Raw genomic sequence first — 69,791 nt, 5'->3', positions numbered from 1 at the left:
TCCCTCCATTCCCCTCCCCCCACACGAAGTAGGGTGTGTCTTGCTTCTGGGCCTTTCACTGAACTGTGCCTCCTGCCACCTCCTCTCAAAGGCCCCCTCTCCACTTAGGGCCAGTCTTGCCTGTCTCCATGATGTTATGGTCATCATAGGAAAGGCCAGACATAACACATAACTCTAGAAACCAGAGCTAACTCCAGAGAGAACCCTGGAGAAAATGCAATCCTTGCACACTGTAGAGGATTTGGGCATCGTAACTTGGTACAGCCACCAAGGAAACAGTATGGAGCTTCCTCAAAAAATTAAAAATAGAACTACCATAGCAATGCCACTTCTGGGACCCTATCCAAAGGAAACGAAAGCACTAATTCCAAAAGATATCTGCACCCCCATGTGCATTGTGGTGTTAATTATAATAGCTAAGATGTGGAAACAATCTAAGTGCCCACTGGTGAATGAATGGAAAGATTGTGGAATATAATGGAATTCCATTATATTCCAATCATATGATGGAATATGATTTGGCCATAAAAATGAGGAAATCCTACCACTTGCCATAACATATGTGGACCTGGAAGGCATTATGCTAAGTGAAATTTGGAAAAGACAAATTTTGTATGATCTCGCTTATCATGGAATCTGAAAAAAAAAAAAAAAAGTCAAAACTAAGAAACTCATAGAAAAGGAGAGTAAACTTGGGTCTTCCTGGTGGCATAAGAGTTAAATCTCAGCACTATGAAGCTATCCACAGCACCTGCAGCATGAGTTTGATCCCTGGCCAGGGAGTTGAACTACATGGCACAGCAGACCTCTCCTGTCTCACCTGCTCCCCTCAGCAGTGTATCTCAGTCAATCTGCCTGTTCTGCTCCCTATTCTGTCTCTGGTGAATCCTCTCACCACCCCCCACACACCTCTGGCATCTACCCCAGTTCTTGTATGCATAAATAAATAATTTTTTTAAAAATCTTAAAAAAAGAATTAAACATAGAATTACCACACTGCGCAGCAATTCCAGATACATGGTGAAGAGAAATGGAAACATCCATTCACCCAAACATTTGTGCACAAATGCTCATAGCAGTTCTGTTCATGGTATCCCAAGGTGGAAACAACCAGAATGTCCATCAGCTAATGCGTGGATACACAAAAGGTGGGCTATCGATACAATGGGATATAAGTGAGCTATAAAAAGTAATAATGTATTGACTCATGCCCATGGGTGAAGCTTGCCAACATGATGCTAAGTGGAAGAAGCCAGACACAAAGCCCACATTTTATGATCCCATTTAGATGAAGTGTCCAGAATGGGTGAGTGGTGGAGACAGCAAGCTGGAGGGGAGGCCTGGGAATGACTAAGAGGTACCTTTCCTTTGGGGTGATGAAAATGTTGTGGAGCTCTTCAGGAGTGATAGCTGTGCGACACTATAATCATACTAGATGCCCTGAAGTGTGTACTTTTTGTTGAGATTTTGAATGTTATGTACATTTCATCTCCATTAAAAAAAAAAACCAGTCATATTTAATTATGTTGATAAACACCACCTGCATGTTGTTCACTAATTAAGGTTAAGGTCCTGGGTCTAAGGCGCTGGTTTGTGTGTATGTGTGAGAATGAGGAGTGACAGAGACATAGAGAGTGGAGAGGTGAGAAGGACCTAGCACCTGTCAGGCTTGCTTCAGGGCCTAGTCAAATAGCCTGAGGGAGGAGGAGGAGGGCTGCCTTCAGCCTGGAATTCTCCCAGGGCTCTGGACCAGGTCACCTGGCCTGGCTGGTCCCGCACAAAGGTGACAGATTCTGTTGCATTTCAACCCAGCTTACTCCAAATGCCAAAGGCTGTGGTGTAGGGTCTGCTTCTGCCCAGAGGCGGGTCTTTCTGTATTTCTCTGCCTGAGGGGACCCTTTCTGTAAATGAGCGTCCTAGCAGGGGCCACCTTCACCTCCATTTTGGGGAACCTGGTAGTGTACACTAGCAGGTGTGCCCAAAAAAGCCAATAAAACTTTGTCTTCATTTTCATTTCCACCACATCCCAGCTCTGAGGGCTTGTCTAGAGCTGGGCCTTTCATAAGTCTCCGTTTCCTCATCTGTCAAGGGGGAAAACAACTACTCCCCTCTGAGCAGATGGAAGGAGGGGTGTGTACACACTGACTAGTTTTCTTCCATCCTTTCCCTGTTTCTGCCACTAGTTAACATTATCTATTGTCTTTTTAAAAAAGATTTATTTATTTATACATACAAGAACTGGAGTGCAGGCCACAGATGCATGGGTGGGGGTGAGAGGATTCACCAGAGGCAGGGTGGGGAGCAGAACAGGCAGATCTACTGAAATGCACTGCTGAGGGGAGCAGTGGGCGAGCCAGGAGGGCTGTGCCGTGTGGGAAGCTCCCTGGCTGGCCAGGGATTGCACTCATGCTGCAGTGGCTGTCAACAGCTTGATAGCGCTGTGTCTTTAACCCCTGCGCCACCAGGGAGGACCCTAGCTTTTGTCTTTAGCTTAAATACATTTTTGGCACTAGAAACATAATATAACCCTACTAAAGAAAATATGATAAAAATGACTCATGTTCACCTGCTTCTTGTTCACCATTTTTTTTTTTTGTACTTCGTTGTATTTCCTTCCTGTAATTTACTCGAAGTTTAAAAAATAGTCATGAGTTTTTGGTGTTTTACAGGCTGTATGTACAGCTCCCTTCACATTTACCGTGTTTGGATGCTTAATTTCCCTGTTGGATGTTTATGGTCCCTCCGTTTTTTAGCTATTATACACAAAACGTTGATGAACATTCCTGAAAATATGTCTTCTAATGTTGACTATCTTCTTAAAATACAGTCCCGGATGGAGTCGAATCTATGAACATTTCTCTGGCTTTGCTGGTGTATAATCTTGTAATTCATTGCAACTAAATGCAGAATATTGGGTTTTCCTTTGTCCATCTTGTCTAAAGGATATAAGGAAAGATTTCATTCCATTCCTTGCTGGAACGCATGTACCATTCTACAAAGTGTTTTTGAATCAAGAAACCTTATAACCACAGAAAATACCTTCTACTTCATAGGGTAGAAGTAATGATTAAATGCATAAATGCATGACAGCCCCAGATTGGTGCCCCACACGAATATACACTAGGCCACTGTCAATCCTGTTCTTGTTTTCACTGTAGAAGTGACCCGAGATTGGTCTGGCACTGCAGTTCTTCGTGGGCTCCTAGTGATCACGGTTTTCCTCAGAGGGGTGTTAGGAGTTGAGTTTTGCAAGGTTATTATCGCTTGGCAGATGGCTTCTGACTGTCAAGAGGCTCTTGTTTTGCTTTGTAGCTTTATTTTCAAATACAGGTTCATGAGAAGAATGATGAAGTCAAAGATGTACAGCCTTTCTCTGTATTTTTTGGTTTTCTTTGAATGTCTTTTATTGAGGTAATGTTGGGTTATAACACTGTGTATGTTTTCTATTTCTGGGTCCACATCTCTTCAAATGTGTTACCACACCACACCCACCGCCAAAGCCCCAGTGGTTTCTCTGATATTTATGGTTTCAGATATTAAAAAAAAAAAACAACAAACAAAAAAAAAACACAGCTTTAAGTGGGCACCGGCGGGGAGATGAGGAGGGCTGGCAGCTCTATGTGTTTATTTATTTCTACTTGGCTTGGTTTCAAAAAGGACTTGAGGCCTCTATGGAGCCACAGGCTGTACCACAGGTGCCTGCCATCTTGTAAAACTTACAGGCACCAAATAGTAGCGGTCATACTGAGTAGCCACTGCAATAGACAGCATGAGCAAGATAAAAAGATAAAATGGCCAAGGGAAAAAATAAGGGAGAAACTTAGAATATGAATCCAGGGCTGATATGGCAAACATGGTGTAAAATTCTATCTATACGGTTCTAAAAGCAGGTTACAGCTAAGGTTACAGCTCAGTTTTGCTAAGCTTTCTGGAGGCCCAAGCAAAAGTTAGTGACATGATTCATGTGACACTTGGGAGCAAATTTTCCTGGAATCCTCCTCAAGATAATATTTTGTGATGCAGAAGCATCATCTCCAACCCCAGGTCCTAGTTCTGGATCCAGCCCAACACAGACAGATGGCGGACAGCCCCAGAGACACAGAGCTTGGCTGCAGGTTCAGTCAGGCATGCTTCTGAAGCCACGGGGGCAAATCACAAGGCAGCGCCACCCACAGCCCTCTGGGGGGCCTGCCACAGCAAGTATCTGTGTGATGGTAGAGAGATACAGTGTCCCCTTCTCAGGCTACAGGCCTCTTCACTGAAAATGAAATGTGGGGGCCCTAGGAACACTCAGCAGGTGAGAAGATAATTTTGTTTCACTCTGCAAGTCTCAAGAGTATTTGTAGGTTTTGTTGTTTGTCTGGTTTTTCACCCTTGCGATCTTATCTCTAGGCCTGGACCAGGCCCGCCTTTCACAGAGGCTGCCAGGCTGTGGCTCCAGCTATCTAGCTCAGCTCATCTGTCCGGCTTCTTTCCTTTGTACTCAGAGGTCCAGGGCCTGCAGCTCCAGGGCACTTGGATTTGACCTTCTCCTTTCCATTTTATAATTTATTTATTTTATTTATTTTTGTAAGATTTATTTATGCATACAAGAGCTGGGGTACAGGCTAGAGGTGCGGGGGGTGAAGGGATTCACCAGAGACAGAGTGGGGAGCAGAACAGGCAGACTGACTGAAATACACTGCTGAGGGGAGCAGCGGGAGAGTCAGGAGAGGTCTGCTGTGCGATGTGGGTCACCTCCCTGGCCAGGGATTGAACTCATGCGGCAGCGGCTGCAGATAGCTTCATAGGTTGCTTAACCCCTTGCTCCACCAGGGAGGCCCCGCTCCTTTCCATTTTAACTAACATCTTTAATGCCCAACATTTCACACCAGTCATTTTTGCTTTCACCATCACTCTGGCCGGTGACTATTGCTGCCCCTGTTTTCTGCTGAAGAAATAGAAATCCAGAGATTTATGTAGAGATTTATGGTGCTGGGTCATCCTGCTAATAAGAACTTTGCTGAATATAATCCTAAGGGGCTGAAGGCCCTTCCTCTTTTTTTCCTATACCATGTCATCTTACAAATCATCCATTTGATGACTTAACTTAGAATTCCAATTGAATCGAAGACACCAAGTTTCCTGGCCTTCCATTTGTATTATTGTTATTATTATTACTATTATTATCTTTTCCCTTTTTTGAAAATTGGGACTTGATTTGTTAATTGCCAGCATTTTTTATTCTTTTTTTTTTTTTAAGATTTTATTTATTTATTTATTTATTTATTTATTTATTTATTTATTTATTTATTTATTTATACGCGGGAGGGTGAGAGAATTCACCAGAGCCAGAGTGGGAAGCAGAATAGGCAGAAGGACCGAAGTACACTGCTGAGGGGAGCAGCGAGCGCGGCAGGAGAGGTCTGCGCGCCATGTGGGGCCCTCCCCTGCCCTGCGGGCGCAGATCGAACTGGCGCTGCCCAGGCTGCGGGCAGCTTGGCAACCCAGCGCTCAACCACTGCACCACCAGGGAGGCCCCATTTTTTATTCTTTCTCCAAGGAGTCAGGTAGATGGGGCCCTCACTGTCAAAAGTTCTCCTTTGACTTGTCCAAATCAGATGAGGAGATGTGAATTAATTCAAAGCAGTACAAAGCTTTCTTAAATTCTCACACCTCCAGTGTCAGGTTTCATTGTTCTGTCTCCAATGTTTATTATAAAACATGCCTCATAATGCAAATAAAACCATCAAATACCATTTTTAATTTAAGTGGTTACCAAATATAAAAGATTTGATTGCATACCATTTGGAGAAATAAGCACTTTTATTTTATTTTATTTTATTTTATTTTTAAGATTTATTTATTCATACATACAAGAACCGGGATACAGGTCAGACGCTCAGAAGGGTGAGAGGATTCAGCAGAGACAGAGTGGGGAACAGAACAGGCAGACTGAGTGAAACACACTGCTGAGGGGAGCAGCGGGGGAGACAGGAGAGGTCTGCCGCGCCATGTGGGATCCTCACTGGCTGGCCAGAATTGAACCCATGCTGCAGAGGCTGCGGACAGCTTCATAGCACGACGCTCAACCGCCTGCGCCACCAGGGGAGACCCCAAAATAAGCATTTTTAAACATCAGTTTTAAGGACCTATATCTGCACTGGCTCTTTGAAGGAAGGAAAATTTGGCCTCATTGAACAAAATCAAAATGCTCACACCCTGGGCCTCCTTGGTGGCGCAAGGGTTAAAGACACAGTGCTATCAGGCTATCACCAACCGCTGCAGGATGGTTGAATGCCCAGCCAGGGAGCTGACCCACATGGCACAGCAGACCTCTCCTGTCTCGCCTGCTGCTCCCCTCAGCAGTGTATTCCAGTAGATCTGCCTATTCTGCTCCCCACTCTGTCCCTGGTGAATCCTCTCACACACCCACCCCCCACAATTTTGGCCTACACCCCAGTGCTTATATGCATAAAAATAAATCTTTAAAAAAAAAATGCCCGCACCGTTCAACCAGAGGATCCTTTGGGCATGGAGGTACATACCCACAATCTGTGCACGTGGCAACAGTCACAGAAATGATGTTTCTATAGTGAAAGAAAGGCAATAACCCACGTGTCCACCAGTAGGGGAGTTATTAAACATGATGGCACATCCATACAATGGAATACTCAGTAGCTATGAAAATAAATGAAGCAGTTATATATAAACTGACATTAAGCATTTTCAAAGAACATGCTATTCTGTGAAAAAATGGACAAAAGCTAGCATTTATAGCATGCTCTCATTTTTGTGTTTTTCTAAAACTTGCATAAACATATACTGCCTCTAGAAAGCGCCACAAGAAGCAGTAATATTGCACCTGCCTTGGGCGTAGTAATAGGGGAAAGGGCTTTTTCACTCTTATCTTTTCATATCATTTGTATTTTTTAACTTTGTGAGTTTGTTTTCAAAATATAAAAATAAGTGAAAAAGAACAATCTTACCAGAAAACATATACTCTGTTGGAAGGCTAGGATTTCCCTTGCTGGAAAAAAGTGTGCATGGCCTGGGGACCAGGCTGCAGCCTCATTCTGTGCCCTTTGGGGTAAGCCAAGTTTATTCTGACTATAAACAGCTCTGACTGAACCACTGACTTGCAGAGTGATCCTGGGAAAACCCCTTCTCTTCTCCACATCGGGGAGCAGAAATGACAGGCTGAACAAAGACCTCTCTCTCAAAAGTGCAACCAGGAAGAGGGAGCAGCCTGGCCAAGGGCACAGAGGTGCCCCCAGCTAGGGTCCTTCATCCCCCTTTGCCCCTCAATCCTTTCTCTCAAACTGTCCATGCCCACCCTCTCCTGGGCTGCTCTCCTGCATGACTGTTTAGTTGCTAAATTCCTAGGAAGACAGGACAGTCTGACGATGTTCTTCAGGCCACCACAAACTCTAAGGACCTTTAGTGCTAAATGCCTGGAGTTAGTGGAAACTGCCCAGAGGCGCTCTGAGGAGTGGAAGCAAGAAGAAATGGCCAGTTGGACTGACCTTCCAGTTTAACACAGGTTGTGCGAAAGTTTGGGCTAGAAGGTGATCACTTTTTCAGGTAACAGCATCCTTAAACATATACTCACTGTCTGCTTCTACTTGGATGTCTGCAACTGGTTTCTTAAGATCACAAGATCCTTTTCTTTTTGCAAGGATTGGTGTGAGTTCTGGGACAGCAGAACCATTCATGATTGACTTTTCTGTTGTGGCAGTGAGGTGGTTTTGTACAGCCTCTGTAGCTCTGCACCAAAGAGACATCTGTGTCTGTACCAGGATTTCCTTTGGAATTCCCAGAAAAAACTTCCCCAATTTAGAGATATAGCCTGCAGGAGAGGAAAAGGCATGCACCTTGGAATAGTGAGCATGGAGGTCCAATCAGACTCTGACACACTCGTTATCCAGCCGTTTCATCATGCATAAAATGACTCCCTTGACAGAACTGGCCTCAGGCCATAGAGAGAAGGCATGCAAGGAACCCAGCACAAAGAAGGCCCTCTACGAATCGCATCTCTTACGATGGGTCTACCATGCCACTTCCCCATCGCAAAGCGGTCCATTTTTGTAAAGACAGCAGCAAAAGCAGTCATAATGAAAACTAGTGTTTATTGAGCACCTACTATGTAGCAGGCACTCTTCTAAGTGCTTCACAGGTACTAATTCAGAGTCCCGACAGCAAGCGTGAAGGTTAGACAGGTTATTTTACAGATAAGAAAACGGAGGCTCAGAGACGTGCAACCAGTCCGAGGTGGCTCAACACCTTGGCCGAGTGGGCTAGGAGCCCCGACCTGGGCTCTGCCCACCTGAGATGGGCCCTGCCGTCATGAAAACGTGCGCAAGTGGACACGAGGCTACGCAGCCGGGCCCTGGGGGGCGTGAACCCGCTCCTCCAGCTGGAGACCTGGCCTCCTGGAGCCGAAGGGGTTATTCCCACTGAGACGCCGCGCCCCGGGCTCCTAGAGCGGCGGCTTCGGGGCGGGAGGAGCTGCGCTTCCGGCCGCGGCGGGGACTCCGGGATTCCGCGGGCGCGCACGGGCTCCGCGCCCCGGCCGCCTGCGCTGGGGCCTCCCCCGGCGCCGCGCAGCGGGTGGGGGCAGGAGGTTCCCCCCCAAGCAGGCCTGCGCCCCGAGTTGCAGAAAGGGAGGCCTGCGCGCAGGGAGGGGAGGCCGGCGGCGCCGAGCGAGGGCGCCCGGGAAGCGGCGCCCTGGCCTGGCCCTGGGCCTGCTCCGGCCGCGGCGCGCACCCCCGCGGGAAGGGCGGCAGCCCGGCCCCCGCGCGGCCCCCGCCCGGCCTCCCTCCCTGGGACCGAGCCCGCGGGAGCCCCGGTAAGAAAGCGCCCGCCCCTTCCCGCCGCCGCCGGCCCCGCGCCCGCCCGCGGGAGTCGGTGTCATGACCCCGTTTTCTTGGCGGCTCTTTCCTGAACGGGCGTGCGAGGCGCCCCCCGCCCGCCCGGGAGGCGCGTTTGTCCTCGCGCCTGGGGGGTGACTCGGTCACGGGGCGGGCTCCGTGTCCACACGGGGCGGGCCGGGGGCCCCGGCGGGACGGCTCCTTCTTAGCCCTAAGGGCATCAGTTCTCTTTCCTCCCTTGCTCCGCTCCTCGTCCCTCCTGGGCTTCTTGCCATTTTTCAGTCTTCGTCTGTTTTTGTCCAGCCTGTATTTTCAGTCTCCTGCCAACATCTTTCCACCAAATTGTGACAACCAGATTATCACGAGCCCGTGCTCTTGCAGTAGCCTGCGGCCTCGCCCGTCCACTGTCCGGCCCGTCACGGGAGAAAACCCGCAGGACTCAAGGTGGCGCCGGAAAACCCCAGGCCTGCTTGGCTTCAGCCGTATTTCTACCCTGACCCCTCTTAGTTCTCAGTAGAAGTTACAATTAGAAAATATGTTTCAAATGGACAGAATTTCCTTTTAATATTCGAATAGATTTTTATTGTACAACTTGGAGTCTTCATTTTAAAAGACTAGATTTCCAGCTGCTTTCAACACAGCAGTAGAACTGGAAATAGTTGACCCAAATTCTTGCTTTCAATAGCTGGTTTGAACTCAGTTGCTTCCCCTTTAGAAGGCACTGTCCCCCCAGCTCACCCCAGTCCCTTCTGCCCCCAAGTATTGTCTGACCCTGAGCCAGAGGATGGGCTCCTGCTCTCCTGCCTGAACTAATGTTTTTCATCTATCGGAGAAGTAGATTTTGATTCCTGGGTCCATCAAAAGTACACAAATGCAAAGTAGATTAAGACACTGTAAGGACAGAACAAACACCCACCTCCTCTCAGTTCCTTTTCTTCCCTGGACCCCACATCCTTTTGAGTTTTCCATTGAGGCCCTACAGGAGCCCTCGCAGACAGCCAGATGAATACTCCACAGCCTCTCAAGTAAACGCGAGAACCGTATTCTTCTCCCTTTGCCTCATCTTCTCCCTTGAGTAAATTGTTTCAGGAAGGTCCACGGCTAGTTGCACTCTGTGCAGTCTTCCTGATAACCAGCCATCCAGCGATCTCCATCCACCTCACCAGCATTTCTGAAGGTGGGGTCCTGGGTTACCCAGCGTTCCCTCCTCTGGATTTCTATGGCTGTGCCTGAATCAGTGTCTTAACAACCTTGCATATGGTAGGTAAATACTTAACTGGATAAATGGCAGGATCACACGTGTTTTAGCCCTGTAGTAGATTGTAAGATTTTGAGGGGTGGGGCCCAAGTTATAGCTATCTTTGCACTGCTCTAGCAACTAGCACAGTGCCTGGTGTACAGCAGACAATCTGTGACCCCCAAGGGAACATGTACCGTAAGGAAGTGCCCCAGACAAGCAATAGATACCAAATTTCAGTCCCATTTTGTGCTGGGAGCACCCCTCCCCTCCCCTCCCCTCTCCAAACATTCACGATGCAGAGGCGTGGCCAGGCGGCCCCAGAGAACAGAGCACAGAGGCCTTACCCCATCCTGGAAGCCGGGAGAACGTCACAGACTCCTTGACTTGGAAGCTCTGCTTAGGATCCAGCCCAGCTACAACCAGGACCCTGCTGTATCTAGGTGACCTTGTGAGGGAAACCCAGCCTGATTCTGATTCTGAATTCCAAGTGTAGAATAACAACGATGTTAACACCTACTGAGGCACTCTGAGCCAAGCACTGCCAAGAGCTTCATGCCTATGGCCTTCTTCCAAACTCACAGCACCATAGAGTCAATACTGTGTCTCCTCTTTGCAGATGAGAAGGCTGAGGCTCCAGTGCCTGACTAACAGGCAGAGCCAAGAGTTCAAGTACATGTGGGCTGATTCCAGGACCCCTGCATTTAGCCCTCTGCTCCTTCCAAACATTTCATGGAACTGCACACTAAAAATGGCTAAGATGGCAAATTTTATGTCTATTTTAAATTAAAAAAATAGGAAAAATCTGAGGCCGAACAGGAACATTTGGTACCACCCAGAGACTCAGCCATCAGCTTACTGGATTTCCTGGTGATACGGCCCACAGTAGACCTCAAGCAAGTGCCAACCCCCTACTCCTTTTCAGGAATTTTCTATCACAGCCTCCTTTAACTTCCTAAAGGAATAAAATACATCTATCTCTTCAGAGCCGATGAACTCTTTAAAAAGTCCAAGATTCTGATTTTTAAAAGTCAAGCCGGCAATGTAGCTTCAAACTCTGAGTAATAAGTGTGTTTTCACAGGAGGGAGAGGCGGCTTCCCAAAGGAAGGACAAGGGAAGCGATAATTACCTGAACACCTAATGGTGCTGGGAACTGGCAATTTCATGTATGATCTCACTGACTCCCTTATAAATAGGAAGGTATTATCCTATTTTGCGCAAGGGGCAAGTGAAGATGTAAAATATGTCATTTTACAAAAGTTAAATGGATCTGAGGGCCAGAAGCCAATCTTCAGCAGAAAGATGTCTGGCGTGCATCCTCTCCTGTGCTGATGCAGAATGGGCCGAAGACACTGAGTATCTGAGTTCGGGGCCCATTGCTGTAGTCCCTCCCTCACTGCCCAAATGTCATTCTAGACTTTTGTCTCCTTGTACTCCAGAGATTTTTGATATGGGGCCAAATGAAAAAAAAAAAAATCTTCCTTGCCTCCTAGCTACAAACCCATCGGGCTTTAAGATTTTATTACAGGGCCTCCCCGGTGGCGCAGCGGTTGAGCGCTGGGTTGCGAAGCTGCGCGCGGCCTCTGCGGCGCCGGTTCGATCCCCGGCTGCTCCCCGGCCACCGGAGGAGGGTCCCACATGGCGCGCAGACCTCTCCTGCCGCCCGCTGCTCCCCTCAGCAGTGTACTTCGGTCCTTCTGCCTGCTCTGCTCCCCGCTCTGGCTCTGGTGGATTCTCTCACCTTCCCGCGCTTCTGACTGTACCCAGTGCATGTATAAACAAAACAAACAAAGAAACCAGCAAACAAATAAATAAAGCATGCCTCTATAAAAAAAAAAAAAAAAAAAAAAAAAAAAGATTTTATTACAAAAGTGCCCTGCACATAGTAGGTTTGTGCACTGATGCTTTTCATACAATGATGAATGCTTTTCATTCTCTGTTCAGTCATCATTCGTTCATTCATTGAACAAATATTATCAAGTGCTGTAGTCATGGTTGTGAACAAAACAGATAAAAACTGAAACAAAAATAATCCCTGCCTGTACAGGGATTAAAGTATAAGAACAAAATCAACAAAATAAAAAATAAAGCGAGGAAGGGGGCTAGGAAGTGTGCAATCAGGGAAGGTGCTGGAGTTTTGGACAGGGAGGCCGGGGAGACGTGGCTAAGAAGGTGAACTGTTAGTACAGACATAAAGAAGTTGATGTGTAACAACTGACTTCGTGATGCCGCCTCCAAGAACTCCAGAAAGAAAACAACCTAGACCTCAAGGAGAGTGATTCACACACTGCCTGCCATCCTTGAATTAGTCCAGCATGGAAAAAACATCACAGAAGATGATTCCCTTTATGTTCTTTCTCATTTTGCCCTAGGAAATGTATAGGGGTATGTATGCACGCACGCACACACACACACACACACACACACACACACACACACACACACGCGCAGTCTGGACATTTCGTATAAATGGCACATGTTGATTTGGGCTTTAAAATCTTTCTTTGGGGCCTCTCTAGTGGCGCAGGCTCCTGAGCGCAGCCCTGTGAAGCTGTCGTTAGCCTCTTCAGTGCCGGTTTGATCCCCACTAGCCTCAGAGTAACCCACATGGGAGCAGACCTCTCCTGTCTCGCCTGCTGCTCCCCTCAGCAGTGTATTTCATTAGGCTGCCTGTTCTGTTCCTCTCTCTGTCTCTGGTGAATCCTCTTACCCTCCCGGGCATCTGGCCTATACCCCGGTTCTTGTATAAATAAAAAAAATAAATCTTAAAAAAATAATAAAATCTTTCTTTGGAAGGGGGTGGTGGGTCACCACTGAAGAACATTACAAAAATGGGTTTGGAACATTCTAAGTGGTTCTAGAAGCCCTTCTGGGGGGAGATAAGAGTGACAGAAAGGGGGGGCTTCCCTGGTAGAGCAAGGGGTTAAGTCTCAGCAGTATAAAGGTATCTGCAGTCACAGCAACACATCCCCGGCCAGGGAGCTACCCACATGGCGCAGCAGACCTCTCCTGTCTCACCCTCTGCTCCCCTCAGCAGTGTATTTCAGTCAATCTGCCTGTTCTGCTCCCCACTCTGGTGAATCCTCTCACACTCCACCTCTGGCCTAAACCCCAGCTCTTTTATTAATAAATAAATCTTTAAAAAAGGGTGACAGGAACAGTAGAAGAGGGAAAATAACTTGTACTTTTTTATTGCTCTGTTTTTGCTTTGTCACCCCAAATGTAGGCAGGATAGAGATCCTATGTAAAGAAAGTGGGAAGTGCTACAAATTAAATTGTCTGCTTTTATTTCTGTGGATGAATTTTTGCCTATGTATGTCTTCTGTTTGCTAACACTGTGAAAAGGGACTGATCATAGAGTCAGCTCAGAAAAACTGGCTTCTTCCTCTAATGTTAGCAGCCTGACTTAGCTGCTCTCTGAGTTTTCTGTAGAAGGAGCTAGCTAAAAATGGAGGATTGTTCCACTCTCCTCTCTGGCACCATCTCCTGGGTAGGAGGTGTTCAGCTTTTTCAGGTGTCTGTTGGCAGTCCTTATTTTATTTTTAGGTGCCCTTCCAAAAGGGTCTCCCCCATCCTGGAACTTCTGGGAACAAAAAGCAAAAGAGGATGAGAAAATAGCAATGTGGGCTGCTTACAATTTGTACGTGTCATACATTTATTTTGAGGCTTCACACAAGTTATCCCGACTGTCTCGTGCTTAGAAGGGACGCTGGGGGACATCGACGCCAATCCCTTCATTATGAGAGGAAGAAGGAAGACTAGAAATAGGCTGTGACTTGCCTTAGGCCGCACAGCAAGGGGGTGCCAGAGTCCGGGTGATTTCGGGGCTCCCCTTATCATTTACACTTGAAGTCAAAGACCAGAAACCCAGGGTTTCCACGAAGACGAGGGAGTGTCAGAGTGGGCCATCTGAGGGAGGACGGGGCTCAATCCTCTTTCAACAGTGCCTTAGAGGAAGTGCTGGCCCCGAGTCGAGGTTTCTCGGCATTTGCTGGAACTGGGTCCAGACCTCCGGGCTCGCCCCGCAGCCTGAATGACTCTCCCGGGGGCGGTGGGCGCAGGTTCCCCGGGGCAGGGGCCGCTCTCCCGGCGCGTTGTCAGGGCGTCTTCTCCGGCCTGGGCTCGGGTGTCTGGACCCCTGATGTCGTTCGCTGGCGAAGGCGCCCGCAGATCCTCCCAGACACCGGGCGGGGGGCGGTCCGCTGCGGGGGGCGCAGGCGAGCCCGTTGGGGCGCGTCTCGGTGGCCCCGAGCCAGTCCCGGGGCGCGGGGACCCCGCGGACCGCGCTCCTGCGGCGCCTCAGCCCCGCGAGAGGCTCCAGCCCTGCAGGGGGAGCCAGCGGGGCGGCTGGAGGCGTCGGGTGCCGTCGCCGCCGGGACGCGCGCCAGGGCCGTCCTCAGCCGCGGGCCTGTCCAGGGCTGCCGGGGGCAGGTGTTGGGAAAAGGGAAGGTTCGGTGTTTCCCACGCTGAGCCGCTGCGCTCCGGGGCGCGGGAGGGGACGGAGTCCGGGAACCGGGTCCCCCCTGCGGTGCCAGCGGGCGCCCTCGGCAGCCGTCGCGCGAGGGCGCAGGTGCCGGGGCGGGGGAGCCTCTGCGAGGTGGCCGGTGGGCTCGGGGGGACCCGGCCGTCCCGGGAGGACGCGCGCTGGGCAGCCCTGTAGAGCGGCGGGTCCTGGGGACGAACGCGGGGCGAGCGCAGCCCGGATGCTCGCGCCGGGAACCGGGCGGCCGGGGCGGCGCGAGGCCGAAGGGCCGAGGGGAAGGTGGCTGCGCCGCGGGCTCTGGGGGCGCGTTCCCCGGGAGGGGGCGGCTGGCTGGCGTCGCCGAGAACAGCGACAGAGTGGGGCTGACGCCTTAGGGTGGGGAGTAGTAGGGAATGATTTGGGGGTGGGGTGGGGTGGGGGGTGCCGCGCAGATCTTGTGTGCCTGGCTTTTCAGTCTGCGCTGGAAGCCTTTGCAGGATTGCTGACAGGAGGGGCTCGTCTAGCACGTGCGCGCGCCTACGGAGGTAGCGCCCTTGGCACACCGTGCCGGCCTGTGGGTGTAGGTTCATGCCTCTTTAGATTTATTGGCCGTGCACACCCACCTCCAAAGCACCCACATTCCTCCGCCGTCGTCCATTGACCTTCACCCCCACCTGCCCCCTCCCGTAGCCTCAAAATTTCAGTCAGATTTCTAGGATTTTTTTTTTGGGGGGGGGTTCAGTTTTATCTCTGACTTATATATATATATTTTATTTTAAAGATCTATTTTATTTATTTATGCACACAAGAACTGGGGTGTAGGTCAGAGATGGGGGGGTATCGAGGTGGTGAGAGGATTCACAGAGACAGAGTGGGGAGCAGAACAGGCAGATCTACTGAAATACACTACTGAGGGGAGCAGCGGGTGAGACAGGAGAGGTCTGCTGCGCCATGTGGGTCAGCGACTTGGCCAGGGATCGAAATCGAGCTGCAGTGGCTGGTGATAGCCTGCTAGCGCTGTGTCTTTAACCCCTGCGACACCCGGGGGGCCTGTGATATTATTTGTAACGAGTCTATAAAATAGTTACTAGAACTGATATAATTGATCTTTATAGATTCACCTTGTATCCTTGACAGAACTAAATTCATTTATTACTTCTAGTATATAGTTCTACATACTGAATTTTTACAAAGATGCTAAAGCAATTCTATGGTGCTTTTTCAGCAAATAGTGCTGAAGCAATCGGACCCTTTATAAAAATGAACTCAAAATAAATATTAGAAGTAAATGTGAAACTGGGCCTCCCGGTGGCGCAGCGGTTGAGCGCTGGGTTGCGAAGCTGCCCGCGGCCTCTGCGGCGCCGGTTCGATCCCCGGCTGCTCCCCGGCCACCGGAGGAGGGTCCCACATGGTGCGCAGACCTCTCCTGCCGCCCGCTGCTCCCCTCAGCAGTGTACTTCGGTCCTTCTGTCTGCTCTGCTCCCCGCTCTGGCTCTGGTGAATTCTCTCGCCCTCCCGCGCTTCTGACTGTACCCAGTGCTTGTATAAATAAATAAAAATAAATCTTAAAAAAAAAGAAGTAAATGTGAAACTATATAACTTTTTTTTACAAAGGATAGGAGAAAATCTTCAAGGATCTAGGGATAGACAAAGAATTCTTAAACTTGACACCAACAGCATGATTCAGAAAAGGAATAAAAATATTATTGTAGAACTATTTCTCCCTTCAAATATATCAATATTTGCTTCTGTTATTGTCTTCTAATTTTGCTCTACTGTTGTAAAAATTAAACTATGTCCTTACCAATTTTCTGCCTGCTGGATCTATCCATTACTAATAGAGGAATATTGAACTTTCCAACTCTAATAGTAGAGTCATCTCTTTCTCTTTGCATTTCTATCAGTTTTTGCCTCTCATCTTCATTTTTGAAAGGTGTTTTTGCCTGTTTTTTTTTTCTTTTAGTAGTTTTAAGATATTAATGTGATGAGAACTTCCAGCTCTATTGTCTTAGCAACTTTCAAATATACAATACAGTTTTTTTTTTTAAAGTTCACAATCTGATAGTATTTATTGTGGAATTTGTCATACAGCATTCCCCAAAAGAAAAAAAAATATGTAACATAAGCTTAACATCCTAACAATGTATGTCGTTAGTGAGATATAAGCTAACTCCCTATCTCATCCTCCCTTAAAGCAAATTTAATTATATTTATATTTTTTATTTTTATATTCCCCATACAATTGCAACCCCCTTATTTTGACCCCAATCTCTCCTTTCCCCGCCCCCCCATAGTGTATCTCTGGTTCATAGTTGTTTGTTGATTTCTTCTTTCTTATATTCTTTTTCCTGGTCCCTTATTTAGGTTTTCTAGATTCTTGCTATGAGTGAGACCATCCGGTATTTTTCTTTTTCTTTCTGGCTTATTTCGCTGAGCATGATCCCTTCCACCTCCATCCATGTTGCTGCAAATTGCATGTGTTTATCTTTTTTGATTGCTGAATAATATTCCATTGTGTTTAGGTACCGCATCTTCTTGATCCAGTCATCTGCTTTTGGGCATTTGGGTTGTTTCCAAAGCTTAGCTATTGTAAATAGTGCTGCTATAAACATAGGGAAGCAGGTGCCCTTTGGAATTAATGTTTCTGTGTCCTTTGGGTAAATACCTAGGAGTGGAATTGCTGGATCATATGGAGGCTCTATCTTTAGTAGGTTGAGGAATCTCCACACAGCTCTCCATAGTGGGTGGACCAGTTTGCACTCCCACCAACAGTGCAGAAGAGTTCCTTTTTCTCCACGTCCTCGCCAACATTTGTTGTTGCTAGTTTTTTTAATATGTGCCATTCTCACTGGTATAAAATGGTATGTCATTGTAGTTTTGATTTGCATTTACCTGATACAATACATTACTATTAACTGTATACAATTTCATCTCTTTTTAAGGCTGAATAACATACCATTGTATGTAGCACATTCTGTTTCTTTATCTGCTGAATATCTTGGTTGTTTCCACCTTTGGCTGTTGTAAATAGTGCTGCTGTGAATATGGGTGTGCACATAAGTCATACCTTTTTGAGTTCACTATTCACCAAAAGAACCATCTAGGCTTTTTTTTCCTTTGGCCCAGCACCCCCTCTTCATTCTGGTTACAACCCCTTCTTCACTGGGAATAGAAGAGATTTATGGGGAATAATCAGTAATTGCTCCAATTGTGCTATCTTAATCCTTAGCTCCAGTAATGGCTATTGGTCCTAACCTAGGTAAAGCAGGATTGAGCTGAGTAAAGTGAGGTAGAGATAGTTTTTGCTGCCTTGTTTCCAGCAATTTGAAATACTACTCTCGGGAACAAGGCAGACATGAGTAAAGCATAAAGAAAGTCGGGGAGAAAATGCCCAGCTTCTGTTTAAGGTCCTGATTCCAGATGCCTCTGTAGCCAGGTATACTCTTTCTTGTACCCTTCTATCCCCTCTTTCTTACCTAAGTTAGTGCCTTTTGGATTTTTGCCCCTTGCAGTCAAAATAGTCCCTACTATCACACTCTCTATATTGGAATTCTTCCTGCAGGAGGACGCAAAGCAGTTTGCCTTAGGTGGGATTCTCTCAGAAGCTTACCCTGGGCCCAGACTAAAGTGCACATGACTTATTAAAGATGTGCTCCCAGGAAAAATTAGTAAGAGAGCAAAGTAGGTATGTGCAAATGTGCAAAGTGTGAGAGCAACTTGGAGTGTAAATAACACCTTAAGATTTGTGCTGCTTTGAAGAATGGAGCTGGGCTTTGGGATTTAGACCCCAATCATGGGCTCTAAGCCCCCCTAGTGGAAGGAGGGGTGGGGACATAAATGTTCCTGTGGGTAAAGTGGCTCTAATGTCCGAGGCCAGACCTCTGAAGGCTGCAGGTGTAAGCCACTGTCAGGAAACGCACAGCTTCCAGGCTCGTGGCACTGATACAAGGAATCTGCAGATCTGCAGGGGCTGGGAGGTGGCACAGCATTTGATATGACATCTAGGAAAGCTTGGACCTCCCCCTCTCCCTCCCATTCTACCTGCCTGCCCCCCTGCCAAGTGGGGTGTGCCACTAACACAGGCTGCTGCATGTGCTGACCCAGTGACTCCACCATGGGAAATGTATGTGTCACTGTGTGTTCTGCATGAAAAACTGTCAGGGTTTTTTTTCTTGTTTTTCACATTGAATTCTTATATTCTGCAGGGAGCATTCTGTATACAAATGTGCACTCGATGGAGAAAAAGAAAGATATCTTCAAAGACCTTTTTTCCCTCTTCAGCAGAGGTCTCACATGCCAGTAATGTTCAGCCAGGCAACAGAAAATGACCAACGCTAGATTTTTTTTCAAGCATTTCCCATGTGCAAACCAGTATCCTAAATGCTTTTACATTCATTATCCCTTTATACAAGGGAGACAGTATTATATCCAATTTATGATCAGGAATATAAGCTAATAAATGTGGAGCTGGGACTTGAATTTGGGCAGTCTGGATCCTCAGTCTGAGCTCTGACCCTCACCCTCTAAAAGGTGTAGCTAACAGTGAAGGTGTTAAATAACAGCAAAGATTCATGAAGTAAAATAATTAGTAAGAGAAGGAGAAACATGAGAAACAGTTTTATTAAACATTCTAACACATTTTCTTAACAAGTAATCAAAAAATAAATAAGGACATTGAGGATATGAACATATAATTTTTTTTTACCCTGAAAACAAATAGTATGCTTTCTTTTCAAGTTTCATAGACAGTGACAAAATTCAATCGATTCCAAGGTACAGAGAATAGTTTGGTAAATTTTTGAAAAGTAGAAATTCTACAAGCCAGTCTCTGACCAAAATGCAATACAATTAACAATAATATAAAACACACCACTCAGAAAATGAAAAACATAAATAGCATCTTAAATGACTCTCAAGACAAGAAATAAATCAAGAATAAAAGCCAAACAATTTAGGAAATAGTAAAAAAAAAAATACAGTCAAAGCTATCTGCAGAGGTAAAGTGTCAAAAGGAGAAAAATAAAACAAATGAATTAAGCATGCAAGTTGGGATTTTGGAAAAGAGTACAAAACAGCTCCCCCAAAATGGGAGAAAGGAAATTTTGAAATTGCAAACGGAACCAACATCCGGAAGCCAGAGAGCAGGAGCGATGTGACTTCCCGCCCATGACCTTGGTCCCCTGACGTGCTGCTCAGTTCTCCCGCGTCGCACGGCCCAGGCTCTGCCTGGTGGCCGCATCTACCAAGGCTCCAGCTGCCTCTGGCTCCTTCCTCGTAATCACCACATCCGGGCCTGCTGCGCCTGTGCTGTGGCACTCTGCATGTTGCTCCACGGTAAATTCTCGCCACTTGCCGCTCCCTTTTATGAGACTTGAAGTCTGCAAGGGGGAACCAAGTCCTCGCCGTATGCTCAGGGCCTGGGAGGTGCTGGGACTCGGTGGATGTCAGCTGAGTGGAAGAAGGAGCGGATGCTCCACACTGATTCCTGAGTTGCATCTAGCGGGTGTCAGGAGGCCTGGAATGAATGACCCTAACAACAAGAGGGCTAAGGAGGATGCGCCTGGTGGGGTGTTATGCCAGCAATAATGGTCATGTTGACGTTTATAAAATCTGAGGAAGATGTTTCTCTCATGAAATGGAAAATAGTCCTGTCTACCCCTGAAGGCCTGGTTCAAACAATGTATTTTTTAAAAAGATTTATTTTATTTATTTATACAAGAACTGGGTACAGTCAGAAGCGTGGGAAGGCAAAAGAATTCACCAGAGCCAGAGCGGGGAGCAGAGCAGGCAGAGGGACTGAGGCACACCGCTGAGGGGAGCAGCAGGTGGCAGGGGAGGTCTGCGCGCCATGTGGGACCCTCCTCTGGTGGCCGGGGAGCAGCCGGGGATCGAACCGGCGCTGCAGAGGCTGCGGGCAGCTTCCCAGCCCAGCACTCAACCGCTGCACCACCGGGGAGGCCCCAAATAATGTATTTTCCTCATTTCTCTAGTTGGAGAAATTCTTTTTCTTGGGCTTCCAGAGCATCTGCTCTTTGCCTGGTCTTTTACCGTGTCCGCCTCGGGTTATCGTCTCCACAAGGCTGTGCCGCCTCGAGGCAGATTGCCGGCCTCGGACCTTCCTCCAGACTAAACCCGTCTTCCCAACACAGGGCAAGGAAAGGACGACCTACAGATTTGGAAGGGTCATTGCCTGGGTGACAGAGACCACACCCAACACAAAGCACCCAGGGCAGAGGATCAAGATTCCCAAACCTCAGGGAACTCACACCTGCATTACCTGGGCTGAGACGTGCGGGTGTTTTGACCATGTTTGTGCCCAGGTGAACGAGGAGAGGGCATTCCAGGCACAGAGAGCCCTGGTGACAATTCCCAGTGGCCAGAAGCAAGTAGATTTACTTCAGAATCACAGAATTAGTACCAACTTGACCCTTCGAACCATCTTTACTCGGCTGTCAGAATAACCTTTCTCAAACTCGAGTCAAGCTCTGTCACTCAGTCCCTTCCTCAGACCCGTCCACGTTCCCCGAGCCCTCGCGTCGGGCCTGACAGCCCAGGCTCCATGTGAGCAGCTCCCCACTGAGCTCTCCATTGTCATCTCTGGTCACACCCCTAGAAGGGGACTTGCTCAGGATTCTCAGCCTGGACCCCATCTCTCCTCATTATATATTGTGTCCTGACAGCAATTCATCCAGGACCATGGGTCCAAAAGTCATCTACGTGTGGCAACTCCTGTATATCCTTCTGGTCTGGACTTCTCTTGTCAGTTCCCGACAAATACATCCAATTTTATCCAAGGTTTCTACTTGACAGCTTCACTTGGATGTCAGAGACATCACAAACACAGCTCTCTGAGATGCCCATCCCACCCAGACCCCTTCCTCTGCTTGTCCCCCGCATCAGCAAACCTTTGTACCTGCCCCACCACCCCAGTCACTCCTGACTTCTCCTCTGACCACTCACACAGACACTCCCCGCTAAGTTCTGCTGATTCTACCACCAAAGCTTCTCGAACATCCCTCCAGTTTCTCTAGCCTATATGTCAGCGTCTCAGTCTAAGCCACATGGGCCACACAAGAGCCTCCTGCCTGGTCTCCTGCCTCGTCCATGCCCCTCAGTGCATTCTCAGAGCTCGGGGTGGGCTTAAATGCAAACTGAATCACACCACTGCACTAAAGTTGGGGTAAAATCCAGGCTTCTAGTTTCAAGGGACTCCCACTGACCGAATGTGGGACAATTTGAGCCCCAAAATAAACAACAAAAGTATTGGAAAATAATAGAAATCCAAGAGTCCCTACTAACAAGTACATACATAAACGGGCAGGAAAGTGTGCCGTGAGGGAGTGCTGAGGTCGAAGCTAACCTCATGAGAAAGCTCGATTCAATGCAGTCAAGTCACAAGTAGGCGTTAAATCTCATATTTCACACTCTCTGGATAGGATACGTGCCCGACAGCGACGTATTTCCCTGACTGTTTATCGGGGAGGTCTGGGAAACAGTAAGAGCAGATGGGGGAAGCCAGACAAAATTAAATCAGGAGCAGACAGACCTCGTGGGCCTCTCGTCACACTGAGGACAGGATATCGCTGTTCCGTCTTCCAGCCAGGAACACGTGACCCGTATTTAGTAATGAAGAAACAGCAGGGCCTCCCCGGTGGCGCAGCGGTTGAGTACTGGGTTGCGAAGCTGCCCGCAGCCTCTGCAGCGCCGGTTCGATCCCCGGCTGCTCCCCGGCCACGGGAGGAGGGTCCCACATGGCGCGCAGACCTCTCCTGCCGCCTGCTGCTCCCCTCAGCAGTGTCCTTCGGTCCTTCTGCCTGCTCTGCTCCCCGCTCTGGCTCTGGTGAATTCTCTCACCCTCCCGCGCTTCTGACTGTACCCAGTGCTTGTATAAATAAATAAATAAATCTTAAAAAAAAAAAAGAAACAGCAGACGAACCAAATGAGGAACATTCTATTAAAGGGAAGCCCGCTTTCTCCCACCGCTTCCGTGCGGTAGACGACAAAGAGAGGCTCAGGAGGCCAGAGGAGCGGAGACCACAAGGACGGGACAATAATGCGACACCACTTCTCCGCTGGCTCCTGGACTGGAGGGAACCACGACGGAAAGGAGATGCCCGAGACAACGGAGCGGGCCGGGGCGGGTGGCTCCCGGGGTGTGGACAGCGGCTCGAGGCGGGAAACACGCACCCCGAGTCTGTGGGGGGAGCCACATGATGCGTGTGACTCGTTTCCAGCGAGGGCAGCGTGAGCGCGGGGAGCACACACCGCAGAGGGAATGCGAGTCATTTCAACAGGTGGATTTGGGGTAAAGGACAGACCCGTGTCCTGTGGGCTGGTCTCGCAGCTCTTCTCTAGCTTGGAACTCATTCAGCAAACAGAAAGGAAAATTCAGGCTCCTGCCCAGGACACAGGCAGCCGCCACCACCCGGGCCAGCCTCGAGCGCGCCCCCAGCACCCCGGGCTCCGTGGGCCCCGCCAGCACAGGCCGCCTGCTGCTTCCCGCCGCGCGCTCCTTCCCGCCGCTGGGCCGCCTCCGTGCGGGCCTCGGGTTACACTCACTGTGTCCGTCGGAGTCACTGTCTCAGAATGGCCCAACCCAAGACCTAGTTCTCCTTTCACAGCATGAGCTCTGCCTCCGCGATACGGTTTGTCAGTTCGTGTTCGGGGAAGGTGGCTTCGTGGCCGCCTCCTCCGCGCCACCCTGCACGCTTCAGGCTCAAAGGCCCCTCTGCCCGTGCTCGGCCAGCACGCTGCTGATCACTTCGCAGGCAGCTGATTTGGGGTGACTTCTGCTCTCCAAGCTGCTGGCAGCTCTCAGAGAACACAAGCGCAGTCTGTCTTGCCCCAAGGACGGGTTTAAGAGTGAAGTCTATGAAGGCTGCGTGGAGTCCCTGCTGCGGTCCCAGTATTTGAAACTCAGAGGCTGGGGGGAGGGGGGGAGCGCCCTAGAAGGACAGGCATGTTAAGGGAGAGACAAGGAATGCAGTGGGGAGACTGGGCCCTCGGAGAGGGGCATGTCAGTTGGCTGGTGCTGGTGCTCAGAGCAGCGTCTGGGTGAGAAGGAGAACCGGTCACCGAGGCTGTGGGCACAGGAAAGCTCGCTCACAGGCCTGTGTGAAAGGGGAGGGGCTGGAGGATGCAGACTTGAGGGTTAGAGGGAAAAATATCCCTGGAAGCAAAGAAACAGTGTCCAGAAAAGCAGCAGTAACAGGCCACTTGGCTGCTAAAACCCATCCATTTGTGTTTTCATCGTCCTGTTCAAGCTCAGCAATCCGACACTTGGCTAATTGAGGCAGCCTGGTGGAGGTTAAGGGCTTTGAATCCTGACCCCACATCATGTCTGTGTGACCTTGGGCGGCAGACTTGACTTTCCCAGGCCGCAAGCCCTCATCTGCAGAACAGTCGTGCTGTAGTTATGTGGCTGCTGGCAGGATGACATGAGCTCATCTTGGGAAAGCCCTTTGATCCTTGTTTGGTCTACGGGACCAGGAATGAATGAGCAGAGAATGTACGAGCACAGCAGGAGCAGGAAGCACTGGTTCCTGCTAAGAAGTTTCCTAAAATCAGCCAACAACAGAACTTGAGACAAGCGTCAAAGAGCCGCCTCCACCTTCTATTACATGTCTCCTTCCCTGCCCCGGCCCCTATTTAAAAAGCATACGGTGTGCAGGTTCCATTGAACACTGTCCTTTCTCCAGAGCTTCCTCCTGAAAACTGACTTTCTTCCTGCACCCCAAGTGTGCCCCCAAGTCAGAGGATGCTGGATTTGCCTGCTTGATTGCAAATAAACCCTGTTTTCCAGGAAACCTGGGAGACATCTCAACACAGCTCTGCTCTGTGAATCTAAGGACGAAGCCTCAGGCGACTTGCGCAGAGATACCACTACTATCTGACCATCCCCTCTCTAATGAAAAGAGAGGTGTGTGGATGCCATTTCCCGGCCGTAGAAAGCGCTTCCACAACACAGTCTCCCTCTCATCCTCTCAAATGCCCTGGGAGGTAGATACAGCAGATAACAACACTGGTCCGCATTTATCAAGCATTTACAACTGCCACGCTCTGTAGGAAGTATTTTCATATGTGAGCTCACTTAAACTCACAACATCCTATGAAATGGGCTCAGCTTTTCCATTTTATAGAAGAGATAATGGGGCTCAAAGGAGTTAGAACTTGCCCCAAATCAAAGAGGTAGTAAGTAATGGATCTGAACCTTCATCTGACCCAAAAGTCATACTTTTAACCCTCTATAATACTGCCTCACAAAGCAAGTATGTTACTTGTCAGGCCTCATTCTACCCATTAAATTGAAGCTCAGAGAGGTAAAGTGACTTGTCTAAGGTCTCACAGCCAGGAACTGGCAGAGCTTGGATCCATACCTGGTCCTCCTGGCTCATGAACCTTCAGTGGCTGGGCTGGATGATGTGCTAAGTAGCCATTTCTGCAGTCTACTTGCCTGGCTGGTCCTGCTCAGCCCAGAAAACTAAATCTATATAGGAAGTCCTTCCCTGACACTTTTGGGGCATTCGTTTTTCTGAATCTCAAGAATAATCAGTCAAGAAATTGGGAAAATGGGGAAAGTCTCCTGAGAGACGTATTGCTTAACAATCAAACAGGAGCCATCCTGGGTTGAAGGAATCAAGTAGCATAAAGTAGAAAGCGGGAGAAGGAAATGCTGACACAGGGGACCTAAGGTTAAGGCAGACATTCTGGAACTTGGGATGGGAGTGCAGAGGAGTGATTCACTGCGGTGACAGTGAATCACTTTCACAAATACACTACTAATCGGTCTATGAATGATGTTCTATGAATATTCTATGAATGATGTTCCAAGAAATTATAAGTTTTGGAAACAAATCCTTAAATTGTCATTTTCAGCCCATGATTACATATCGTGCAGTTACTCTTGTTGAATTAGGAGGCCTGATTCCAGAGGAACTGGATGAACTTCCCAAGCAACCCAGTGAAGTCACTTCAGGAGCCCATGGGCTGAGCCTGAAGGATTGGCCTTAGCATGAAATTTCTGAGTCAAGTTTCATCTCATTCACTGGTGCAAATATTAATTTTCATTCAGGGAGAATCCGCTCACTTTAGTATAAAAACTGTTTTATATAATCATGACTGAGGAAAGTGGCCACTCCATAAAGGATGCCTGTCCTGGGCGCACCCTGACTCGTGTGCCGTGGGAGAAGCGGTGCAGTAGGGTGGGTTGGGGAGTCAAGCAGGGAGATATGGGCCTGAATGCTGGTTCTGCCACAAAGACCAGCTGTGTGACTTTGGGCAGGTCCCTTCACCTCTCTGAGACTTTGTTTCTCCATCTGTAAAAACGTTGATAATGAGAGCATCAATGTCATAGGGATGTTGTGAGGATTAAATGAGATAATTTTCATAAATCACAATGCCTGGCACAGAATGAGCCCCCGGTAAATGGAAGACTATTTCTTCCTAGTATGACCACCAAGAGCAGTGGAAGCCAAGAGCTTTGTGAGAGCCCTTGGATCGCTTCAAAGGGTAGGTTGGCCTTTGGCCTCCTCCTGGTGGGGATTTTCCAGGACTGTGGGAGCCAGCTCAGGGCTGCACCAGAAGCTCCTGGGCCTCCCCACTGCTCAAGCTGCCCTCCCCACTCCGACGGGGCTCTTGGCTGGAAGGCCTGTTATTCATGTGGGTTCCCAGGAGACTGGCAAGTTGGGCACCCAGCTCAAATAAGCCCTTATAGCCAATGGCGCTGGGGTAACCCCAGGGTGAGGAGGAAGTGGAGGGTGAGGGGGAAGGTAGGGTGGTGCTTTGGCGCCCAGCGGCCCTTCAGGCGCATCCTGGTGCCATGGGAGGCTGGAGGTGGGAAGCCAGGTGGATGCCCTGGAGGGCCAGGCTCTGGGATAGAAGGGGCAGGAGGCAGGCACGCCTGGGGCCGCTGGCAGGAGAGCAAGGCTGGTGCCTGGTGCCGGAAGAGGTGGGCACATTGCCCACTCCTCACTCCAGGAGGGCCTCTGGCATTGAAGCGTCCTCAGGTGCTGGAAGTGGGCCGAGTTGTGTCTGAAGCCTGTCCCACATTTAGGGTGCCAGTGGGCCTGTTGGCTGTGCGGGAGTTGGCAGGATGGGTGCCGTGATCTTCAGTACAGTGCAGGCTTGCCCTCGAAGTTCCTACGTAGGTGAGCCAGGAAGCCCGTTCCACCCTTCGGGCTCAGGTGTGAATCTGGATCGTGGTGTGGCCAAGGGGGACCTAAGGGCCCCACCTTGCCTGGGGAGCCAGCTCACCTCCCCTTCCCCTGGGGGATCGTTCTGGGTGCCCTTGGGGTCTTGCTCCCTCCCCCGGGTGCTCTGGTATCTGGGAGCATCGTGGGTCGGGAATTTGTCCGGAGGCCCCTCCTGGGAAGGAGCCTTCTGAGGGGCTCTGTCTTCAGGCCTTTGTCGTGGAGGGCTCTCCTTGTCATTCTCACTCCTGAATCCTGCAGGGAGAAAAGATTCTGGGTAGTGTTTTCTCATCTCCTCACCTTACCCAAGACCATGCCTGGGGAATCCTAAAAATAGCACCACTTGGTGGCCAAGTCTTTGCACAGGACCGAGTTCTGCATTTCTGACAGCAGGCCAGGTTGAGGTGGGGCCTGTGGGAAGCCAAGAGGCCTGCCTTTCTGAAATCTGAGAGACCAGGGCAGCTCTCACACTTACTTGCACTGTGATTTCACACAAATTACGTAACTTCTGCTGTCTCAGCTTGTTCAGCTGTTAGTGGGAGTCAGGATAAAAAAGCCTCAGAGGACTGTGGGTTTGCCCAGGGGATCCTCCCACCATCAGGATGGAAGGACACAGCAGTGATATATTGGATAGTCCATGTCAACCTGGACCTTAAAGAAAAAACCCTTTAACGCTGTCACTACCTAGTGAGTTCCAGGCCCCGCTACTGGGGGTACAGGCCAGAGGTACGGGGGGCAAGGGGGGAGGTTTGAGCGGTGAGAGGATTCACCAGAGACAGAGTGGGGAGCAGAACAGGCAGATCTACTGAAATACACTGCTTTTCACCTCCATATACTTTTAGTGTGTGTTTGAAATTCTCCATAAGAAAAACTTTCCTTTAAAGTCTGGGGGGTGGGGTGGTAACAAACCCGCAAGGAATAAGAAAAGCTTAACCATGAGCAGGTGCTAAGGCTAATGATCACAGCTCAGTTTTGGATCTTTAGAACTAGGCAACCTGATCCAAGGTCTCTGGCAAGAACCTCCAACCTCAGCTTATTCTGAGACAGTTTCTTTTTCTTTTGGGTCTATTAGGGTTACAAAAATTCTAGGAAGGTATAAAAATAAAAACTGGTAGAATTACTGAAACCCTAGAAAAGTGTAAAAATTGGAACCACAGGAAGGTGCTGGAATAAGGATAAGAAAAAAAACTAAATCCATGGTTTTTGCACATTTATAACCAGTTTTGATGGCGAGGTTTTAATAAGTTCTGTAACTGCCTTCTTTGTGTATGCTTCAAGTGTGTGACGTCGTCAAAAGAATCAGTCGTGTTGAATATGTATTTGCAGTTTACATTATTCAAGATAATTTAATTGCTTAGATTCCTAATGAAAGCCTAAGTCCCCTATGTAAAGGGGACTTTCAAGTTTTATCATTTTTGTTCAACAGAGTTGTGGGGTAAATGAAGTTAAAAATCGGGCTTTTTCCCCCATCCCACCTGCCACTAGCATGGATGCCTGGGCCAAGGGGTGTGGGCATGGGTGCGGGGCATGCGCACCTTTAATTGTGACCACCTGGGCCCAAAAGAGCACGGTGTGCGCATGTGTAAACACTCAGTTTGTTCCTGGAGGGGCAGGATAAAGGCAGCCCCAGCAGCACGGCCAGAGGACCACTCTGAGGCGAGACCACGAGACTGAGAACACCAGAGAGAGCCCAGAGAAAGTGAAGATTTCTGGAGGCCTGGGGGTGCTCGGTTGCCTTACCTGTCAGCTTCCCTGCCCAGCCCATGCCTGCCTCCCTGCATGCCAAGCTCCTTGCCTGCTGTGCCTGTGTACCTGTTTCCCTGAGAACATTATAGGCCTGTAAAAATCCATGTAGGCCTCCAAGATTCCTTTTTCCATCTATCTGAATCCACAGTGAACCTGCCCTGTGCATGCTTGCACTAGAAGGGTCTAATAAATGGAACATTAAACAGTTCAGAAGGTGGTGAACACTCATTTCTAGTCCATAAGCCTCTCACATATATATAATAGTCTTCCAGGGACTTCTGACTTCACTTTAAATGAGAGACAGGTAACACATGGCCGAGGCCTGCACCACAGCTTTTCAGAGTGGTTCAGACGAGCTCAGGTACTGGCCGGGGAAGAGGTGGTGGCAGGAGCAGACATCAGGAAGGCAGAGCTGAGCAAGGAGCGCCCATGGCTTGCACAGCCTGACTGACCGGGTAAGCCATCAATCATGGAACAACAGGGACACCAGGCCCTGGAGACACCACAGCAAATAAACCAGGGCCTGCCGTGTTCTTCCTTCCAACCCCCACGGGTCACCCTTCTCCTTCAGCCACAAACAACTTCCTGCCACACTTTCCTCTTCACGCCATTCCCATGAATGACATTCCAGGCCTGACCTCTTTCCTGTCCCATGCTGGATCATTGGTCTCACCACAGAGAAGCCCTGGCTTCCACTCAAGAGGCACAAGGCAAAGATCCCGATCCAGGGCATAGGCACACAGCTAATCTGCACAAAAGTGGTTAGGGGTGTGGGCTTTGGATGAAATGGCCTAGATTTGAATCCTTCCTTTTATCCGTGACCCTGGGCAAGTAATATAACATCATCTGGTCTCACTTTTCTTGTCTACCTAAGAAGAATAAAAATCCCTATTTGACAGTGTTCCTGTGAGAATTAAATGAGATGTCTACCTGCACAGGTAACGTCCATGTATATAAATAAAGGTACTGAGTAACATTAGTGGCTGCTACTGTTACCCTAATATTGCTGTTACTTAGGGTTTGCTTTCTAGAAGGCCTTGGATATTTGCTTATGGATATAACCACACATATGAGATCAGACCAATGTTTTTTTCTAAGTATTAACTCACCCTCCTTTTCAAGCCAAGAGACGGTCATTTTTAGTTCACATTTCCTCCAAATCAACAACAGGTAAAAATAAACCAATGAAAATGTCAGAAGAGATCTGGGAAGAAACGTCTCCATTGACAGCAGCTAGTGTGGGCAAGTAGCTGGAATGCAGAGGGTGTATCTGATCCCAGTGGGCTCAGGGTCACTGCTCACAGTCGTGCAAGGAGAGCACCAAAGACTCTCCGGGAACAGAGCGCTATGTTGTTGTTACAACAAACTTCCAGCAGGTGGCAGCAAATTGCTTTAAGGAAAGGGCACTTTTTCTAGTTCACACAAGTTGCTGACGATTTGTGAATGGGCTGAGGAGTTGACTGTGGTCTTTCCAGAGAGCAGGTACCATGCTTTCTTATTTTTTGTGCCCTGAAGATTCCCGTCCCCTGGTTATTCAGGCAAACAATATCTAGGTACAGATGTGAAGGGATTTTGCAGATGTGATTCAAGTGCCAAGTCAGTTGGTGTTAAGAGATTATCACCCAATCAGGTAGCAGAGTTTTCTCCAGGTGATAGCAGAAGTCAGAGATTTGAAGGACAAAAGCAATTGGAAGCCCATTGCTGACTTGAAACCGAAAGGAGTCACGTGATGTGGAACTTGCTGGCTTCTGAAGTGCCCCCAGCTGACAGCCAGTGAGGAAAGGAGAGGCAGGCCTATACTGCAAGGAGCAGTTTGGCCAACAATCTGACCTCACTTGGAAGTGGATTCTTTCCCAGAGCCTCTAGATAGGATCCCAGCCCAGCCAACACTTTGACTTTGGCTTCGTGAGACTGCACTGAGGACCCGGCCAAATCCATGGAATCTGACCTACAGAACTGTGAAATAATAAGCGGGTATTGTTTTAAGCTGCTGCATCTGTGGTCATTTGTTATGCAGCAATAGAAAACGAATACACTTGGCTTTATGAAAGAGCTCAGCTGGAGAGAATGTGAGCATCCCGTCAGGAATGTTGATTTTCTTTGGAAAGATAATGAAATCTGGGACCACAGCAGCAACTGGAATCATCACCTGAGGAAGTTCCAATGGTCCACAGCTATTCTCCAAGATCCATTTGATTTCTGCGCAGGCCAGACTGGTGAGTTGAATGGGGAGTGATCGACCTCACTACTCCAGTTTTTTCATCTCTGACTCTGGCCTGAATGCGTTGTCGCCAAGGGATGTAGTACTTTTACTGGTTTGTTTTCTTTGTAGGGAGGGTAAGTTCTGGAGGCTTCACTTAACCCTGCCTACAGGCCAGCCTATGAGTCAGAGAACTCATTGCCTATGGGTGACCTCCAACCTATGGGTAAGAGAACTATTTGGGGAACCACTGTTCATTTTTAATTTATTGCCTCTCAGCTCCAAATTCACCCTCTGTGTCTGCTCTGAAATGCAGGTCTCCTTGTACGGAGCATGATATTAAGCTTTGTCAGTAGAGGGCGCTAGAAGGCCACTGAATAAGGAAGTGACCACTCTTCCTGGTTCAAAGGTCCTGTTCAGGTTTCATTTTTCTTGCTCTTGCTTCAGTTTTGCAGGGACACATGACTGTGGGTCCTGTGTCTTAGCTGTGTGTCCAGAATGAGGAGTCCGTTGGGCAGATCACAGCCCCCAGCATGCAACCACTTTGCTGCACCCCTTCTCTGCTGTGACAACATAATTTCCAGACCATACAATGTCTTTGCAGTGAGTGGACTCCTGAATGTCCTTTGCACACTCAACCACCAGTCTTGACCCTCGCATGGCTTTTATTAGCACTGAACTCCTGCCCAGCGAGCTCGCTCCAGCACTGGATTTTGGTAGCTGCCTGGTTTGTGCTCTTGCCAAGTGCACTTTCTGTTTGACTTCTCCAACGGCACAGCTTGCTGCAGCACTTGACCCCTGTATTGGTGCAGCTTGCTCCATCACCATTCGCTGAACACACGTACTTCAGTGCTTGATTCCTGCACTGGCAGGGCTTTCCCGGGCAGCATTTGATCCCTCACTGGTAATTTGATCCCTCACAGCCACCAGCACCCAGCTCCTACAGAGTACCCTTGCTACCATTCTTGGCTTCAGGAGTGCTCAGTGATTAGCAGCTTCACCTGACATCCCAGCGGGTGCATTTCCAGGAAACCCCCTGGCTGTGGTTGTTAGTGACCACTCTATCATGTCCATTCAAATGAGGGCCCTCAGCCCTGGTGGGACAGGACTCTTTCTGGGGCACTCTGTTTCATGCCCCAGTAGGTGCTGGTAGTTGATCTCAGTATCTACTACTTCTATAGTCTTTAGCTTCCCATTAGCCAGTTCCTATTATTCCAATCCCCTATTAAATATCTCTTTATTGTTACACTTTCCCATTGTGGCTTCTCCTGATTGGACCTTGACTGACGTGGCAATTGTTATAGGGAGTAATCCCAGAAGAGAGCCACAAAGACGGGGTTTTGCAATTGATTTGGTCATACCCTTGGGCTTGAGCACAATGCCGAACTCCTTGCCAATGGGAAATGGCGTGATGGTCATCCACGCAGCAGGGTCACATTTACTCAGGCTGTCACCTGTGGCTGACTGTAATGACGTGCCGACCGAAGCACGTGCCTCGGGAGCCCAAATGGCTGTTGTCCTGAACTGCTCCATGGTCATAGTGACTAAGAACTGTAGTGTAGGATGAATCCTTCTTCAGTGCACTTGAGTGCTTACAGAGAGAAAATGACAGGCTCGGGTCTGTTAAGTCTCAGCCTAAATCATAGTCTGAGAACCAGAATGTTTATGTGACAATCTTAAAACATCCTACTTACCCAGGGCCGATACTACTAAAAGTCAAACATAAAATTTAATTGTGAACAGAATGACAATTGAATTCACAGTCTTCTTAAATTTGTCATGGAGAAACTTGGTCATTGATCAAGAAAGGACAGGATTCAGAAATTCTGAATGGGAGACAGTAGTGAACTCCCACGTCATCCTAAGTTTCCATTGCCAGTAAAATGATCTTGCCCTCCTGTGTCTGAAAAAACTAGTTTTCCTGTATCTGAAAACTCTGTGATAACCTCACCTGGGGCAAATGCCTTAAAAGAGGATGATCAGTCCTTTGAAAATCCACCACAACCAGCATGTTGTCATTAAACCTCTAACTAGGGTCAAATCTCAGCACGTTCCAGAAGGAAACAGCAATTGCAATATTGTTAATGTGTTGGCAAAACCCTAGGAGTGTGTGAGAATGGATTTTAAGGGTGTTAGACAAATGAAAATTGAATATAACACTAGACAGAGTCAAACTCACTGATAGGGGTGCACATACTAGAGATTCCAGAAAACCTGAAGTTTTCGACTCTAAGAAGTTACTTGACTGAAATTTGGACTTGGTGGTCCAAAATTAATGGTCCTAAAGATAGTGAAGCTGAGATACCCAGAGTTTCACTGGCATCACATAAAAGAAGGAATCCCAAGACTCAGGGTGATAGACTGGATTTATCATATGTCACCTGTCAACTGAATTTTGTGAGAGGATCCACAAGACACTTCCTTTATTAAGGAAAGCAGCACCTCCTTTTCTGAAAAGCTCTCCATTTACTCTCCTTTGTAGGTCAGGTATAACTGTAGGGAATACCACCATTGGGATGGGCTCCCTGATCTCAGTGGGTAAGCTAGGATCCAGGTAAGCTGGATACATTAACGGTAAAAGACATGAGGGACCACGAGGAAATCTGATTTCTTGGTTCATAGAGATTTTTAGCAATGTGTAATTGATCAGTGTTTGAGGAATGAAATAAATGGAAAACCTATTCCAATATTGTTTTGTTTGATCTAATAGCTTGTTGATCTTCTCTCTAGTTGTTCTAGCCACTATTGAAAGTAGGGTGTTGAAGTCTTCAACTTTCGTTGAATTGTCTACTTCTCTCTGTAGCTCTGTCAGTTTTGTTTTGTTTTGTTTAAAGATTTATTTTTTTTAAGATTTATTTATTTATACAAGAACCAGGGTATAGGCCAGATGTGCGGGAGGTTGAGAGAATTCACCAGAAACAGAGCAGGGAGCAGAACAGGCCTACGCCATGAGGGAGGCCATAAAGATTTATTTATACATACAAGAACTGGGGTATAGGCCAGAGGGTGGGGGGGGTGAGAGGTATAGACCAGAGATAGAGTGGGGAGCAGAACAGGTAGACTGACTGAAATACACTGCTGAGGGGAGCAGCGAGTGAGACAGGAGAGGTCTGCTGCATCATATGGGTAGCTCCCTGGCTGGCTGTGGATTGAACTCATGCTGCAGAGGTGGCAGATAGCGTCACAGTGCCCTTGCACTGCACCACCAGGGAGGCCCTCTCTCAGTTTTTGTTTCATTTATTTTGGGGGTTCTATTGTTAGGTACATATATGTCTATAATTATAATAATTATAATTATAATATCTTCTTGGGCCTCCCCGGTGGCGCAGCGGCTGAGCGCTGGGTTGCAAAGCTGCCCGCGGCCTCTGCGGCGCTGGTTCGATCCCCAGCTGCTCCCGGGCCAGCGGAGGAGGGTCCCACATGGCACGCAGACCTCTCCTGCCGCCCGCTGCTCCCCTCAGCAGTGTACTTCGGTCCTTCTGCCTGCTCTGCTCCCCGCTCTGGCTCTGGTGAATTCTCTCACCCTCCCACGCTTCTGACTGTACCCAGTGCTTGTATAAACAAAACAAACAAATAAATAAATAAAACATGCCTCTATAAAAAAATAATTATAATATCTTCTTGATGAATCAAATGTTTTGATCATTATAAAATGTCTTCTGTCTCTAGCAATAAATTGTGTCTTAAATTCTATTTTGTCTGATATTAGAATAGCCACTCCAAACCTCTTAAGGTTAGTTTTTTTTACTTTTGTATAGGATAGCTTACTCTATTCTTTTACATCTAGTTGTGTCTTTGATTATAAAGACAACATATGGTTGTAGCCTTAAAAATTTTTTTAATATACATTCTTTTAACTCTGCTTATTCACTGGCATATTTGGTCCATTTACATTTAATGTACTTAATAAGACAGAACTTATATTTTCATTTTGCTATTATCTATATGCCTGATATCTTAAATATTATAATGTGGTAACTCTGAAGACCAGATTCCACTCCTCTCCAGGTTTTGTTGTTGTTGTTTGTTTGTTTGTTTGTTGTTCCTAGACTAATTCTGTAAAGACTGTTATTCTTTGCTGTGTGGCCACTAAAGTCTCAGTTCAATTAGCTTTGCGGTCAGCTAATGACTGGACAGAGATTTCTTTAAATGTCCTGAACCAATAATGTCTCCTGGCCTTTTCTGAGGGGCTTTGTGTGTATGTAGGCTCCCAACAGTACTTTAACCTTCACTTCCCGCTTGGATAAAGCCTCAAGGTCAGCCAGAGTGAGAACTTAGGGTCTTCTCAAGTCTTTTCTGGGCAAGCACATAGTCCTTTATATCCTTGTAACCTTCTAGGAATTCCCAGGAATATGTCAGAACTTTTCAATGTCATTCCCTACTTCTTTTTTCCTTTAAAGCTTTTTTTTCTTGTCTTTCTTTCCTTTTTTTGGGTCAGTTTCTTGTTATCCCCAATTTGTGCTATGCCTCCTTGGACAGCTGTAGGGTTAAACAATTACCACTGATTATTTCAACAAATGCCTTAGGGCTATGGCTGTTAGCACAGGGAGAGTTCTGAGCCAGGTCAGATAAATACAAACCCAAGTACAGAACTATTCAGAGATCTACCAGACAAGACAAATAGTGACACTTCTCTGGGGTGCCTCAAACCTGTCATGCCCCCTCCAGTGGCTGCTAGGCAATTGTTTTTCACAGCTCCCTCAGTTATGTGGCTTTTAATTGCTGTGAACCTGGGAAGAGTAAGTTAAAACTGCAAAGTTCATTGCTCTACCTAAGATTAAGAAAGATTTTATTAAATACTTCTAGCCTTTTGGTTAGTTTCCATAGCTCTGAAAAAGTTGATTTTGGGCCTGCCCGCTGGCGTAGCGGTTGAGCGCTGGGTTGCGAAGCTGCCCGCTGCGCCTCTACAGCGCCGGTTCCATCCCCGGCCGCCGTGCGAGGGTCCCACATGGCGCGCAGACCTTTCCTGCTGCCCGCTGCTCCGCTTAGCAGTGTATTTCGTCCGTCTGCCTGTTCTGCTCTCTGCTCTGGCTCTGGTGAATTCTCTCACCCTCCCACACTTCTGTCTGTACCAGTGCTTGTATAAATAAATAAATAAATCTATAAAAAAAAAAAGCTGATTTTGACAACTTTTGCCAGATTTCTCATTGTTTTTATGGAGGAGTGGAAGGTCTTTACTCCTTCACTCTCCTGCTTGAGCTATAAACAGGAGAAACCCTAAACCTGGTAGCCAAAATCCTGACTTCTGTCGCCACTTTGGAGAGTCACAGCTTCTCACCAGTTCCTGTACCTAACTCAGTCATAGACACAGAGCACTCTGATTGAAGTTGATACTGAGTCTCCTCAAGGAAAGCCCAGGTAACAATGCTGCAAATACTCATCGTAAATCTTCCTCAGAGCCATCCCAAAGGGACCTGTGGCCATTTAATAGGTTTTCTGTACATTGGGGAAAAGGATGATATCCAAACCGTTCTGAGATTACCAGACATTATTCTTGGGCTCAATTAAAGTAGCGGCTCACAGCCATCAACTGGTAGATGGAGTCTTAAACTCCAGGTCAATTCGGCAGGCCCAATTGGCCCATGACCATGATTATTTCCTCAATACCTGAATTTATAATTAGAATAGACGCTTGGTAATTAGTATAGTCACTAATAAGGGACTCAAATATACTGAAAGAAATCTTATAACACACCAAAAATATGCTAGGAAAGAAATCAAGCCACTTAATGTAAATTTAAAGGACAAATCCAGAAGACTTTAAATGAAAATAGCAGGGACCCCAAAAGAATAGTAATAGAGAAATTTGAATATGAAAGTGAAAAAAGTCTTGCATGAATAAAGATAGGCATCTGGGCATATATTGACAAAATTCCTGAATTCAGAAATAGAAAGAATATAAGCTTCCAGATAGAAAGACAAGGTTATTTATAAAGGAATGAAAATAAGACTAGTTTAATACCATCCATCTTTAATACCAAAATACTAAGACTAAATTCTCTAAGCAGTAGAACACAGACAGCTAGAGAAAAGGAACATTACCCAAGAATAAAAACCAGCATCATGTCACTTCCCAACCAAGGCAAAACGAGGTCATCCTCAGCCACACGAGGCGCACACCTATGCCACGCCTTGCCTCACCTGTGGGAAGTGTCCAAAGATCCTCAATATATAGTGACTGAGAGTGTGAGAATGAAAGACAAAGAGGGGAGGCAGCAGAGGTGAGCACTGACCCTTGCAATACATAATGTAGTTTATTTTCATTTTTTAAATTATTTTTATTTATTTATGCATACAAGAACTGGGTGTAGGCCAGAGGTGCTGGGAGGTGAGAGGATTCACCAGAGACAGAGTGGGGAGCAGAACAAGCAGATCTGCTGAAATATACTGCGGAGGGGAGTAGCATAGTATAGTTTATTTTTTTTTATTTTAAAATTTATTTATTTATGCATAGAAGAACTTGGGTACAGACCAGAGGTGGGGAGGGGGTGAGAGGATTCACCAGAGACAGGGTGGGGAACAGAACTGGCAGATTGACCGAAATACATTACTGAGGGGAGCAGCAGGCGAGACAGGAGAGGTCTGCTGCACCATGTGGGTAGCTCCCTGGCCGGTCGCGGGATTGAACTCCTGTGGCAGGGGCTGTGGATAGCTTCTTAGGCTGCGTCTTAACCCCTTGCGCCACCAGGAAGGCCCAGCATAGTGTAGTTTAAATGGAAGAAGACTGCCTGCATTTTAAGTGTTAAGGATTCCTTTGCAGAGATGATTAATGGAAACCCAAATAATAGACTAGAACAACAACAACAACAACAAAGTGTAAGTGGGGGATGGGGAGGGGTGAAGTTAAAAGCATTTGAAAAGTATCATCTTTCATGAGGAGGAGGAGTGAGCAAGTAAAATTTGGGGTGAAGGAGTGGGATTATTACTAGTGCCACCTTGTGTCCCTACAATTTAGGAACAATTGCCATTGGAAAGAGAAGATAAACACCAGCAGGTTAACAAAGGAGGAAAAAAAGGGAGAATAAGTAGGAACTTGACCAAGCCCACAAAAGCAAACAGGAAAACATTACTGAAAAATAAATAGTAAATGTAAAGTAAGGTGAAAGAGGAAAAGCATAATCATAATAAATGTCACAGGCTAAATTACCCTATTATAAGACAGAGCCTATCAGACTAAATTACTATTGAAATCTAGCTATAAGCTGTTTAGAGGAAATGCACATAAAATGACAAAAGACATTTCAAGTAAATTGATGGGCAAAAAATATTCAGGCAAATGCAAACAAAAAACATGATGGAGGGGAGTAGGTTTTGTGGAGATTCTGGTTTTCTGGGCGGTGGTTATGACAGTATTTTGCTATATATATATATATATATATACACACACATATATATTTTAGGATAACTCTTTTTTAAAAAAAAAAAAATTTATTCATCCATGCATACAAGAGCTGGGGTACAGGCCAGAGATGCGGGTGGTGAGAGGATTCACCAGAGACAGAGTGGGGAACAGAACAGATTGACCAAAGCACACTGCTGAGGGGAGCAGCGGCTGAGTCAGGAGAGGTCTGCTGTGCCATGTGGGCTGCTTCCTGGCCGGCCCGAGATCAAACTTGTGCTGCAGAGTCTGCAGATTGCTTCATAGTGCGGTGCTTAACCCCTTGCGCCACCAGGGAGGCCCCCTTTATATTTTGTAAACTACTTTTCTGTGACTGTTCATGCATGTGGATATTTTATAATTGTGATAAGAAGGGCCCTTGCTCTAATGTCCTCAAATGTCCACATGCTAATCCCCAGAATGTGTGAGTAGCCACTGCATGGCAGGAGGGAGCTTGCAGGTGTGATTAAGTTAAAGACCTTGGGATGGGGAGATTATCCCGGATTATCCAGTGCGTTCAGTGTAATCACCGAAGAACCTGTTCTGGGTCTGGTCAGAGGAGCTGTGACGAGGAAAAGGGTCAGAGAGGCAACGCTGCTGCTCCAAAGATGGGAGGTTGGAGAGCTTCCAGGAGCTGAAAAGGGCAAGGAAAGGGATTTTCTCCTATTCACACCTTGGTTTTAACCCAGTGAGTCCCATTTAGACTTCTAATCACAGAACTGTAAGATAAGGAGTCTGTGTTGTTTTAAACCACTGCATTTGAAATAATTTGTTGCAACAGTGTAATGTTATTACAACAAAAAGGATTTTTAAAGCTGCCTTATGACTGCTGGCTTCACTTTCTCCCTCTTTTCTCAGTTTCACTTTTAAACTAATCTAGTTTTCTCATTGGCCATAATTTGTGGGTCAAAGGTCATGGGGAGAGCCTACCTGGAAAGAGCACTAAACTTGAAGATAAGGGACCAAGCTTGTAATTCTAGCTTTACAATAACTTGCTGTGTGACTCTGAGCCTATTGCTGTCCCTGTCTTAGCCTATAACATCAATGATTTTAACTGACAATTATAAATTGAACAAAACAGTGGGTGTTGTTCAGAGGGCTGGTCCTTCCCCAATCAGCCTGCTTAAATACACAGATTTACCTCTTTCTGTTTAAACTTCAGTTCACTGAGAGAATATTCAGTCTGGAAATATAAAATATATTCCAAATATACAAATTTCAAGTCATTCCTTGTTACCTGAAACTGTAAAATTAAAAAGGCAGCAATTAGAGGGCATGAGAGTTGTCCCAAAACAACCCATCAAGAGAATGAATCCTAAACCATCTCAAGAGAACAAGGGAGTTACGTAGACTACCCAGTCATAGAGGAAGTCGTTTTATATTATTTTAAATGTCACTTATTCCCTAGTCAATGATGGTGAGCAAGAGGAAAACACTGAATTTTATAATTTTTCATAGGTTTATAGATATGGCCAAGCTGCCAAGTCCATGGTGGTACCTCATGGCAGAACACCAGGATCCTGTTGTGCCCTCTGAGTCCCATGGCATTGTGGGTCTCTGAGGTGGTGTACTCACTCCCAGCATGACCCCACCAGCCATGGGCTCACATAATCCCTGCTGTTTCAGTTCACTTTTATTGGGTCTGGTTTCCAAATTCCCAGGTGAGATCTAATGCGAGGGAGGTGCGATCCAATTGGGCAGCATTTCCAGGCCCAGGGATCAGAGGCCCTCAGGCCAGTCTGGAGGAGTCCTCTGGCATTCTGGGTAGGACAGGGGTTATGTGGGCTGCCTGGTGAATTACAGGATGAGCAGCGTCCCCTGGCCCTGTGAACCATGTGCCGGTAGCATCCTCAGATGATGACCAACAAATCTGCTTCCAGAGCTTCCTGAATGCTCAGACCCAGTGCTCCCCAGGAGGGTCACTGCTACGGAAAGGCGGGTCCAGATGCAGATCCCCTGAGCCACCTGGGGATATGGGAGGAGGAAAGTGGGTTATGGTATCACTGGACCCTACATTCAGAAGGGACAGCAAATGTGGCTGCCACACTAATTTGGGGGACAGCTCTCTAGGCCAAGGTCTTGATTTCATTAACTGGAAGTGCCTTCACTATGGAGAATTCTGGGTTAAGTTATTTAAATTGTGAGAAAGTATTGTACAAGTAAAGGCATAGTTAGGGAAGGGAATTGATTTTATTTTGTCATAAAAGCAGTAATGTACATTGGAGAAAGTTAAAAAATACAGATAAGGGCCTCCCCTGGTGGCGCAACGGTTGAGCGCTGGGCTGCGAGGCCGACCGCAGCCTCTGCAGCACCGGTTCATTCCCTGGCTGCCGGCGAGGGGCCCACCAAAAAAAAAAAAAGAAAGAAAGAAAGAAATACAGATAAGCAAAAATAAGACTAACACTATATTCCTCCCACCTAGGGATTCCTGTTGCTAGCACCTGAATCAATTTTTTCTGTCTCTTCTAAGAGCTTGGCATAGGGCTGTGGCACTGAGCATTGTCTCCCTGATTTGAAGGAATGGACAGAAATGACTCCTTGCCTCTAAATTAGGAGGATGGATGAAGAAAACTTCCCTCTAAAAATAGTCAGGCAGGGCCTCCCTGGTGGCGCAAGGGGTTAAGCACTGCACTATGAAGCAATCCGTATCCTTTGCAGCATGAATTCAATCCCCTGCTGTCCAGGGAGCAACCTACATGGTGCAGCAGACCTCTCCTGACTCTCCCACTGCTCCCCTCAGCAGTGTACTTCAGTCAGTCTGCCTGTTCTGTTCCCCACTCTGTCTCTGGTGAATCCTCTCACCACCCCTTCCCCCCGCATCTCTGGCCTGTACCCCAGTTCTTGTATGCATAAATAAATAAATCTTTTTAAAAAATAAATAAAAATAGTCAGGCAGTGGATAAAAACACAGCCTCTGGCATGCGTGTGTGTGTGTGTGTGTGTGTGTGTGTGTGTGTGTGTGCGTGTGCATGCACGTGTACCCACACGAGTTCTTTAGAGCCAAATATATATAGTCTTTAGCCCAGGGCCAGGCATGTTATATACACCCTATAAGTGGGAGACTTTGTTATCATATCCTGTCCTTGTTCCCCAAGTGGTTCAAGAATCCACATCTCAGGCCTCCCTGGTGACTCAGGGGTTAAAGACACAGCACTATCAAGCTATCAGCAGTCACTGCAACATGAGTTCGAGCCCCGGTCAGGGAGCTGACCCACATAGTGCAGCAGACCTCTCCTCTCTTGCCTGCTGCTCCCTTCAGCAGTGTATTTCAGTAGATCTGCCTATTCTGCTCCCCACTCTGTCTCTGGTGAATCCTCTCACCCCCAGACCTCTGGACTATACCCAGTTCTTGTATGCATAAAGAATCCACATCTCCTTTCCCCCAAATTCCAAATCCCTTAGTCCAGTTGTTGGTCTTGAAGTCTAGGCAGAAAGTGCCTCCTTTGAACAGACCAAAAAAGTAGTGAGATTCCTTTCTCTGGAAGAACACCCTTTTCAAAGTGGTCTTTGAGTTCAATTTTGAAATTGCCAAAAGAAAAGAAAAAACAAAACCATCAAATCCACAAACCCGATTTTATTAGAAAGTTGGGAGGGGGCCTCCCTGGTGGCTTAGGGGTTAAGTCTCAGTACTATCACCAGGCAGGGAGCTAACCCACTTATGGAGCAGCAGACCCCTCCTGTCTCACCTGCTGCTCCCCTTAGCAGAGTATCTCAGTAAAAATCTTCCTGTGCTGCTCCCCACTCCATCTCTGGTAAATCCTCTCACCCCCCACACCTCTGGCCTGCACCCCAATTCTTCTACACAAAAATAAATAAAATCTTAAAAAAAAAAAGTTGGGAAGAAAAAGAGATCTTGAAGATAAAGAAATGGAGCCAGAGAAGGTAAGAGACACATTTTGGTAGCACAGTCAGTCATCACCCCATGTGGCTTTCAACTCTGGAAGGCCACTAATGAGCTAACAGAGCAGGGGTCCCAGGGATGGGCGTTGGTTCCGCCCTTGCTGCTCCACGCACTAGCTGTGTGACCCTCAGCAAGTCACTTTACCTCAATCTGCTTGTCTGTGAAGCAGGGATAACTTCTTGCTGGATAGGAGCAAGGAACAGAGAGATTGTAAATTTACTTAGTCAAGTGCTGACACATAGCAGTGACTCAGGCTGGCAATTTTGGATCAGGGGACCTGCTGTTAGTCATTATATGCCCAGAGAGGAAGGAGCTGGGGACAGGGAAAGGTGTCCTAAACAGGAGATCCATCTTGGGGTGCTCTAGGCTCCATTTTGGGAAGGAGAGTCTTCAATTCTATTTCCCAAGTGGCTACAAACTGCTTCAGGAGGGTGCCCAAAACAAGGACCACTAAAATATTGCTGTAAATGATAGAGGAAATTTTTGCATCTGAACTGTATTTGAGAGCACACACTCTGGAGTCACACAGTGGATTCAAATCTGCTTCTACTACTAACTGTGGGCCCCTGACATGTGATGTAACTTCTCCATGTCTGTCCTCCCACCTGTAAACTGGACATAACAATAGTACTTACCTCAAACTGTTGACATGATTCTGTGAGATTATGCATGTAGAGCTCTTAGAAAACCACCTGGCTCAATGTTAGCTACTTTGTTTATATGGCCCAAACTCAAGCTGAGATCTAAATTGTTGAGAGTTAGGGCTGAGACTCTCCCCACTTTGAGTAACACCAGAGGGACCCTAATTGCCTTTGAGGGAGGACAGGTGTGGCTAGCTTCACTTTTGGGTCCAAGCTGAACTGCACAACTATGAGAGGAGAGGGCCAAGGTGTTGAACAACAGTATAGCCATTGAAAAACAGTTTTGTTTATTTGTCTTCTGGGGTTTAAAAATAAGCTTTTATTGGAAACGGGCCCTGAGTTTAATGCGCTATGAAAGTCTACAGTGAAAAAAGTGGAATAAGAAAGATCTGACTGGGTGGCAGAGCGTCTTGGCGAAGGTCCCCTGGTCAGGGAGGGGTGGGGGGTTCTGCTCATGCCCCAAGACTGGACCCAAGTCAAAGGTAGCCTGAGAGTAGGCACCTGACTGATATTCCAGGACCCATGGGACTGTGCAGCGCACAGCAGAAGCCACCGAGAAAGCCCCAGCAGTGACTGAGAAGGGATTTCTGTTTAGAGTCCCAAATCGTCTTACATTTGAGTATGTGCGTGAAGGGGTACCCAAAACAACTTAACCAGTCTGGTACCTACAGGTTTTGGTCCAGAGATAGAGTCTTCTCTGAAGCCTACTCGTCCATTTCCTACTCGTATACGTCCAGACTTGGCAAGTCTTTGGAATTCAGCCTTAGGTTAAGTAGAGATTCTGTCACTAGTTGCACGACCCTGGACAGATTACTGTACTTAATTTCTTTGTACCTGTTTCTTCATCAGTAAAATGATGTGCTTCCTCACTGCAGTTGTTAGGAGAGTAAAGTGGAATAATAGGGTGATTTTCAAACATGTCCTGGAGAACCTCAAGTAAAAAAATGTAGTGTTTCCCGAACTTCACTCAAAGCACCTCTTCCCAACACTGGCACATATTTGCACTACCTCTACTACTAGTTACTTAATATTATACACGAACTCACTTTTTTATGGAAGTGAATTTATTTAAAGAGGAAACTTTATATCACTACCATAAACAGGAAATACCTATCATGTACCCTAGAGTGGTAAAAATAAATACAATAAAATCACAACAATGCTATTCAATTCTAGCTGGCTATGGTTACAGGCCAAAGCTCTGAGCTCAGGACCTGGACTTTGTTAAAAAGGGAGATTATCTCAGCCACAAAAGGCCACATATGGCCTTATAGCAAGGGTCCAGGGCAGGAAAATCTAGGGAGACAGAAAATAGATTAGTGATTTTCTAGGGCTCTGGGAGTTGTTGGGGGTGGGAGATATGGGAGTGACCATGAACGGGTCTGGTTTCTTTTGAGGTGATGAAAATGTTCAAAAATTAACTGTGGTGACTGTTGCACAACTCTGAATATGGTAAACACTATAGATCTGTACACAAACTATAAAATTGTGAATTGTATGGTTTGTGAATTACATCTCAATAAAGCTGTTACTACAAAGAGAGAGAAAGGTGTTAATCTGATTCTCCCTGAGGTCAAAGAAGGGATGCAGAGACAGCAGGACCACTGCTAATTGACTTAGCCAGGAGAAAGAGAGAGAGAGAGAGAGAGAGAGAGAGAGAGAGAGACACACACACACACACACACACACACACACGTAAGCTCTTGCCCTGTGTGAAACAATTCAGCAATAAGCATCCAATATTAGCTACTTCTCTCAAAAACAGATCTACCAGTTAGGTCATCCAACCCTAAATTCAGACTCCTCCCTACTCAGCCACTGACCTGCATCGTGACCCTGGAGAAACCGTCCTGAGCCCCACTTTTCTTACTTGTAAAATATGGACAACAGCACCTGCCCGGCGGGGCTGCAGGACAGGAGGTCCGAGCCTCCCGCTCCTCACACTGCCAGCTCCCCAGGGCGGGTCCTTCCAGAATGTCCTGAGGCTTCCTGAGCCGCTGCGCCGGGAATCGCCCCTGCCCTGACCAGGCAGGCGGCGGCCCGAGCCACAACGACTTCTTTTCTCTGGGTCTAAGTTTCCTCACCTACATAACGGGGTGCAGTGGATTCCAAGGTGCAAGAGATCTGAAGCCACCCTCTGTCCCCGCAGGAGCCGCCCGCCGCGGTCCAGCCCGGAACGCAGGCCCAGAGCGGCCACGCGGAGGCCCGCGGGCCGAGGCGCTAGTCCCGGCCTCGGGACGCGGAGAAGCGGCAGAGGGCAGAGGCCTGGCCCGCGGGCCCGACCCGGCCCGACCCGGCCCGACCCGGCCCGGCCCCCGGAAGTCCGCCCGCGCCTCTCTAGGAGGCGCCGCGCTCAGTGGCCTTAACCCGTCCGCGGCCGCCGCCCGCCCTCCCCGCGCTTTGCGCTCCCCGACACGCTGACCTCCTTTGTCTGCTCCGAGCTCCACAAATCCACAAAAGACGGAGGGAACAGGACCGCGGGTCCCACCTCGCCAGTGAGGAGCGAAGCCACACAGCCCGGAGCGCGCCCCGAGGCGCGCCGGGAGGGGGGGCAGTGGTCGCGCTCCCCACCGCCCGCTCTTGAACTATGTACATTAAACCTCTGCTGGGGTTAACCCAGATAACCACGCAATTTTCCTTTCTTTTCTTAGGCTTTGCATCTCCTAGATTTCCTACAGTGCATGCAATTCTGCCAATGATTGTAAAAATGAAAGGGAGAACATTTTACAAAAACGCGGTTGACGCGCAGCCTGTCAGATGCCTGCTCTCTGCACTTGGTTCACGCCGTTGCTGGCATGGCTTAAAGGTGGGTGGTGCCACAGATGAGGAAGAGATTATTGGCCCGGAGTCTCGGAAGAGGCACTGAAGGCCTAGACGGGGGAATTGACTTGCCCAACGTCACACGGTTAGTGTAAATCAGTTTGAACCGGGAATGCCTCATTCCTGTCCTGCGCCTGACCTTTCACGGCAGCTGCCTCCCAGAACTGACTGGGGGAAGAAAGGAGGAGCCAGAAAAGCCAAGGGGCAATCAATAGTAGACAAATGTACGGGAATGGGGAGTAAGTTACTGTGCTCTGCCCTTGCGCTTGCCTGGTGAGGGGCCCTGGATCACCTGTCAGCAATGCAGAGACAGGGCTTCTGCCGGTTCCTGGTTTGCCTACCCCAGTGATACTGCATTTGGAATGAGCCTGGGTTTGGGGACCTAGCGAGTCCACTGTGAGATGGGCCTGAGCTAAACTCTATGGATCATTTGACCTCAATGAGGTTTTGAGTTTCCAGGAGAACAGATTTGAACAGTATCGCAGAAATGCAAGCAGAAAAAGAGTAGGATTTTGCCAGTAGAATAGGGAGATGTGCTTGTTTCTGTTCTTTCATTCAGCCATCGCGAATGAACACCTACTGTTTACCAGGCGCTCCACAAGGAGGACAGAGCTGAAGATGCGGCTGTATTTTAATAGGGGAAGTGGTATATCAAACATAGCAGAAGTACAGTGACTAACCAGAGACCTGCCCTAGTTTGAGGATCAGGGGCCCTTCCTGAAAGAGGTGAGATCTAAGCCAAGGCCTGAAAGAGAAGTAAGCGTTAGCCAGGAAGAAATAGGAAGGAAGGAGGGGTAGAATTTCCCAGGCAGAGGCAGCAGCAAGAGGGTTTACCCTGCTCAGCTATGTTCAAAATTCTGGGTGTTAGAAGGCAGAGCGCTCAGGGGAGAGGGGTGAGAGAGGCGGGTAGGGGTGAAACTGAGCAGGGCTTGTGTGCCAGAACAAGGAGCTTGGTGGGAGAACTGCGTGGGCAAAGGCAGGTGTAAAAGGACACCATGATGGGCCTCCCCTGGTGGCGCAGCGGTTGAATGCTGGGTTGAGAGGCTGCCCGCAGCCTCTGCAGCGCCAGTTCGATCCCTGGCTGCCAGGAGAGGGTCCCACATGGCGCGCAGACCTCTCCCGCCATGCCCGCTGCTCCCCTCAGCAGTGTATTTCGTCAGTCTGCCTGTTCTGTTCCCCCCTCTGGCTCTGGTGAATTCTCTCACCCTCCTGCGCTTCTGACTGTACCCAGTGCTTGTATAAATAAATAAATAAATCTTTAAAAAAAAAAAAAAAAAAGGACACCATGAAGTCCCATATGGCTGGAAGGTAGAAAGTGAAAGTACAGTGAAACAGTAAGAGACTGAGAAGGTCAGCAGGGGGCAGCACCTGAAGGCCTGGAGGCTGGTTGAAGAGCTGAGACATTAGCCTGGAGACCAGGCAAATGAACATAAATGAGAAGAGTAAGACACTAAGGAATGGTGGGGATTGTGGTGGCCGTGGCAAGCACATGTTCCGTCTCCAGGGGAAACTGGGGCCCCACATGCCCTGGTGATTACCATGCTTGGAGGCAGACTCAGTATCTCAGACCTTCTACTTGTTGAAGGTAGACAGGGGTCCAGATTTTTATATTAAGTCACTTGATTCTAAATGTTGACAACATGTTCAACACCATATTAGACAAGCAGATCATATCCATAGGCAAGTAGTTCCCAGACTTTGTAGCATATTAGTTTCACCTGTGGAGCTTTTAAAACTCAAAATGTCTAACTTGAATCCTGTACCATTTAAAAAGTCTGGGGGTAGGGCCTCCCCTGTGGCACAGCGGTTGAGCACTGGGTTGAATCCCCAGCTGCTCCCTGGCCACCGGAGGAGGGTCCCACATGGCGCGCAGACCTCTCCTGCCGCCCGCTGCTCCCCTCTGCAGTGTACTTCAGTCTGCCTGCTCTGCTCCCCGCTCTGGCTCTGGTGAATTCTGTCACCCTCCCACGCTTCTGACTGTACCCAGTGCTTACATAAATAAATAAAAATAAATCTTAAAAAAAAATAAAAATAAAAAGTCTGGGGGTAGAATCCAAACATTCGAACTCCCCAGCTGGTTCCAATGTGCAACAGAGTTTGTGAACCACTGTGGTAGGCTGAGTTCAAAATTTGAGAACAGTTCAAAATTTGAGAACAAAATTTAAGAACAACCTATCCTTAGGCAGGAGTGTAGTTGGGTGAGAAAGGGCCTGGAAGCCCTAGGGGCAGTGGTGGGATCGGTCCCCGTTTGCTCACACTGAAGGGTTTCCTAGGAATGGAACTTGAAGTGCTGGAAGTCTTGGGCAAACTGGGATGCTAGGTCATCCTAGATCCTGCCCCTGATATAGTTCTGTCCCCCCCTGTTTTTGGGAAATTGGTACTACAGACTCTGCATTCTAGAAAGATCCCTTGGATTAATGGCTGTCCATCTGTCTGGGGGGATTCATCCAGGGCTCTGAACCCCAGGCTTGACACGCTTGTGTAGGGAGCAAGAATGAGGGAAAGGATAGGGACCCCTCTGTTCTCCCAGCAGAGTAATCCTGGTCAAAGCCAGTAGCATGGGATACAAGCTGGCAAGAGAAAGGGCAGACTGGTTGGGAGACAGCACTGCACAGGTGAGGAGCACGTACTGACCAACTCCTGTGCACAGACCTCGCCGCAGGTTAACCTAATCAAAACCCAAATTGGAACAGTGCTTACCTCTGGGGACCTGGGATAGGAACAGGGCAGCAGGAACCTTCTGGAGGATAGAGATGTCTTTGATAAGGGCTTGATCAGGCAGATGTGTGGTAGATTAGGCCAAGTTTTGTTGAAACTCACTGAATCATAGGTTAACACCTGTGCATCTCACTAGATATACATAACACCTATTTTGCCTCCAGGGGAAAAAAGAACCTGGGAAACAGTACTGGACTCTATTTAACGATGTGCATGCTGGAGTGTTTAGAGGCAAGTATAGCGTTATCTTATTTTGAAATATAGTCTAAAAATTGGATAGATGGATAGATGGGTGGATACGAACATGTGATCAAGTAAATGCAGTCAAATGTTACAGAATCTAGATGGTGGGTATATATGGGGGTCACCTGTATAATTTTTCCAACTTTTTTGTATGTTTAAAACTTTTTATAATGCAATGTAATAAAATGAGGAAAGGAATGGAGACATCAGTGGGGGAAGGGGAGCAGGGGAAGTAGGCTGATCCTGTCACTCCTCTGCTCAGCCCCCTTCAATAGCTCTTCAACTCCCCCTGGTTAAAGCCAGGCCTGATACTGTCTTCAAAGCAGGATGAGCACGTTTTGGTCACCCCAAGTCTCACTGTTATCTGGGCATAATTATTAGCACATCCTCTTCCTTTCCCAGATGGGATGGAGGACTCCTGAGGTCCTCCCTTGACCTACCTGACCTCACTTTCCACTGCTGACTCCCTCCCCTGTGTTCCAGCCAAGGGGGGACCTCCTGTGTTCCAGCCAAGGGGGGACCTCCTGGCCAGGTCCTGTCGCCTGGGGCCTCCGCACTGGTTCTTCCCTCTGCCTGGACTGCTCTTCCCCGAGACCTGCAAGCCTCTGGCCCTCACCCAGCTTTTCTTCAAAAGTCTCCTGGGTGATAAGGCCTCCCCTGACCTCCCTATTTAAAATTGCAAAGCACTCTTTCCCTAGCTCCCCTATTGTGGTGGTGTTTTTTTTCCCCAAAATATTGCTGATGTCCTCCATGAGGGCTGGGATTTTTTTCTGTTTGGTTCCTGCTGTATTGCAGGGCCTAGAGCGGTGCTCAGTAAACAGCACAGCGAACAGGAACAGTACACGATACCCACAGCTATGAATAAAGGAGCCCCTGGCACCCTGAAGGAACACAGGTCACCACCGTGCTCTGGAAAAGGCAGAGGAGGGACAGGGAGCATGAGGAAAGGAGAGGAGACACCAGCAGGAAGCAGAGGTTTGAGAAACAAGAAGACATGTTCCAGAATGAAGGGGGGTGAGAGGGTCGCTCTGGCAGAGCAAAGTAAGAATTCTGGCACCTTGAGCAGCCCCTGGGGGACTCGGGTAGGGGGAAGGGTTGGAGTGGCAGTGTGGGAACTGCAGGGCTGAGCCTGAGGCAGCACCATGGGCCAGCTTGAGTTTCTGAGACTGTGGGCTGCAGGGAGAATGTATTGGGGGGCAGGGGTGAGAGTGAAATAGGGAAACCCTATTGTGGGGTTCTCAAGGAAGGGTCATCCAGGACAAAGTTAATAAGACATGGTGGCCAATGGGACAATGATTACAGGGTGTGCCCATCTTGGCCAACTGTTGGGATTGAGAGGCAAATTCTGGGCACCAGGTGGTGGTGGCAATAGAGGTTGAAGCTGAGGGTTTGTGGGGCACCCCAGTGGAGATGTCATGCTGCATCTGGCTCTTTCAGTCTGGAGTCAGGGGGCAGAACTTGGAGGCAGAGACTTGGGAGCCACTCACTCAAGGATCAGGTGGGACTAGCAGGGAGTGTTCCTGGTGGGAAGGGCTAGGCCAGGGCAAGAGATATTTAAGGGATAGGAGGAGAAGCGATGAAGGAGAGAGAATGAGGGACCACTCGGGGCCGGGGCCCAAGAGTCAGGGGTGGAAGAATTTTCAAATAGAGAGGGTGGGCTTTGGAGGAGAGGAAAGTATCCAGCAAGGTGATGACTGGATGGAAGAGATGGGTTTGAAGTCAGGTCACAGACCACTGGGGGAGGAGGGGAGGCAAGGAGATGGGGGTGGTTGTGCTAGGGGACCGATGCCTGGGGTGTGGGGCCAGAAGAGGGAAAGCAATGGGTCTCAACTTTTCAAGGCTACTCAGAAATGGATCCCCCTCCCCAGTCTCACTAACAGGCGAGTCTCTGGCCTTTATCCCTATACCCCAGCTCCTCACCTGCAAATGGAGTGACAGGAAAACAGCTGCTATTTACTGAACACTGACGGCACGCCAAGGCAAGGACTCTCTCCATCTATTCCTTAGTTAATTCTCACAATTGTCTCACTAGGTTGGTGTTATTATCCCCATTTTACAGACGAGAAAACAGGCACAGAGAGGTTTTAAATCACTTGCTCAAGATCACACTGTAAATGAGTGGAGATGGTGAGATTCAAACCCAGAGCCTGAATTCTGGCCGTAACACTGTAGTAGCCCATTTGGGGTACTTGTACTTCACTGCTTAGAGCACACTCTCATCACCTCATGGGGTGCTGGAGAGGAATAAAGAGATGACCCCACACCCACACCCAGAAAATGACTGAGATTACCACCATGTGGTGAGGCCAAATAACAGCCCTCCAGCGATGCCCACGCCCTAATCTCCAGGCCTTGTGAATGTTACTTTACAAACAGGATTTTACAGGTGTGATTAAGGCTGTCAATATGGATGTGCCTGGATCATCCCAGTGGGCCCAATCTAGTCACAAGAGTCCTTGTAAGATGGAGGCAGGAGGATCAGAGATGTGGCGATGGAAGCAGAGAGAGTTCGAAAGATGTTACGCTGCTGTATCTGAAGATGGAGGAAGGTGCCACAAGCCAAGGGCTGCAGGTGGCCTGCAGAAGCTGGATAAGGCGGGGAAACAGTTCCCTATGGCTTCTGGAAGGAACAGCCCTGATGACACCATCTTTAGCCCTGTGAGAACAATTTTGAATTTCTGACCTCCAGCATGCTAAGATAGTAAGTTTGTGTTGTAGCCACTATGGCTGTGGTCATTTGTTACAGCGGCAACAGGAAGACCACAGGACACTGCACACTTGGCTCCCTGGCCAGGCTTCAACTATCACTACTGCAGCTGTGGTCAGGAAACACTATTACATTTTTAAACAATTCTTTAAGTTCCAATTTGGTTCTCTCTAAACCTCAGTCTCTTCCTTTGTTAAAAATAGGGTTAATACACCTGATTCTGACTCTCTTGTGGGCACAGAAGGAAAGTACCTTATATTATCTTGAAGGTTCCCACAAACCACTGAAGCCAATAAGGCCTAGTTAGTGTTCCCATTGCTCAGATGATCCAACTAAGGCTCAGAGAGGGGTCATGGCCTGTGCAGAGCCAAACAGCCAGTGAGTAACAGAGCCAGGACTTAAACCAGGACTTCTGACTTCAGATCCACCACATTGAGGTTCATAACTCAGAGCCCAGTTCACATGCCATCTCCTCAGAGAAGTCTTCCTGAATAGCCTCAGCCAATCCATTTACTCATTCATTCAAACGGCTGCTGTGACTGCTTGATGCCTAGTGTGGTGCTAGGCAAGGCTGAGGACTAGGTTGAGCGCTAGTGGACAAGGCAGACACACAGACTAACCATCCCAAACAGCCTGATAAATGCCAAGACAACAGGGGGGTGTGGAAGCCCAACAGAGGGGAAACTGAACATGGTGTCAGGAAAGGCACCTGGAGGAGCTGACTGAGCTGGAAACAAGTTATGTCCCAACCAAAAGAGTGGGTAGGGGTTCTACTGGGGGGAATGGCTAAGCAAGGCAGGGAGGTGAACTGCTGTAGCTTCCTTATCCCAAGCCCCAAAGTCTCTCTGGGCCACTATGTTTCTGTGCATGAATGGGAATCATGGGCCCAGCTGCCCAGAGCTTTGGTAATTGCTGGGCGCAGGCGAGGACTGAGCAGAAAAAAAGAGGGGTCCTGAGATTCCCAGCGAATGAGGGCTGAAGGCCACGAGGGGACAAGGAGACAAAGGGAAGAGGACAGGGCAGGGTGGAGGGAGAGTTGGGGAGACAGGGTCCTGGCTCAAGTCCCCGGTCTGGGTCTGACACGTGGTATGACTGCAGGAAGGTCCTCTCTGAGCCTCAGTGGCCCCAGCTGAGAAATGGAGCATGAGACAAAACTGTCTCCAAAGACCCTCCCCAGCCCTCATGGGCAAATGACATGACACAGAATTACAAAAGGGTCTTTATTTGTAAAAAGCCAAAGGGGTCCCTGGGGCGAAAGGACAGGCGAGTCAGCTTCTCAGGGGTCAGGGGCATTTGGGCAGATGCGCTTGAGTGGGGGGGCGCCCTCCGAGTCCTCTGTGTCACCCTGGGCTGCCTCAGGGACAGGTGGCACTGGCTCAAAGACGGGGTAAGCTTCGGGGGCCTGGAGAGGAAGGGTGGACAGGCGTGAGCTTCACCTAAACCCAGGAGTGCAGTCTCCTAGTCTCTGCCTTCTCCAAAGCCTGCAGTCCACTCCCCTCCCGGACCCAGGAGTCTAGCCCAGGGCCAGGTACCTGGGTGCAGAGTAAGTGGGGCACCAGAAACAACGCTGTCTGGGGGAAAGCAGTTGATATTTGATATTTCTGAAAAATGCAGTCCTTGTGGGAAAGTCAGAAGTCTGGGGAACAGGGATTTTCTTACACTCATTTTACAGTTTATAAAAATACTTGGAGGACCACCATGGTCTTTTTAGGCTTTTAATGGTCTTAAATCAGCCCCAATTAGGACTTTGCCTTTAAAATACCCCCTGCTTTTTCAGTGCCAAGACCCCAGCCTCCAAGTCTGTAGCTAAGGCCTAGGTCTACATTTCTGTTTGAACCTGAGGAGTGCAGCCTCAGAGCCCCCATTCCTTCAGAGACCCCAGAGTCAGCCTTCCGGCCTCTCTCACCTCAGCCTCCAGCAATTCTGGAACAGGCTCCTCCTTGGTCAGCATAGGGGGTTCATCAGTGCCACCTGCTGTTATGCTTCCGGGATCTGAAAGGTCAAGTATATAGACACTCTCTGAGCAGCTGCTCTGTGCTCCAGCACCAACCAAGAGGGAAACGAACACCAGTCCCATAAGCCTGACGGCTGAGAGAGTACTAAGGAGGGAGCCTAGCACCTGGCTGTGACCCAGGAAGGACATTCAGGCGGGATCTTGTCAGGTGAGAGGATTTGATTGGGCAGACAAAGGGGAGGTGGGGCACATCTTAGGCGAAGGCAACGAAGGTTTGGCCCATGAAGATTTCTGGCTTAGACTCCTGGGTTGAAATTCTGATCGTGGGCAAGAGACTTAATTTCTCTGGGCCTGAGTTTCCCCATCTGTAAAACGAGGATAATAAAAATAGTTACCCCATGCGACTCTTATGAGGATGAAGTAACACAGATAAAGCCCTTAATCGTGTCTAGCACACAGTAGGCGCTCAATAACTTTCACAATGGGTTCCATATTAGTAAAGATACACAGTGTGCAAGCACCATATGGACAGATAGGCCCAAGTGATGGTGTTTCTGGAAGGGAGCGATGAGGTCAGCAGGGACAGTTCACCAAAGGTCTAGAGTGCCAGGCTGGGAAGTCAAAGCTCATGGCCCACTGTGAACTCTGAAGGAGGAAAAAGACCCCCTCAAACTTGTGCTTTAAAAAAGGTGCCCTGGCAGCTGTGTGGAGGTGATTGGAGGAGAGGAGACCAGAGCCAGGTATGGGGGAGATGCCAGCTGGGGAGGGAAAGAAAGGAAGTCAGATATACACTGGAGATGGCGCTGGCCAGACTGACTATATGGAAGGAAGAGGAGGAGGAGCCTTGCCCAAGATGCTGGCTCACGGCTCTAGTGAGGATGAAATGGAGGAAACGTGTGAGGTGTTTAGGAGGGTGCCTGGCGCCCAGTAAGAGCTCAACAAGTGTTAGCTGTCATTATCGCTTCTCATTCATCACTCTTGGGACTATCACGACTCTTTATTCCTCAACCAATGTTTATCGAACATCTACTATGCATCCCAGTATCCTATTATTTCTGAGGAAATAAGAGTAAACAAGATCAACATGGGCCCAACATTCAGGAAGCTGACATGAGGTGGGAGGGGAGGGGAGAGGCATTTAAGCAGTCAAATGTTAAATGCATGAAAATCTCAGACCATGAAGAAGCCAGGGGAAGGAGACAACTAGAGGGAGGGCAGTGACACTGCAGGAGTCAGGGAAGGCCTCCCTGAGGAGGCAACATAGGATGGGGAGCAGGCATGTGGTCAGCCCCTGGCTTCAGCTTTGAAGGGACAAGACTCAGAGGAGAGGGCTCCTGGGAGTCACTGGTCCTACCTCTCTCCTGGCCCAGTCGTGGAGGCTGAGTGTCCTCTGGGACTCCTTCTGGTGGCCCGGCAGGTGACACAGGGCGGCTGGGCTGGGGGGTGCCCCCAGGGCTAGGCTCTGTGCCTTTTTGTAGGGAGCCTTCTGAATGGAAACTCTGGTTACTGTTCTCATCTGTAGGAGTAAAAGCCGAGAGAGTTGGGCCTGAGTCCCCAGTACTCTCCCTCAATCCCTACCACCCCCAAATCTCAGGATCCCTACATACCATTGAGATCAAGCAGGATGAGAGGGCCACCCCCTCGGGGGCTGGCACCTCTGCCCCGCCGCTCTCGGCCTCGGGCTCTCTCTGCCCCGCCACCTGCCCTCCGTCGCTCCTGGGAGTTAGGGGGGTAAGTAAGGGTCAGAGTTAGGGTTCTAGTTAGTGCTAGCAAAGCCCACACTGTACAAATAAGGAAACTGAGGCACAGAGAAGCAAAAGGCCCTACAGGAAATGACAAAGGTTGTGCACACTGGGTTAGGTCTTGAACTTGGGGGGTCTGCAGCAGGAAAAAGGGAGGGAGAAGGGGCGGAGTGTTAATAATTGTTAACATCTGTCTGGGCTGCTATATTTTCGGTCTTCAGAGTGGGGCTGGAAGTAGAGGTGGAGGCCAAGGTTGGGTGGGGCTTGCCTGAGGTTGCACACATCCAGGGCCTAGTGTGGGGAAGCTTGCTCACCTCCTCCTGGGGGTCCACCACTGGCACCCACTTGAAGATGCGAAGGGAAGTGTCTCCCACAGTCACCCAGCGCTTCTCCCTGTGGGAAGAGGGGGACTGAGTCAGAGAGGCCTGAGGAGAGCCCCCCACTGCCCCTTGGGAGCTAAGCACATCAGGGCATACTTGCAGAGGTGAGGGGGTGCTAGAGGGGAGTGGCAGATTTGCCAATGGGGCATGGTTACAGGGAGAAAGAGTCCTGCGGAGGCCAGGGCACCGGCGGGGTGCCTCCACGGAGAGGGTATGTCTTGGGGCCATGGCTCTGCAGGCCCCTGGAGTATACGCGGGAAGCACCTCTACGGGCCTGCGAAGGGACTATAGTAATGAAGATTCCGGGGCGCACTTGCGGGAGGAGTGTCAAAGCTTTAGGGGGCGGGGCTGTGTTCTGGGAGGGCGCAGCTAGGGAACGCGCTTTGTGGACCCCAGGGTGTCGCCAGACGGAGGGCAGAGCCCTGTTGATGCCAGGTGCAGCTGCAGGGCACACCCAACACCTGGAGCCCACAGTGGGCGAAGGGAGGGTGGACGCGTTTGAGGGAGGAGGGGCCTGCCATGTCCCGTCCTTGGCCGCGGGGCAGCGCTCACCATCTCCGGACCTTCTCGATGGTCGCCATCACCTTCTTGATGTCATCCTTGGCCCGGCTCCGGGTCTCGGCCCGCACGGTCCGGCCCGCCATGCTGGCGGGGCTGGGGCCGCGGCCGAGCCCGCGGCTGGGCTGCCTCCCGTCCGGAGGGCTCAGGCTCGGCGCCAGGCCGGGACGCCGCTCTCCGGGCCTGCCGTCCCTCCGGGAGTTGGCCGCGCCCTCCCTCGCTCCCCAACGCCTCCGCGAGTCCCCGCCCGGCTTCCTGCCGCCGCGCCCCGCCCCGGCCCGTCCCCGGAGCGGCCGGGCGGCGCGGGCGGCCAGAGCCCAGGCCTGGAAGCCCGCCGGCCCCGCCCCGCCCGGGCCCGCCCCCTCGGGGCGCCCGGACGCGCAGCGCCCCCTGCCGGCGGCCGAGAGGGGAGTTGGGGCAGCTCGGGGGCTGGACGCGCGCGGCTGGGCGGAGGCGGTGCGTTCAGACCACGTGGGCGCCCAGCGCGCGGGGTCCGGGTCCCCGCGGGCGTCCCCGGTGCGCGGGCGGCCCTGCCGCTAGAGGGGTGTGTGTCCGCCCCCCCCCGGACTGCCTGGTTCTACCTTGTCCAACTTTTCCCTTCATCTGTTCATTCAACAATTTAATACGTGCCAGGCACTGCAAGATGAGGAGGTCTTCACCCTCCAGAATGACTAAAATGAAAACGACAGAGTTTACCAGGCGTGGACAAAGAAGTAGAGCAACTGGACCTCTCGTATTTCTGGGGGAGAGTAAAACTGGCAGTTTTCTAATGAAGCCGAACATTCACCCACCATATGATCCAGCAATTCTCTTCCGTCCACACCCAGCGGCCGATAAGAGCATCAAGAGCCGTTACTGGAATGTTGAGAGCACGATGCTTAAGAGCGGCAAACTGGAAATCACCCATCATCAGCGGAGCGGGAAATTGTCACAACAAGGAGAGTGATGTCCCGGTTCACCCAACAATGGGGCAAGTTTCATGAAAGAATACAGTGCGACAGTCTGCTCTATGATTCATCTTAAGTTTCAAAAGCAGAAGTCAGGATGGTAGTCACCCTTGAGACTGGGAGGGACGAAGAGGGGCTCTGGGAACTGGTTATGCTGTTTCTTAATCTGAGTTCTGGTTCCCTGGACATATTCACTTTGAAAATCCATCCAGCTGTCACTGAGGATGTGTTTACTTTTCCCTCGGGATATTATACTTAGATTACGTTTACTTAAGATGAGTTTGTCTTGTTTGATTTTATTTAAGGCTGGTTGCCAGCATATATTTCATGTCTAAATTTATGTTGCTAAGTGTGTGTGTTTTAAGGGTGTGACTATTGTGTCTGTGTTTTGGTGTGACTATGTCCAGAGGGGTTGAGGTATAGAAAGGTGGTTATGACAGCATTTCTCCAGCCAAAATGCTGGGGAAAAATCCCAACTCTGCTTGTCAAAATGACCTTGGACAAATCACTTCTATCTCCTCAACTTGGAAGTGAGCTAATATGCACATAATGTATATGCCCATTCTGCATAGCTCTTAGAACATTGCCTTGCCCATAGTAAATACTCAATAAATATTCACTATCACTAGGTGTGTGAGTGTGATTCCCACCAGGGTCTGGATTCGGTTGCACCTGCCCCCTGCCAGTTGATTCCTTTGTCCCTTTACTGTGGCAGTTGTCTGCTCATGGCAATATCCTCACAAATATTGAGGATATCACAGAGCCTTCCCAGTGTCTGTCGCAAACCCCATTCATTACCTGCTGGGGCCCATGACTGCCCCATCCTCCATCAGACTGAGCTCCATGGGGGCCCAGAGAACAAATACAGATTTTCTCCGAGTCTGAGAACCCAGGACAGAGTGTGTGCTTGGAGACCGTTTGTGAGGATAACTAAACGTCTACGGAGTTTTTGTATTCGTCTGCACCAGGTTAGTGGAGTTAAGTGTGGGGAGGACCCCTTGTCCTTGCCTCTGGTTTGTTCCAGTGTGAGAATGAAGGCTCTGTGTGCATTAACCCTTGGGTGGATCTGTGTGCCTCATACGAGCCCTGGTTAGGTGAGATGAGACTGTTGTAACAGGAGAGTGAGAGCAAAAAGAACTTAAAATAGGCCAAGAGGTGTATGTCTGGGCAGGTGTACCACAAGCCTGAGCACCCCCAATGGGGTCTCTCTCCAACCACCTCCTTCCCAAGAGGGAGGATCAGTACATTCCTGGCTTATCAGCTCCACCCTCTCCCATCCCCTTGGCTTTCTCCCCAAAGCAGCCAGGGCACCAAGCCTTGCACTAGGTGAGAGGCTGAACCTCCTCCTCTGAGAGGGTCTCAGGGTTGCTGCCCAGTCCCTGACACCCCCAGCCTCAGGGTCCTAGTCCACCATGCAAACAACCTGCTGCTCCTTTCAGGCCCCTTCCCGTGCTAGGCAGTGCAGGCAAGGAGCTGAGCTCAGGGCCAAGGAATCCTGCCTGGGGCGGGGGTGGGGGGGGAAATTGTTTGGGGTCTGGCCCCTGATTGGCTGCGCTCGGGCCACGCCCCTACCCCTTTCCCCCTTCTCCCCCCCCCCTCGGAAGGGGGGCGTGGAGGCCAGCGGGAGCAGCCAGGGGCCAGCATGAGCCGGAGGGAGGGAAACCTGGGTAAGGGGCTGAAGGGTTGGATGACGAGTGCCCGAGGGGAGCAGGGGTCAGGACGGCTGGAAGCTGGGGTTCTGGGTCCCCGCTATCCCCGGTCCGGGAGGGGAGCGGCCTGAGCGGGGGAAAGCAGGACCCGGGTATCAGGTAACGAGCGGGTGAACTGTGGGAAGGAGCAAGCGTCAGAGTGTAGAAGCCTGGGGCTGTGTGTCTTCAGGGACTTGGGCTCAGGGTTTAGATCACCGGGTACACCCTGTTCCAGTACACCCTGGGGGAGGACTGTGAGACTGGCCCGGCAGGACGTCTGGATTCTGAGTATGGAGGAAGAACCAGAGCTGGGGGCCGGTGGGAAAGGTAGTGTAAGGGGAGGAAGCCTTTGGGCCACAGGAGCCAGTGAGTTACAACAGGAGACGAAAGTCGAGGCTGCTACGAATAGGGACTAGCAGTGGCAACTCAGGCGGGGGGGCGGGGCGGGAGCTGTCGCGCCAGGACTACATTCCCCAGCATGCCCTGGGCGCGCGCGTTGGGAAGCTCGGGAAATGTAGTCCTTCGGAGCGCCACCTTCTAGCTTGTGCTACGGAGGGTGCGAGTCTGATTTCGTTGACGCAGCGGGAATGGGGCATCAGTCTCCGCTCTGAAGTTCTGTGCTTCAGTGATGTTGAATTCCACCAACAATCACTGAGGTACAGAGATATGTGAGCCCTTCCCTCAAAGGGCCCCTAGACTGAGGTCGAGTCGCACAGCTAAAAGGGCCATCAAATGAACTACTTTGGAAGTGTGAACAAATGACCTTAAATATAAAGAAGTTAATTTGACAGGTGAACCAGGCGACTACACTGCGGAGTCGTTATTTTAATTTGGCTTCACAGGATTTCAACAGTGATTTGGGGACAGGTAACATTTCAGGTAAAACAATCATTTGGCAAACATCCCATTTTCTCTCAGTTGGAAATGGGATAGAATCTGCCTGACTTAAGAGTTGGAGAATTCAGAACAGAACTTTGGAGCTCAGGAAGGAAGATCCAGCCTTCCTGGAAGAAGTGGTCAAGGAGCATGGTTTGGGGCTGTCCTCATTCCTTCCCCCTTTTCCCACCAGAAGCCCTCCAGGCTGACTCCTCAATTTCACCCCTTCCCCACCTGGAGGCCAAGATTCATCAGACACACAGTCTTGCCCGCCTCCTCACCAAATATGCTGAGCAGCTGCTCCAGGAATATGTGAGTGGGGATGGGGTTGGGGGTGCAGAGGCCTGGGGAATGGGGATGTACAGATTGCGGAGGTCCACCATTTTCTCAGCTTCATTTCCCAGCTGTGAAAATCAGTGTTTCTGAGAAAGATCAGTAACATCCCTTCCAGCAAGTTGGAAGAGGACCTTCTTCATGCCCCAGCGGTCTCCCAGCCCAACATCGGCCTCAGTTTGGAGGCTTTAAGACAGGGGCAATCTGAATGGATAAAAACTCTAACCTGAAACTCAGGAGACCTAGACTCTAGGCTCTGCGTGGTCTTGTCCCCCCCCAACTCCATGGGCCTTCGTCTCCTCAGCTGTGAAAGGAGGGAGATGAACAAATGAGCTGTGAACTCTTCTACTTGTGTTACACAGAGTAGCCAAGAAGGAATTTCAATCTGGGGCAAAAATTCCTACCCAAAAGGGGACTTTTACAGTGTGTGTGTGTGGGGGGGGGGGTGTCTCCCAACATCTTTGGCTAGACAAAAGACCCTGCTGAAGGAAAAGAGGTATTTCCCCACATGACTGGTGTAGTGGAGAGGGACAATCAAAAGTTTTGACAGTGGACAGTGGGAAACAGAACTAGCTTTGCAGTCCTGCAAACTTTGGTTCAAATTCCAGTTTGGCCCCTTCCTAGATGGATGACCTGGGGCAAGACACGGTACCTCTTCAGCCCCAGTATCCTCTTTTACTAAATCACCATCTTCGTCATCACACCCATTACTGGGAAAATAGGAATAGTGTGGTAAAGCAGCGAGTACAGTGCCTGCACCAGAGCAAGGTGTTATTGGTATAAATGATATTGTTATAGCACTTTTACAAACTACACATCACCTTTATTTTTCATTTGCTTTGAGCATATCTTTCAAATATGCTTTGAGCTCCAGCTGTGTGCCAGGCGGCGGTGGGGCAGGTGGTGGGAACCAAGTCTGGTCTCTGGTCCCTGTGCTGTGCCATCCTGTATGGCGCCCAGGAGACCTGGTGGGAAGCAGCACAGGGAACGCAGCTAGTAAGCTGTCGAGGCAGGATTCGAACCCTGGTCTGTAAGATCTGGTTAATACAAGAGCTAACATTTATTGGCCTTTCAACGGACCTGCCTTAGGCATTTTAACACTCTTAATTACCCTTATCAGAGATGAGGAATCAAGGGCACGGGTCTAAAGCCTGGGCTGTTTTGCATTCTCTCAAACTGCAGTTCAGTTAGGTGGGACCATCTTCGAGAAGGCAGCTGAGGTCCCGGGAGAGGGTGACGGGCTCAGGCCGAGTGAAGGGTTCCCCACTGACCGCGGTGTTTCCGCAGGTGCAGCACCAGGGAGACCCCTTCGGGCTGCCCGGCTTCTCGCCGCCGCGGCTGCCGGTGGCCGGCCTGAGCGCCCCGGCCCCGGGCCACGCGGGGCTGCCGGTGCCCGAGCGGCTGCGGCTGGACGCGGCGGCGCTGGACGCGCTGGCGCCGCTGCTCGACGTGGTGCGCCGCCGCCAGGCCGAGCTGAACCCGCGCGCCCCGCGGCTGCTGCGGCACCTGGAGGACGCGGCGCGCCAGGCCCGGGCCCTGGGCGCCGCGGTGGAGGCCGTGCTGGCCGCGCTGGGCGCCGAGCCCGGCGGACCCCGGCCCGAGCCCGCCGCCCTCGCCGCCGCCGCCGGCGCCGCGGCCGCGGGCGTCTTCTCGGCCAAGGTGCTGGGGCTCCGCGTGTGCGGCCTGTACGGCGAGTGGGCGAGCCGCGCCGAGGCCGACCTGCGCCCGCTGGTGCCCGGGGGCCCGACCTGAGCGCGGGGACGCCGCCCGTGGCCACCTCCGCCTCCTGGTCTCTCCGCCCCTCCGCCCCGCTCCACCTTCGGCCGCGTCTGCGTCCTGTGTCCCCATCTCTGTCCCTGTCACGCCCTCGGGCTCTCTCGGGACCTCCTTGTCTTGTGTGTCTTGTCTTGTCTTGCACCCACCCCCTTTCTCCATCTCCTGGCCTGTCTCAGGCTCTCTTGGTCACCCCTTTGGCCCACCACCCGGAGCCCCTTTGTCTCCCCTGGGTCCCACGTGAGCAAGCGTCCACCTCAGCCTCATCTCCAGGAGGACGGGGCACCTGGCCGCGCTGCTTCCCTCTGTCCCTCTCTGTTCTCCCCTGGCCAGAGGCTGTGCCCGCTGCCCCGTGGTGGGAGGGCTGCTCAGACAAATGTCAGCCACCTTCCCCCAGGATCAGTCCACCTGTTGCCTCCTCCCCCAGCCCTCTCCTTTGAGGTCCTAACCCCCACCCTCCCCTTCCCCCAAGTCAGGTCTGTGGAGAGAAAAAAAAAATCATCTTGAAAGAGTTTTATTTCTGAGAATAAATTAATTTTTTTGTAAATAAAATGTTAAAAAATGCTAAAGGCACCGGTATGTTGAACATGGGGTGACTTTTTTGAAGAGAATAGGATCCTTCCAGTGTAGCCTGGTCCCCCAGGCAGACCCAAAGCCACCATATAAATAGGTGATTCCTGAGAGCCCCAGGCCAAAGGTGCCATCTGTCAGCCTAGAACAGGAAGTAGCTGTGTCCTGAGCAGGAAACAGGTGTGATGTGAGTCCTTGGTGTTTTAGAAAGCAGACTTCCATCGATGAGGCAGCAAAGCCCCTCAAGATGGAAAGTTGGAACAGTGGTCACCGTCAGAGAGGTAGACTAGGGGAGAAAATAAACTCCAGCAAGTTGGGAAACTTGTCTGCTCAGAAAGTCCATATCTTCACATGTGAAGTGAGGTAGACACTGTCAGGAAGGCAACCCCTGGACCTGCCCTAAATTATAGGAAGATGGTCTCAGAAAGAGCCCAGGAATGAGACCACCTGTCCGCTCCCCACGGAGCAGGAAGTAAAACCTCTTCAGAGAGGCATATCTTTCCTCCCAGGAAGTGGGCAGCCAGTACCACTGGCTTGGTGATGCGCGGTGATAACCAGAGTCCCACCACATCTGTAAGTGAGGCCGTCAGACCTAGGCAGGAAGCCCAGGACTGGTTCTCAGGAAATATTCCCAAATATGTGGCACACAAGCTTTGTCTGCTAGACAAGATGTGCCTCCTTTCTAGCCAAGAAGCAAGGCAGAGAAGTGTCCATTGTGAAAAGGGAAGTGTTACATCCTCTGACAGGAAGTCCCATCTCCTCTATCCAGGGTATTTGGCCTTGAGTAGAGCCAAGTCCCTCACAGCTCTGTCCGTCCAGTGGCCATATTCCCGGGTCACTATGTAGCCTCGACATTTCCTCTCGAAGGCTGAGGCCCCAAATGGGACAAATCCGAGAGTATCTTCTTCTGGGGGAATGGGCAGGCCCAGGGCAGTCATGATGGCGGCCATGTTGCCCAGCAAACCTTGTGCCCTGAGTCTTGCAGCTCCAAGCTGAGCCAGCAGGATAGGACTGCCAGGGTTCAGGTCGTTCTGGTCATCCCCCACGAGCTGGAGGTGCTGGGTCAAGGCCAGGAAGGCCCCCTGGGCACGGCCCAGCCGCTCCCCATCATCTAGGGCATGCCAGGTCTTGAAGGAGACGGCGGCAGGAGGCAGGCTGCTAAGCTGGAGCTCGGGGGCTGAGAAGCCAGGGTCACTAAAGGGGCTTCCCTGGTACTGGAGCTGCATGAGAGACAGAGACATACAGGAGTGAAGGGCCAAAGGGATGTCCTGGGGCTCCCCCTGACTTCATATCTGCCCTCTAAGAGACTGGTATCTTCTTAGGGGGAGTCGCTATTTACTAACCCTCAGGGAGTCGGTGGAATATCCTAACAGAGCCTGGGCTCTGTTAGGTTCCAATTCAGCTTCCTCCATGTACAAGTTGTGCAACTTTGAGTCACAGCTTCAATAATTCCCACGTGGCAGTGTTATCGTGAAGATGGCAAGAAGTAATAAACATAAGGCACTTAGCACCACACCTGGCATACAACAAGGGCATGATAAGCCACTGTTAATAATATATTTATATTATGAACACTGTGATGCCATTCATTATTTAATATTTTCAATCTAAACATATTGACAATGTGGTTACAGCCCTATATATTTCTTTTTTATTTACAGCATTTAGTTCGTTGGGTTTATTCTTTTTTAAAAAAAGATTTATGGGCTTCCCTGGGGGCACAAGGGGTTAAGAACCACACTATGAAGCAATCCACAGCTTCTGCAGCATGGGTTCGATCCCCAGCCAGCCAGGGAGAAACCCACATGTCGAGGCAGACCTCTCCTGTCTCACCCACTGCTCCCCTCAGCAGTATATTTCAGTCAGTCTGCCTGTTCTGCTCCCCGCTCTGTCTCTGGTGGATCCTCTCACCCTCCCCCACACCATACCAGCTCTTGTATGCATAAATAAATAAAAATTTATTTTTTTAATAATTTAAAATAATTTATTAAAAAATGTATTTATTTATGCATACAAGAGCTGGGGTACAGGCCAGAGGTGTGGGGGCAGTGGGAGAGGATTCACCAGAGACAGAGTGGGGAGCAGGAGCAGAACAGGCAGATCTACTGAAATATACTGTTGAGGGGAGCATGGGGCAAGGCAGGGGAGATCTGCTGCACCATGTGGGTAGCTCCTTTGCCAGGGATTGAACTTGCACTGCAGTGGCTGCGGATAGCTTCATCGTGCTGAGACTTAATCCCTTGTGCCACTAGGGAGGCCCCTGTTGGGTTTATTCTAATTGCTAAATAATTGTTAATATTATTGCATTTAATTGAATGTCTTCTCCATCAAAGTTTTCACCTCCACAAACCTAGACTCACAGAATCTTGGTGTACACAGGTGACTGTCCTATTTGGTAGATCACCTAGTCCTACACCCCCACTTTATAGGTAGAGAAACTGATGCTCAGGGTGCCCAAGGCTACCCAGGGATTGGAGGCAGTTGTGGGACTAGAAACTAGGCCTAGTAACTTCATAGGGGTCTGGGATAGAGTCCAGTGGAAGGATCCCAAACTCCAGGGCCTTCTGAGACCAGGAAGATCAGATAACTTGGGGACAGAAGCAGGATTGATAGGAGGGTAGAAGGCAGGAACTTTGAACGACAGGATCCCTGTGACTGTTTCAGACAGGTATTTATATTCCAAATTTGAATGCAGTGCATGGTGCAAACAGAATACACCTGTGGGTCAGACCCAGGCAGCAGAACTTTTGAAACAGTGGGAAGGGTCAAGGATAGGGATGAGCATCTAACGCCACACCTGGTTTTAAATCCTGGCACTACCAGCGATTGTGTGACCTTGGGCAAATTATTCACCCTCTCTAAGACTCGTTTTCCTTATCTGTAAAATGGATTCAAACTCCACCTCTCCAAACTGTTTGAGAACTAAGTGAGATAGTGGGGATAGAGTGCCCAGCATGGCATAAGGCTCAGGTGTGTGCCCAGCACAAGGTGGTTGTAGAAATCATCTTGACTTTATAAAGCCCTTCCCTCTACCTGCTTCCTTTGAATCCTGTCACAGGCCTGAGAGGTCAGCAAAGGCAGGATCACCATCCCATGTTGCAAATGAGGAAGCTGAGAGTGAGAGAGAAGGAATGATTGCCCAAGATCACCCAGTTGTCAGTGACAGCCTTTGGTGGGTGTGTCTGGTCAACAGCGCCCCTGCACCCTCGGACCCATGGAGGAAACTTGACCCCTTCTCCCGGCCTTGCTCTGCGTCCCCTTCCCAAGGGGCCTGTGTCCCATTCCCCTTCGCCCATTTGTCCATTCTCCTGCCCATGCTCGGTGGACTCACGTAGGTCTGGAGCAATGTTGATGTATTTCTCTGCATGTAGAGGGCCAGGCTATAGGCTTGACTGATGGGCTCAGCTGGGGAAATGGCGGCCCCCAGACTGAGTGGTGACAGCAGCAGGGTCAGCAGACAGAGGGGGGCTGGTAGAAGAAATCAGAGGTCAGCACCAAGTCCATGAGCCCCCACCTCCAGTTCATTCCTTTGTTATAACAACTCCTCAAACATGTCCTACCTTGTGGCCGACAACCAGCTTGTGTATCCGAGCCAGGGCACAGTCACCCTGGGAATAGATTATTTCCAGCCCAGAAAGTTCCCCTGCATGCCAAGGCCCATGTATTCAACTTCCTGCCTGACGTTTTCCCTTGGATATTTTTTTTTTAATTTTTTATTTATTTATACAAGCATTGGGTACAGTCAGAAGCACGGGAGGCTGAGAGAATCCACCAGAGCCAGAGCGGGGAGCAGAGCAGGCAGAAGGACCGAAGTACACTGCTGAGGGGAGCAGCAGGCGGCAGGAGAGGTCTGCGGCCATGTGGGACCCTCCTCTGGTGGCCGGGGAGCAGCCGGGGATGGAAACTGCGCTGCAGAGGCTGTGGGCAGCTTCGCAACCCAGCGCTCAACAGCTGCGCCACCGGGGAGGCCCTTCCCTTGGATATTAACCAGCATCTCAAACTCAAAATATCCAATACCCCCCTTCAGGCTCCCCTTTCCAGTCTTCCTGCGCTCAGATGAGGCACTTCCGCTCTTCTAGTCACTCAGCTCAAAATCCTGGGGTCCTCCCCAAGTCTCCTTTTCTCTTGCTCGCCACATTCAGTTCCACAGTAAATCCCGTTGGCTCTGTCCTCAGAGGCAGCCAGCCCAGGTCTGGGTTTCTCGTTCTCTGTGCTCATGACACAGGTATGTTCACCTTGGGCAAAGGCCTTGAGCTGGGCGCTGGTGACTTGGGCCTCGTTCCGTGTACTTGGATTTGCTATACAAAATGTGAAGAGATGTGTCCAGAACCTAACCACCCTCCTTCCACTGCCGCCACCTGAGCCAAGCCACCGGCACCTCTCTGGTATGACTCCTATAGTTGCCTCCCCACTGGTCTCTGTGCCCAACTTTCCCAAGATCCTCAGGGTGGTGAGAGGCCTATCCCTACTACCCTGGTCCAGTTTGTGTTCTGCAGCAACCCCCCTTCAGGATCACCCTCTTCCCCCAAGGCCGCGGCCTCCTGTTCAGGCATCAGCTGAGAGAGCTGTCCCCACCTTGTAGCAAACGCCCCTCCCTCTCCTGGTTATAGTCTTCGAGGCCTTTGCTGTTTTGCGCCTCCCTCATTTATTTATTTGTCTACTTGCTGGTTGCTGTCTCTGCCCTAGAATCCTGGCTCCAGGATAGAGGAAACCTCACCCGGTTCATTCACTGCTGGTTCCCCGGCACCTAGCACAGAGCTTGATAAATATTTGCTGAGTGGATGAATGTTGCCATGAACGTCCTTCTGCCAGCTCCTTTGGGCACCTCTGAAAGTGGAAATATGTGCTGGAGGCTGTGCTTATTTTTAATTTGAGTTGATGCTGCCAAATGGTTTTCTTAAAGGTGGGTGCAGTTATGCTCCTCAAGAAAGAAGCTCCCTAAGATCACCAGCAGGAAGTCATGGAGACAGAGGCAAGCCAGGCAGCCTCCATCCTCCCCTATCTACTGTCCTGAGTTCCCAAGGGAAGGTCTTTCATTCATTCATTCATTCATTCACTCATTCATCTCTCCCTTCCTTCCCCCCTTCCTTCCACTCACCTCTGTCACACTGACACTACGATTTACTTAGCGCATGTGTCGTCCACAGAATGAGGTCTCCACGAGACCACACTTTTTGCCTGTTCACCGCTGTGTCCCCAAATGCTTAGAATACTCCCTACCACCTAAGAGGCGCTCAGTAAATATTTCTTGAAGAATGAGGATGAACAGAACCTCCTGTGCAAAAATTTGGAGGTTCCTCGCAGATGCAAAGCCTGCCAGGCACACATGAGCCAGATGGGCCCAAGGCCTTCCAGGAGGGTGGCTTGGCTCAGGTGGCGGCCATGGAAGCAGGGTGGTTAGATTCTGGACACATCTCTTCACATTTTGTATAGCAAATCCAAGTACACAGACCCTCCCCTGCTGGTCTCCGGGACCTGGCACCTCTGCCCCTCACTCACCCAGCAGACAGCTCATGCTCTCTCCTTGGCTCCTTCCTCTCTGCAGTCTCTGGATTGTTCTGGGACACCTGTCCTCCCGTCCCTCAGGTGGCTTTATAGCTGGGGCTGAGCCCTGGGGCTGCCCAGGAGAGAAGGAAGGAGTCACACCCTGGGGGATGGGGGGCAGGCACAGAAGCTCCAGAGGCAGGGGACAGCCAGGGAGGGGGACACTGAGGTGACACCCTAGTCCTCTACAGCCCCCAAACTCAACCTAAAAGCCTGATTGCTGAGAGGGAGGGGGCAAGGGTGTGGAGGGGATTATCAGGGGACAAAGAGGCCGCCCTGCTCCCTGCTGCTCCGCACGTCCAGGGATCCAGTTTCCCCGTGAGGAGGCGGGCCCCCTGCTCCGCCCCACTGGGACCCAGGCTTTGGGCCTTGGCTCCGGGGAGTTTGGGAAAGGGACAGGAGGGGTGTGTGAGAGCAGCATCACCCACACCCAGGTGCACCCTCAGACACAGGAGCATGCGCACGTCTACGCACAGCTGTGCGCACGGGCTTCTCCGTGTTTCCTCACTCGGGTCCATAGTGACACCTGCTACATGCTGGTCCTTTTTGGGCACTGGCAATGGAACAAGTCACACAGAAATCCTACCCTCGTGGACCTGACCTTCTGGTGGACACGCCGACACACACGTTGTAGGAACACACCGTGCAGCCCACACACGTTACTCAGAGTCAGCCAGGCCAGCGCACGGGCGTGCACACAGATGCGCACACATGTGAACACACAGACACACACATACGTGGGTGTCCACGTACCACGGCCACATGTGCTACACATAGGTGCAGCTCTCCCCTGGGCCATCGGGGACCCATGGCTGTGTCTCCCCAGACACAGTACACAGGGACACACCTGAGGTCTCCGTCTCCCCCCACCCCCCAGCATGTGGCTGAGGGTACAGGCAGGGAAGCGGACTAGCAGTGGCTTCCCGGGCCCTCTCCAGAGCTTCCCACTCTCTCCATTAGGGAGTGGAGGTTCAGTCCGCTGAGCAGGGTGGGCAGTCAGGCCCCCACTCTGCTTCCGGTGGAGGCTGCAGTAACACTCACTCTCCTCCCTGGGTGGAGTTAGTTTGGAGGGAGAGGGCCCACACCGCTCGCCACAGCAGGAGGAGCACCGTGCTCTCATCGCCTCTGTCTGCATCCAACCGGCACATACCCTTGGAGCCCTGACATGAGCTGCCACCTAGGTGAGTGATAAGCAGGCCGGGTTCCTGCCCGCGAGCACAGTCCACAGGGGAAGGACCCACAGCGAGCTTAGGAAATGAGAAGAAACAAAATCTCCTGCAGTGATAAGGTGCTGAGAAGTCAAAACAGGTTGATGTGATTAACAGGTGGTTGAGGAAACTCAAGTAAGGAGCCTGAGACCCAGAGAGGGACAGCTACTTACCAGGAGTCACACAGCAAGGCCAGACAGATCCTAGATTCCTGACCCCCAGCTTGGGATTGAATCTGGGGTGTACCTGATCTGAACTGTGAGCTGAAGGAAGAGAGGAGAGTGAGGCGTGGTTCTGGGCTGGGGGATCCTAAATAGGGCCTTCAAGGCCGGGGGCTGCCAGGGCTGCCAGGCAGGCCCTGTGCTGTGCAGGAGGTGATGTCAGGGGATTAGACTAGGCCCATTGAGTGGGTGCACTGAGGCGTGGGCCAGCCTGGGTAGTGGAGGAGGAGGAACAGAATGAGGAGGAGGGCAAGAGAGGAGGAAGGGAGGTGGGGAGAGGGAGGTAGACACTCGATCTGGAACTATTCACACAGGTGGATGGTGAACGTGGGGCCAGGCCTCACCTGAGGGGATAGTCTCACCCTCACCTAACCCCACCACCTCCTCTCGAGAGCTTGACTTTCCCTCCCTGGACTCCCAGATGCCCTTCGCAGCTGGAGGAATTGGCCCCCATCCCAGGCCCAGATCCATTTGTCATAATGTCTGGGGCAGACATCATGAGCTCTGGCCCAGTCTTGCCCCACCTCTCAGTTCACCCATTTCCATTTCTGTTTTGATCTCCCCAGATGCCTGGGTAATCCCAGCAACTTAGGAGTCAGCAGACTTGGCTACTGGTCCTGCCTTTGTCCATCCCTAGCTTGGGCAAGTTCGTAAACCCCTCTGAGCCAGTTTGTTTCTTCCTCTGGAAACCAGATAATTTCCACCTCCCAGGCCTTCGCTGACTCTACCCACTAAGTGTCTTGGCCCCTGTTATGAGGCCCTTCTAGGGTTCCCCAATGGTATGTAATGCCATCCACCAATGGCAAGAACCCCAATGTCCTCTGACCCCAGGCTTGGAACCCAGACCCCACCCCAACTATACATGTGCCCCCAAGAGATCTGATGCCTCTTCATCTCCAGGACACT

The 69,791-nt window shown here is 49.8% G+C and overlaps 4 protein-coding genes across 7 annotated transcripts in view; 1 reads left to right on the top strand and 3 right to left on the bottom strand.

Moving 5' to 3' along the window:
* ZNF629 (zinc finger protein 629) overlaps positions 1-10,534 on the bottom strand; it is a 22,793-nt gene extending 12,259 nt beyond the window's left edge. Inside the window, exon 1 of the mRNA XM_037507213.2 lies at positions 10,434-10,534. The gene's annotated coding sequence lies outside the window, so the exon portion shown is untranslated. The remainder of the gene's footprint in view (positions 1-10,433) is intronic.
* Positions 10,535-23,044: 12,510 nt separating this feature from the next.
* On the bottom strand, positions 23,045-56,171 carry BCL7C (BAF chromatin remodeling complex subunit BCL7C). Of its 4 annotated transcripts, XM_054693736.1 has the most exons (7): positions 55,720-56,171; positions 55,102-55,180; positions 54,653-54,761; positions 54,400-54,561; positions 52,998-53,083; positions 26,802-26,992; positions 23,045-24,106 (listed from the first exon to the last, which is right to left on the bottom strand). In XM_054693736.1, exons 1-7 carry the CDS (start codon positions 55,809-55,811, stop codon positions 23,884-23,886), a joined length of 942 nt encoding a protein of 313 aa, XP_054549711.1. In that variant the 5' UTR covers positions 55,812-56,171; the 3' UTR covers positions 23,045-23,883. The 4 variants fall into 4 exon arrangements, with proteins under 4 accessions (XP_054549711.1, XP_037363105.1, XP_054549713.1 ...); XM_037507208.2 differs by having other exon boundaries at positions 24,067-26,992; positions 55,720-55,832; XM_054693738.1 differs by lacking the exons at positions 23,045-24,106; positions 26,802-26,992 and adding an exon at positions 50,201-51,040 and having other exon boundaries at positions 55,720-55,832.
* A 2,124-nt stretch (positions 56,172-58,295) lies between these two features.
* Positions 58,296-61,321, top strand: CTF1 (cardiotrophin 1). Its single transcript, XM_037508067.2, has 3 exons — positions 58,296-58,339; positions 59,430-59,548; positions 60,857-61,321. Exons 1-3 carry the CDS (start codon positions 58,315-58,317, stop codon positions 61,319-61,321), a joined length of 609 nt encoding a protein of 202 aa, XP_037363964.1. The 5' UTR covers positions 58,296-58,314.
* Positions 61,322-62,673: 1,352 nt separating this feature from the next.
* LOC119240171 (cardiotrophin-2) lies at positions 62,674-65,393 on the bottom strand (the record flags this gene model as incomplete). The annotated part of the gene is made up of 2 exons (XM_037504537.1): positions 62,674-63,132; positions 65,244-65,393. Coding segments are annotated over 2 exons (609 nt in total), but the record flags the coding sequence as incomplete, so codon positions are not given.
* Positions 65,394-69,791: the final 4,398 nt, after the last annotated feature.

Source organism: Talpa occidentalis, unplaced genomic scaffold (assembly GCF_014898055.3).
Source record: "Talpa occidentalis isolate TD23 unplaced genomic scaffold, MPIMG_talOcc4v2.1 talOcc4.12, whole genome shotgun sequence".
Classification (NCBI taxonomy): Eukaryota; Metazoa; Chordata; class Mammalia; order Eulipotyphla; family Talpidae; genus Talpa; species Talpa occidentalis.
This window is presented reverse-complemented; position numbering and strand designations above follow the sequence as displayed.

Coding starts and splice junctions, on each gene's coding strand:
- BCL7C (XM_054693736.1), bottom strand. CDS start 55,811: ATGGCGGGCCGGACCGTGCGGGCCGAGACCCGGAGCCGGGCCAAGGAT. Junction 54,562..54,652: donor CATCCTGCTTGATCTCAATG/GTATGTAGGGAT, acceptor TTACTCCTACAG/ATGAGAACAGTAACCAGAGT. Junction 53,084..54,399: donor ACGACTGGGCCAGGAGAGAG/GTAGGACCAGTG, acceptor TTGACCTTTCAG/ATCCCGGAAGCATAACAGCA.
- CTF1 (XM_037508067.2), top strand. CDS start 58,315: ATGAGCCGGAGGGAGGGAAACCTGG. Junction 58,340..59,429: donor CCGGAGGGAGGGAAACCTGG/GTAAGGGGCTGA, acceptor TTTTCCCACCAG/AAGCCCTCCAGGCTGACTCC. Junction 59,549..60,856: donor AGCAGCTGCTCCAGGAATAT/GTGAGTGGGGAT, acceptor GTGTTTCCGCAG/GTGCAGCACCAGGGAGACCC.